This window comes from Asterias rubens, chromosome 18 (genome assembly GCF_902459465.1).
Source record: "Asterias rubens chromosome 18, eAstRub1.3, whole genome shotgun sequence".
Classification (NCBI taxonomy): domain Eukaryota; kingdom Metazoa; phylum Echinodermata; class Asteroidea; order Forcipulatida; family Asteriidae; genus Asterias; species Asterias rubens.
Window position 1 is genome coordinate 8,194,512 of NC_047079.1, and position 71,767 is coordinate 8,266,278.

At 36.7% G+C, this 71,767-nt stretch overlaps 1 protein-coding gene and 4 long non-coding RNA genes across 16 annotated transcripts in view; 1 reads left to right on the plus strand and 4 right to left on the minus strand.

Moving 5' to 3' along the window:
- Positions 1-4,491, minus strand: part of LOC117302430 (sphingomyelin phosphodiesterase 4-like) — a 12,642-nt gene extending 8,151 nt beyond the window's left edge. Inside the window, exons 1-5 of one of the 9 annotated variants that reach the window (XR_004520425.1) lie at positions 4,394-4,452; positions 3,025-3,120; positions 2,825-2,903; positions 2,140-2,213; positions 55-192 (exon numbers count right to left, since the gene is read on the minus strand). The gene's annotated coding sequence lies outside the window, so the exon portion shown is untranslated. Of the gene's footprint in view, positions 1-54; positions 193-2,139; positions 2,214-2,824; positions 2,904-3,024; positions 3,121-3,292; positions 3,646-3,667; positions 3,703-4,393 lie in introns of those variants that run through there. The other 8 variants (XR_004520424.1, XM_033786373.1, XM_033786375.1 and 5 more) reach the window with 8 other exon arrangements.
- Positions 4,492-5,913: 1,422 nt separating this feature from the next.
- On the minus strand, positions 5,914-9,686 carry LOC117302138. Of its 2 annotated transcripts, XR_004520392.1 has the most exons (4): positions 9,647-9,686; positions 9,001-9,178; positions 8,343-8,706; positions 5,914-8,217 (listed from the first exon to the last, which is right to left on the minus strand). It is a non-coding gene; the product is annotated as an uncharacterized LOC117302138 (long non-coding RNA). The 2 variants fall into 2 exon arrangements; XR_004520391.1 differs by lacking the exon at positions 9,647-9,686 and having other exon boundaries at positions 9,001-9,639.
- Positions 9,687-12,726: 3,040 nt separating this feature from the next.
- Positions 12,727-18,335, minus strand: LOC117302140. 3 transcript variants are annotated; one of them, XR_004520394.1, is made up of 3 exons: positions 17,742-18,335; positions 13,463-14,080; positions 12,727-12,800 (listed from the first exon to the last, which is right to left on the minus strand). It is a non-coding gene; the product is annotated as an uncharacterized LOC117302140 (long non-coding RNA). The 3 variants fall into 3 exon arrangements; XR_004520395.1 differs by having other exon boundaries at positions 17,737-18,335; XR_004520396.1 differs by lacking the exon at positions 17,742-18,335 and adding an exon at positions 15,901-16,396.
- A 4,888-nt stretch (positions 18,336-23,223) lies between these two features.
- Positions 23,224-29,000, minus strand: LOC117302139. The gene is made up of 3 exons (XR_004520393.1): positions 28,969-29,000; positions 26,403-26,522; positions 23,224-23,543 (listed from the first exon to the last, which is right to left on the minus strand). It is a non-coding gene; the product is annotated as an uncharacterized LOC117302139 (long non-coding RNA).
- A 6,719-nt stretch (positions 29,001-35,719) lies between these two features.
- On the plus strand, positions 35,720-60,673 carry LOC117302240. Its single transcript, XR_004520406.1, has 4 exons — positions 35,720-35,742; positions 39,043-41,161; positions 41,959-42,085; positions 55,817-60,673. It is a non-coding gene; the product is annotated as an uncharacterized LOC117302240 (long non-coding RNA).
- Positions 60,674-71,767: the final 11,094 nt, after the last annotated feature.

The window sequence follows — 71,767 nt, forward strand, 5'->3', positions numbered from 1 at the left end:
TCCAATATTGTTCATGTGGCGTGATTGTGTCCAGGAAAGGTTTTTCATACTCACAGTCCTCACTTGTTACAATGTAGTCACATGAGAAGTTGGGTCCAAAGTGTCCTCTTGTCCAATTAGTACAAATTATTAAAATGATGATTGATGATACTTGCTCCTTCAGTGATGTCAAACATTTCACATAGACAAATCCTAAGAACAAGGAAAAAAAGACACATGCAATTAAAATGTTTATAAGACTATTTATGAACAATGACACACAGCATTACAAAATCTGAACTTGTAGGTGACATTAACATAAAGAGACCCAGTTAAGAAAAGGACATAAAAACCAAATAAGTCACAGTTGTGGGTACTCTTTGTTCATGAGGCTTGGTGCACAATTTCAATAATCATGAAAACAGATTACTTTGTTTTCAATACTTCATGTTCATGGATTCACAGTCTGGTGTTGCTATTAATTCACACGTTTTTCCCTTCATCTTAAACTAGGGTTTCTTTTTAGCTCTTTATGCATTCGATTTTGTTTTGTGCGCACATGATTGCGTTTTTCTCGTTCAGTCATTCAATTTTGCTTCGCTTTAGGCATTCTATTTCATTTATAGGTAATCAAGACTTCACTTTGACCATTCTTAAGTTGAATTTCTATATAAGACATTACACAGCTTATCACAAAGAAGTTTGCTTGCTTCCATCAATGGCTTTCTTAAAGTTGAAGGCTCTTTGTCTGGAATACAGATTCCCTAAATGAATCAGAGAGGCAATGAAAAAGTCAACAGTGATCACCTTCATACTTGGTGGTGTGGTTAGCAAAGGGTGTTGGGGGGGGGGGGGGGTTAGGGTTAGGCTCTTTGTCTGGAATATGGATTCCCTAAATGAATTAGAGAGGCAATAACGAAGTTTACAGTGATCAACTTATACTTGTGGTGTGAATAGCAAAGGGTGGAGGGGGTGGGGAGGGGTAGGGTTAGGCTCTTTGTCTGGGTGGATTCCATAAATGAGTCAACAAGGCAATAAAGAAGTCCACAGTTTGTCCAATATTGGTAAACCAGGGTGTTTCAACCATAAGGATCGTAGCTAGACTCATTAATTTGTTTATTGAATTGTTTTTGATGCAGAAAGGGGGTAAAAGGGTTCTCAATAAAATGTCCATACACTAGAGGGAAACAATACAAGAAGATCCAGTTATCTGAAAGATTGTGATGTTTTTACCCGTCACCCATACTGTGGTTTGGATTGGATGTTTATACATTGAAAGATTTATTTATTCACAGAATATATATACACAATTTTGAAGGCAAAATGGGTCTACAAAAATATAGTTATTCCAGAGCTGTTTGCTGAAATCTATCAATGATCTACAAACTTTGAGCAAAAACAAATAATGTTTTAATGGATAATTAGCAGGGATTCTGGCATGTGTGTGTGTACTCCAGCTTACCACAACTAGGCATTCTTCACTATACACAGCTAGTGAAGAAATTAAATGCTGGTGTTCATAAGCGCAGAATAATTTTGCGGTAAGCAGAGCCAAGATTTTGAGCCATAGAGTGATGTTTTCCAGTCTTAAGTTCCTCCACTTCTTTGATCAGCCTCTTCACGATCAGCTTACAATTGTTCCTTTCTGCATCCTCAATATCTTCGTTTGTGCCAATTATTTATAAGAGATTTAAAATGAAGACAATTATTTGTCTCCTTTTTCTTTTGGTTTCTAAAAACAGCTACAGGACAACTTACTGGCATCTGGCCAATGAAAATGAAACCCAAAAATGAAACCAGCTCCCTCAAGAGTTTGGCATGCACGATCCAACTCCTTTTTGAATTTGTCATCCATAGATGTTTATGCGCATGTGCACGTCTCATTTGCATATTTCATGGGAAGGGCCTATTCGTCATCAAAGTTGAAAAACCAAATAACGATAAAAAAAAACACCCTTGTTGCAAAACTTTATTCGAAAACTACCTTTAAACCTATGTTACTTCAGAAGGAGATGTCTCTCACAATTTGCTTATACTATCAACAGCTCTCCACTGCTCGTGACCAAAAATATAAAGTTTTTGGGCTAACAATTATTTGGGGTAATTACTACTAGTGTTCAGTGCCTCTATAAAGAGACATTTTAGAATACATGTACTTACCACAGAACAACAGCAAGATGATTTACAAATCATTGTCAGAAACATTTGTATCAGAGTTTCTGTCAAAGCATGGTCTAAAAGAGAACAAAATATACACATAATCAGTTAAAACAAGTGGTCATGATCAAACACACTTGAACCACATCAGGGCCTAAATTAGAATAAATAAATAGTACTAACAATACTTGGTTCTTATACAGCGCTTTATCACACCCCTAGGGGTGTATTAAAGTATGAGATGTATTCCTTTATAGCATCATGTAATGGTTTCAATGTGCTGTGGTGCAATATGCTGCTGATCAGACCAGGAACATAATGGGCAAAACCATTCGCTATATATGATAAGTGTGCTGATTTTCATACATTACACAACACACATCACCTACAGCTTTACGTCCCATCTGAAGGATGGAGCAATAATGGTTAGGACACTTAACCATCGCTTTGACTTTCTGATTGAACGTAAAGCTGTTGGTCCAGTGTGTTGTGAACAGCATGTAAAAAATAGTGCAGTTTACATCGAAAAGCGAACAGGTTACTGTGCCCCAGTATTCCTGGTTTAATTGGCTGCATAATGCACCATAGCACCTTGTAAAACAATTTCAAAAAATAGGTCTCATAAATGTTAGCTCCACTGTTCCATTCATTAGACCTTGTCTATTGGCTTCACAAAAATTAAACTTACCTTTATAGCTACTGGCCAGATTGAGTAATAACGGGATTGCATTAAGTTACTTCATTGTATGGTGAAGATCCTATTGAATCTAAAACAGATCAATGGTCAAAGAATAGAAATTAAGGATAAATTATAAATTATTATGTCAATTGCATCAAATAATCCTCAAGCAACTACCAACTTTGGGGCAATAAATCCAGCTTTTCTACCTTCTGCCCTAGTAGTAGTTCAAAAGTCTTCCAGATTCTGAAAATCTCCATGTACTCCAAGGATAGTAGAATCTTGGAGGAAGGAAACAACAATGTCTAAGAAGAAGGGATAAAAAAGACATGTCACACAAGGGGATCACACATTCACCAGATGCCAAAGAGCAAAGACCAAATTGATAGAGTTTTCTTGGACTTCTCAAAGACCATTGAAAGAGTCCCACATGAGCGTCTTCTCCTGAAACAACACCTTATTGGCATGAGTGGTCACCTCTTGTCCTGGATACAGGATTTTCTGACAGGTCGCACCCAACAAGTCATTCTTGAAGAAGAGCAGCAACCTATCCAATGAAGCTTCAGGAGTTTTGCAGGGTACTGTGCTTGATCCCCTCTTACTTCTGGTGTTTATAAACGACCTGACGGACTATGTTTCAATTGGAATTCGCCTTTTCGCAGATGAATGTTTTTTATACCGGCCCATCAGATCCCAGGACGATGTCACTACCCTCCAGCAGGACCTCACCAACCTCCAGAAATTGTTATTATTATTAATATTATTATTATTATTATGTTGGACAATCTGTCATTTTGTGTGCACACAGTCTAGGTAACTTCCGGGAGGAAGGTTTACGATATCGCAACTCACCATTCACACTAGTTTGTTTGTTCAAAGATGATCTTCCCATCAAGGAAACTCGGCAAACTCCCACAAGGGGTTATAAACACCAAGCTGGCAACAACCAATCTCTCTCATAGTACAAACATTGGGGTAACATCTATGATTATCAATTACAATCAAGAAATTGTGATTCAGTAACTAGACGACAATATTTATTCTAGTCATTGTGAAATCAGCGGTTAGCTGGGGGATTCGAACCCACAATCTTGTGATTGTAAGTCCTGCAGTCTAACCACCTGACCACGGTGACACTACATTAATATATATGTACTTTAACTATACTAGCTAGTCTGGATTTATACCCCTATTAAAAGGAAAGTACACGTTTGGTTATTACTCAAAATAAATATTAACTTAAAAACTGACTTGGTAACGATCATTGGACTTGGAGAGCTGATGGAAGTATAAAATAATGTAGGAAACGACTCCCTATATGGTTTTTATGTGATACACAAAGTGAGAAGACTGGTCTTTGACAATTACCAAACGTGAACAATGCCTTTCAATAACATTACAAACTAGATGCGTAGACCAGCTAACCGAAGAAAACGATTTAAAAGTAGCTTCTCTCGAGCGGACGGCGGAATGAACCAGATAAATGTAATCTAACAGCCCTTAGCTTGACTTGTGTGCTTTAGTTGCTTCATAAATAATACTTTACACAGATATTAACAGTCAAAATTGTCCACTTACTCATTTTATACTTCCCGCGATGATGTTCACCATCTTGAATTGATCACGGAATGCAACACTAAACATAACTAGTCTACAGAGGGCGCTAGGGTTGTTCTTAGATGAAATTAATTTTCTTTGGCCCTGTTATAACAAATAATACTACCAGACTAAGGTTACCGGCATAATACCATGTCATGTGTACAGTTTGTGAGTGGTATCCAGCTCATTTCTGCTAAGCATACTATTCTTTGAAATAACGGGCCCTGGATGCCATGCCACCTAGGCCCGGGGGGGGGGGGGGGGGGGGGTCGGGGGATGATGGGAGGGGCAAACCCGGGCCTGTTCAGGTCCTGGGGAGAATGGTGGAAATTGCACTCTGTGTCCTATTATACTAATTTTGACCATTTTAAATATTGCCTTGACAGGAACAGCCCTTGACTAATAATATTATAGTAGTTATAATGTTAACAAGTTGGCAATATCTTAAAAGAAGTATTAAAAGTGTACAGAGGTAACACTTCTCAGACTGTGTATTACCATGGGGACTCTCTTCTCTCAGGAATTTTTGCAATAATATCTCAAAAAAGAAGTATAAGAAGCGTTACCGCGATAACACTTCTCCGACTGTGTCTTGATCTAGGGATAATTATTCTTATAGTTTTGGCAATAAAGTAGTGCAGCCAAGCTTGAGTGCAGCGGCTTTGGGTTAAAGTACAATGTGTTTTAAGACATTTTTCACTAGTGGCAAAACAATGCAATTTCTTTTACAGGGGTATTTTACTATTTTAAAATGTTAATTATATATCACAATATTGTTTCTTGTTTCACATGACCAAGGTATTTATTTCACACTAAAGCCATAAACATAAATATGGCAAAATAAAATGAACATTTTGAACTTACTATACACATAACGGGCAAAAAACACTTCAAAGTTAGAGACAGTGGACACTATTGGTAACTGGTAAAGACTATAGTCTTCACAGTTGGTGTATCTCAACATGTGCATAAAATAAAAAACCTGTAAACATTCGAGCTCAATCGGTCGTCGAAGTAGAGAGATAATAATGAAAGAAAAAACACCCTTGTCACACGAAGTTGTGTGCTTTCAGATGCTTAATTTGAGACTTAAAATTCTAAATCTGAGGTTTCGAAATCAAATTCGTGGAAAATTACTTCTTTCTCAAAAACTATGGCACTTCAGAGGGAGCCATTTCTCACAATGTTTTATACAATCAACTTCTCCCAATTACTCGTTACCAAGTAAGGTTTTATGCTAATAATTATTCTGAGTAATTACCAGTAGTGTCCACTGCCTTTAAGTGATTGATAGTTATGGTAATAGGTATTAATAGGGCCTACTAAAAATAATAAGGCTACAAGACAACACCAGTATGAAAACAAGGAGTTGCTACATAGATTGGTTTTGACCTCATCACAAATACTTGGTACGCTTTGCAAAAGAATTTGCGAAAAGGTCTTTGATGACATTAGTTAACAACAGGGTGGACCACGTGAAGGTTGTCATCTTCCACCCCACAACAGTTAAAGGGATCATAATACATCCAAGTTTGTAACCATTACAACAATTGCTTCTTTGAAATGTTACCCCCCTTTGATACCTAGCCTACGGAGTGAAAAACCAGAGATAAAAAATACTCTGGAAAACCCCACTTAAACTTATCTATAATAACTATGACTTAAGAAATGCTTTCAATTGTTCAATTAAAGTTGTTGACCATGATTAGGCGGTTAAAGAAAATTTACATACCGTTTTCTTGCAGTAAAACCAATTTATTACTTTCCTTTGTTTAAGATAAGATACATTATTTAATTTCAATCAATATCCTATATCGGAAGTCATTACTATAGTGGCTAGCTCCCTTTGTCTGCAGAGTGAAGAAACACTCTTGTGAGAAAGTACTCTTAAAAACCCTGATATTAGCATCAAATAGCTATCTACATAGGCGAATATCAAACTTGTCAACAATTTTGTAATTAAAAAAAACCTTGTTAACAAGTACTCTCAACTATAAAACTGTTGTGAATGGTATATCACAATACCAATCTTAGTGTGGCATTTTTACCACAAAATTAACACCAGATAATAAAACAAATGTCCTTTGTATAAAAAAAAATTAAAATAATAATTAACGAGCAATCTCAACTATTGCAAGGTATAAAGATTATGGATACTGAGTGTGACATTAATGCAACACAATTAACAGTAGATAATATAAATGTTGTGACCTTTGTTATAACCATTGTAATTAATTAATATAACAACTAGTACTCGGTGCCCGGCGAACAGCGCCCTCTTTTGAGCAAAAACTCAACATCATGCACAAATTAATAATAAATAGCGCTGCCTAGCTCGTAACAATGAACATTGTGATTAATTAGCATAACAATGAAGACACAAACACCCTCAAGGAACACAGTACAATGTCATGACCATTGTAATTTAAAACCTCAATAAGAGTTATTGAACCCAATGTGAGTCACAATATTTACATGTCCTTAAATAATAACTAATACAAAAAAAAACATGGTGGCCACCATGTGGGGGTACCCCCAGAACACTAATAATATTGTTTGGATGAATAACGGAACGACACAATAAAAGGTACCATTCATATTTAATACAATATTCAAATTCAGTTAAAGTAATACTAAATTTTATTAGTTTGTAATGTTAAACCACTCATATACACTTCTTGACAAGCTTGTTGTCTTTATATTTGTAATGTGTTTACCCTATTGTTTCATAATTGTAATGAGCAATTGCATTACAAATTTACATAACTTGTTTCATGCTTGTAATGCAGTACTTCATTACGCACTTGAAACTTTGACATACTTGCAATGAGGTATTTCATTGCAAGCATGTTTTGCATGAGTGTAATGAAATACCTCATTACAAACATGCAACATTAAAAATGTGAATACATTAACTTGTAAGGAATTATCTCATTACAAGTTATTACGTATTCTGTCTACAAAATAAGTTGAACAAGGCAGCTTGAAGCAGGAACTTCATCACATCAAGACATCACTACAACTCAACGACTAAAAGACCTTCAATTCCTGCAGCCAGCCGAAGCCATTCCTCATCACACAAGTAGACAAAAGTCCGCAGTTCAAGGCTACCATCACCCTTCCATACATCGGCCATGCATCTCACAAGCTCCAACAAATCGTCAGCCAAGCTCAAGCCAGGAACAAACAAGATTCAAACATCACTTCACACAGAAGACCAGCATTCCCTCCGAATGCGATGACACATAGAGGAGACCTGCTGCATTCATATCCATGAGAATCAAGAAACATCAAGCACACGGCAGTCTGGGACACCATGACAAATCAGCCTTGATCAAACACTCACACAGAGTTTTTTCAGAGCCAACACTCATACAAAAGAGTGTACCCACAAGTTAAATATACATATTTATAGTTTCTTCCTATTTCTCTTCACCATGCAAAGCTTCAAACAATACTAATATTCAAGTCATTGTTCCACAATAAGAAAACTTTGTTGTGTAAGTGAGTTCAATCTGCAGATGTATCCGGATGATCATGCTGTAATATCAAGATCCATTGGAAGATTTGTTCAATGTTGTTCATGCTCTTGGAACGTCTACTCAATGGTCGAAGTACATCCTTAGTAACAGTCGAAGCTGGTACCACCAATTTGGATACAACCTTAGATGAGGGCAGTCATCATGAAGAAACAGTCCTCCTTTACAAAGACTGTGTTGAAGCAACAGTTTTATTGGTGCTGCATAATGTGGCTCAGCATCTTGTCGTAACCAACTCTTAGTTGTTCCACTCTACTGTTCATCCTGTAATATGATATAAAACAAAATTGAAACAAAAAGATTTGTAAGTTCAATTTTTGGGTTTAAGCAAAGTTTATTTTCCGCACGTTAATGGATTTCTCAGATTTATTAGCTAAAAGAGATCTTACCTTCAAGGATCCTGGTAAGTAGTTGTAGAAATACTTGATGTATATCTCCTCAAGCCATGACGTATCTATCTTTGTGTTGTGATGTCACATCTTCATGGTCCATGTTGACAGGATGGCAGAAAAGTAGTCATCACAATAACCTGTATGTAAGTAGTAGTTGAGCGACAGGTTGTCTTTAGCTGACGCCATCTTGGGAACCTCTGATGGCCGCCTTCAACGCCCCGTCCAGCATCAGCATCTTAAGCTCAGTTGTTTCTGGTTGTGTGCTGTGTCCTTCAGCCGATCTAAGAATGTTACATCAATGGCCATTGGTAGCATTCTTGTATAGACGCCATCTAGCGGATGACCTCTAGGGGAGCGCCATCTGAAAGAAAGTTGTTATCACATCAGTACAAACCATATGGAGACTAATATAATGTAATCATCTGATGATCATTACGGAACTACTGCTTCAAAATCAAATCACAAAATTAGCTCAAAAATTGAGTTCAAACACTACTTTTCATGAAAAAGTTTGAAGTTTCTGTCATCTCAAAGACGCAGACTGTTAAAAAGATTGATGCAACAAACTCTCTGCACAATTCGTTCAAGTTATGTTATTCCATGTGTAAAAACTGTTTTAGTTTCTTGTGAAAACAAGTATGGTTATCATTATTACATCTGTTGTTGATCCATTAGACTGCAATGCATTCTCTCATCCACCAGGGAGACAGGAACACAGGAACACTCCTCTATGAAGCCAGGCAACCAGCGGTTGTCTTCTTGGTCATCGGCGGATGGACGTCACCAGTACGAACGCAGACGCCATTGATGTGCAGTTTTCATTGGACTCCGTACTTCACAGGCAGTTGGTTTCGCATTTCACCATTGCAGTAAATAAAAGACAAAAAATTGATACATTCAGAAAATGCACTTCCAAATAGAATTATTCCATTTAGTTTGGGAATAATTTAGGTCAACATAAATGTGGGTTTGAGTTTTTCAATCATATTATTCGTTAGGGTTTATTTCTTTGAATTTTTAGAGTCAAATATTTCTCATCAACTCGTTTGTCTGCATTTAGCAAATCGTAAAATAAATTGTAAATTTTTCGTTAAACTTTGATGAACACTTATGAACACATCAGAGGAAAGAAAGGAATGTTTAGGTTCTGTTAAGGGTTAAACTGCATGGTTTAAATGAGCTAGTTTTGTTTGGGCATTCAAAATAAGCCACATTAAGTTTTCAAAAGCACTTTTTTTACGACTTAATACTTATGGACAGTAATAACTTATACTGTATTTTACTTTCTTAAGTCGTCTTACCTGGAAACTTGCATCCTCAGACCATAAGACACCCTCGTCCTCCTTCCATGATCCTTGGTAGCCATTATCCTTGTGACATCACCTGTATATGGAGAATCATTCAACAACTGCATCATTAAGTTAGTTCAAAAATTGAGTTCAGTCGCTGCTTTTCAGCAACAAGTTTGAACAATTTATGTCATCTCAAAGACATCTATTGTTGTAAAAAGATTGACGCAACAAACTTTCTGCGCAATCCTTTAAAGTTATGTTATTACATGTGTAAAAACTGTTTTAGTTTCATGTCAAAACAAATATAGTATACACATAATGAATGTTTATGAGTGCAATGGTGCGAATATGTTCATGAGTTGAAAGATGGAATGTTCTATTCAACGAGGCGGAGCCGAGTTGAATGGAACATTCCAGCTTTCAACGAATGAACATATTCGCACCATTGCACGAATGAAAAACATTCATTATTTGTTTTATATAACATCCAAGTAGAACTTTGTCATTTTGATTGAAAGAAACAACTTTCAAAACAAACAATTTCAACTGTAGAAGCCGAATGCTAGTAATTTTACTATGCCTTCTTGCAGTAACACCTGCGCTGCGTTACCAAAGACACGCGCACGCAGTGATGTTTTTACTCAGCTTTTTCGTTCCATCCGCAAAGTACCATTGCACGCTGGCAGCGTGCCAGCGTGCAATGGTACTTTTCGGATGGAACGAAAAAGCACGGCGAGTGACTCAGCGTGCAATGGTACTTTTATTTGCTATCACGTGACGGACAATCCTCCAATCAAATGGCAAGGATCTGCTTGGGTGTTATATAATTGCCATTATTACATCTGTTGTTGATCCATTAGACTGCAATGCATTCTCTCATCCACCAGGGAGACAGGAACACAGGAACACTCCTCTATGAAGCCAGGCAACCAGCGGTTGTCTTCTTGGTCATCGGCGGATGGACGTCACCAGTACGAACGCAGACGCCATTGATGTGCAGTTTTTATTGGACTCCGTACTTCACAGGCAGTTGGTTTCGCATTTCACCATTGCAGTAAATAAAAGACAAAAAATTGATACATTCAGAAAATGCACTTCCAAATAGAATTATTCCATTTAGTTTGGGAATAATTTAGGTCAACATAAATGTGGGTTTGAGTTTTTCAATCATATTATTCGTTAGGGTTTATTTCTTTGAATTTTTAGAGTCAAATATTTCTCATCAACTTGTTTGTCTGCATTTAGCAAATCGTAAAATAAACTGTAAATTTTTCGTTAAACTTTGATGAACACTGATGAACACATGAGAGGAAAGAAAGGAATGTTTAGGTTCTGTTAAGGGTTAAACTGCATGGTTTTATTGAGCTAGTTTTGTTTGGGCATTCAAAATAAGCCACATTAAGTTTTCAAAAGCACTTTTTTTACGACTTAATACTTATGGACACTTGGACAGTAATAACTTATACTGTATTTTACTTTCTTAAGTCGTCTTACCTGGAAACTTGCATCCTCAGACCATAAGACACCCTCGTCCTCCTTCCATGATCCTTGGTAGCCATGTTCCTTGTGACATCACCTGTATATGGAGAATCATTCAACAACTGCATCATTAAGTTAGTTCAAAAATTGAGTTCAGTCGCTGCTTTTCAACAACAAGTTAGTACTATTTATGTCATCTCAAAGACATCGATTGTTGTAAAAAGATTGACGCAACAAACTTTCTGTGCAATCCTTTAAAGGCAGTGGACACTATTGGTAATTACTCAAACTAATTATAACATAAAACCTTTCTTGGTGACAAGTAATGGGGAGAGGTTGGTGGTATAAAACATTGTTAGAAACAGCTCCCTCTGAAGTGCCATAGTTTTGGAGAAAGAAGTAATTTTCCACGAATTTGATTTCGAGACCTCAAGTTTAGAACTTGAGGTCTCAAAATCAACCATCTATAAACGCAAACAACTTCGTGTGAGAAGGGTGTTTTCTTCTTTCATTACTATCTCGCAACTTTGATGACCGATTGAGCTCAAATTTTCACAGGTTTGTTGTTTTATGCGTATGTTGAGATACACCAACTGTGAAGGCTAGTCTTTGACAATTACCAATAGTGTCCACTGCCTTTAAAGTTATGTTATTACATGTGTAAAATCTGTTTTAGTTTTCTGTCAAAACAAAATAAAAATATAGTTGCCATTATTACATCTGTTGTTGATCCATCAGACTGCAATGCATTCTCTCATCCACCAGGGAGACAGGAACACTCCTCTATGGAGCCAGGAACCAGCGGTTGTCTTCTTGGTCATCGGCGGATGGACGTCACCAGCATGAACGCAGACACCATTGATGTGCAGTTTTCATTGGACTCCGTACTTCACAGGCAGTTGGTTTCGCATTTCACCATTGCAGTAAATAAAAGACAAAAAATAGATACATTCAGACAGTAATAACTTATACTGTATTTTACTTTCTTAAGTCGTCTTACCTGGAAACTTGCATCCTCAGACCATAAGACATCCTCGTCCTCCTTCCATGATCCTTGGTAGCCATTATCCTTGTGACATCACCTGTATATGGAGAATCATTCAATAACTGCATTCAAACCACAAAATTAGCTCAATCATTGAGTTAATGTAACATGACATCATCAGATATAAACAAAAATGTGTCTGTACATTCCCAAGTGGAATTTCTGTGTCAGTCATATTAACTAAGATGTAATGCCATTTGGATTGAATGATCAGAGTTTCAAAATGAAACGAACAATTTATGTACAACAATTTATCGACCATACTATGTATTTCAAAATATGATGATATCCACTATTGTTTTATTTCTATAAAAAAAATTGTTGGGCATCAGACATAATGGCATTTTACACCATTACAATATGAAGTCAGAGACCCTTCCCCCAAATAAACAGTTTTATTGAAAAATAGTGAATCGCAAAGCTCAATTTGACCTTTGCAGGAGCCCCTCTTTAACATAAATTAACAAAATATCATCATTTCAGGAAAATTCTTTACAAATTACGGTCCTGAATAAACTTCCAAACTATTAACATCATGAAAATAAACTTACCCTCAGGTTGTATTCCTGAACTTAAAATGAGTGTCGTTTCTTCACAGCATACCTCCGCTCACCACAGCTCCAATGACGTCATCATGGCCTAGAAAACAGCAAATGGAATGAAACATAAAAGATGTTGAAGGGCATCAAACATAATGGCCTTTTACACCATTATAAATTGAGACCCTCCCCCACCCCCCCCCCAAAAAAAAAAACCCAAAAGAACTCAACAATTTTCATATCAATTTGAAAAGTAGTGAAGCGCAAAACTCAATTTGACATTTTTCTTTGCAGGAGGCTCTCTTTTAAGCAATAGCACATCATCGATAAAACAGTATTGTCCAAAGACCCACACTTCGTGTATCACAACTTGTACACAAACCTGTGAAAATTTAGGCTCAATCGGTCATCAGAGTCGGGAAAAAATAACGGGAAAACCCACCTATGTTTACGCAGTGTCACAACAAGTGTTCATAATAAATCAGTTGTTCTCGATATTGAGAATTGATAATTGTGTTAATGTCTTCTCAAAAAGTAAAGCATTTCATGGAATAATATTTCACAGGGAAGTCTTTAACCATTACCTTCTGTAAACCCTGTGAGTTATTTATTAATCTGTGCACTTTAATTTGTTGTTCTGTTCAGAAAGTGTTCATTGGCTTTAACCAAAATTAACAAAATATGATCATTTCAGGATTTTTTGTTTACAATTTTGGTCCTGCAAGAACTTCTAAACTATAAACATCCTGAACATAAACTTACCTTCAGGTTCTATTCCTGAACTTTAAAATGTGTAAGTGTTGTTTTCCTCACAGCAACCTCCGCTCACCACAGCTCCAATGAAGTCTTCATGGCCCTGGAATGACTGGTGCAGTTTCCATTGGACTCCATATTGCGTATTCCAATGGCAGTTGGTTCCGCATTTCACCATTGCAGTAAATAAAGAACAGAAAATACATACATTCAGAAAATGCACCTCCAAACAGAATTATTCCATTTAGTTTGGGAATATTTCAGGTGCATATAAATGGTGTGAGTGGTTGTTACATGACAAGTGACTGATAACGGATGGTGTGGAGTTATAGATGGGGTAGGTTCTCGCTGTCGTTGAACGAACCCCTGATTGTTAAGATGTAACATGCAAGCATGGAAATGAGCTTAGTAGATGTTAAAGTGATGGTGTAGATGGAGTGAGCTTGTTAATCATGCAGTTTGGTGCAGGTTTGATGTTAGAGTGAATAAATGGTGATAATAATATACCTTTAAGGTGGACGTAATCCATCTGTGCCGTAATACCACGGGATTACAGTGGTTGCAGGGTCTGTCATGAGAGAGCATGTAGATGAGAAGGACTCCATCCCAGGTTCTCAATCTCAGTCACTGCATGTTGGGAAACAAAGATAACATTCTATAAGTTGTAAAACATGTTTGACAACATCAGAGTAAAAGATGGTAGCTCCAGTGGTTAGAGAGTAGTTTTAGAACGAGGGGCAAGGTGCTAAATAAAGTACTTGAACGAGACTGAATGCATTGGAATACCATTTACATGTAAACTTGCTTATAATGCGTTTGACATGTAATTGTATTTTTGGTGCATTTACACTTTGTTTTCCTGCCGTTATCATTCACAAAAACTACTAAGCATGTAGAGCGAATTTCGCAAGAACTACAGCACCTCAGATAGTAATATTTCTAGGAAAGCTTTACACAATCATTATCTTTGGTGTAAGTTAAATGTAAATCTGCGGACATTGTCTTTTGTGTTACCAAAAGTATCCAAATGCTTTAATTTTTAAACAGAAGTAAAGATCACACACTTTGTGTAAGCTTTAAAAAAATGTCCAGGGTCTTTCACAGGGTGCAAAGATCTTGCATGTAGCAACTACGGTTCTCCAGATATATTCTTTTGTAAATAATTAAACATTGATTTAAAGTTATGACGTCATCTTATTCCAAAACTTGTATTGCCACACTGAGGTCTAAGTACATGGGTAAGTTCAAAGTGAAACCCTAGCCTTTTTGGATCACAAACTAAGCGCTTGAATCCATAATCCATAACCATCCATATACTATAAAAAAAACTTGTGTATAGGCTTCTAACGAAACTTGTCTCATTAACATTATTTTTAAGAGTGACCACTAACTACTATTATTATTAACCAGTCTTAAAAAGATCGGGTTTCAAAGAAGTTTGACAAAGATCGGTTTCCCGTGAGCAGCCCATTCCACATGCAGGATTGTAAATGAATGATCGCTGGGGAGTATTTGGTTTTGGCAAAGTTGTTGCTGTAAATTAAAAGATATCACACCAGACACTATCCACTGTGAAACCATCCGAAATCTCATTGAATGCAGGAATTGGCTGAAATTTAATTGTTTCTCTTTTGTGAACCATCCAATTCACCTTGGGGCATTTTTTCTTCACCTGGGCTCTGTGACTTTCACTTTAGTTTCAAGGAATGCTCCCCATCCAAGCCCAGACCTTTTAAATTGTTGACTAATTCTCTGAAATGTAATTTCACACTTGCCCAATTCCATGGCCTCATTTACCCATGCTATGTCATGCTCTACTCCAAATGTAAACAAGCACAGTATGTTGGACACCGCTGGACCATAGAGCTAGGACCCTAGCTCTATGGCTGGACACAGTACTGCTGACCTTAAACAAGGTGAAGGCTGACCAATAAACCACTTATCACTCAGGTTGACTTCCCCTCATTAAACAGTAATCTATCTGGCTGTGTTCATGATAGCCTTAGGAGGGTTTGGCAGTACAGCACAGTGAAAACAATTTAAAACTAAGGTTATGGCTAGTTAGAAGAGAACTCCATGAAAACAAGGTCAAAAGGGATTGTAAAAGACAATTTCAAGGAGAATGATGAACTAGAAGAAGATTTCATAGTGAGAGCATGTCAACCGCAGAGTTTCTGTACAGTGTTTTTACTTAATACATGGAGGTATGCATTAGCCCACAAAGATAACCTGGAGTTGTAGAAGAGTAGTGGCCGAGCAGTACTGTTAAGAGCACCAAATTCAAACTCTGGTTTTTCTGATCAGCAGAGTGTGGGTTTGAATCCCCAGCCGTGCCACTTGTGTCCTTAAGAAAGCAAGACACTTAACCATTGCTTTGTCCTTCGGATGGGATGTTAAAGGCAGTGGATACTATTGGTAATTACTCAAAATAATTATTAGCATAAAACCTTTCATGGTGACGAGTAACGGGGAGAGGTTAATGGTATAAAACATTGTGAGAAACGGCTCCCTCTGTAAGATGATACAACTTCGTATGTTATGATTATCAGCAGTCAAGCTTTATTCCAGATAATGAGAGTTGACTGTTACCATACTCTATGCTGTTACATGCGGGCGGCCATGTTATAAGGTGATACAATGCATTATGGGAAGTAAACACTAGACTTGAGTCAGTCTGCTTATGGCATACTGCTAGATCCTCTCTTCTAAGTTTTGTTTCAGTACTTGAATAAACAAACAGCTTTGGATAACAAATGGATATAGTATGAACTACTGAGTTTGTAAATAAGTGTCTGTTGATTTAGAGTCCAACATGCGGGCGGCCATGTTATAAGGTGATACAATGCATTATTGGAAGTAAACACTAGACGTGAGTCAGTCTGCTTATGGCATACTGCTACACCCTCTAAAGTGCCATAGTTTTCAAGAAAGAAGTAATTTTCCACGAATTTGATCATTAGACCTAAGATTTAGAACTTGAGGTCTCGAAATCAACCATACAACGAACATACTTCGTGTGACAAGGGTGGGTTTTTTCTTTCATTATTATCTCGCAAGTTCGATGACCGTTTGAGTTCAAATTTTCACAAGTTTGTTATTTTATGCATTTGTTGAGATACACCAACTGTGAAGGCTAGTCTTTGACAATTACCAATAGCGTCCACTGCCTTAAAGAATCTTATTATATTTACTATAGACAAGAGACACAATTTTATAATCCAATGTTATGCATCAATGTTTGGACTATTATCAGGCAGGCTACATTAGAACTTGTAAACTTCAAATAATTAGATGTTAAATTGAAGGAAAAAACAGATGAGGCAGACACAATAAGAAACTTAGTCTTAAACCTAAAACAATTCAACGAGGGGGAGGCATATATGTTAACTAACGAGGGTGAAAATTGGGTGAGCATTTGTTTGCTACTTCTTTTTTTGCAGGGATAATTTTCTGGACCAACGCGGCTGAGCTCACTGTGAGAACAAACAACATAGAGACAAGCTTGCAAATAGACTAATTGCCAGATGCAGTTTTAAATAAGAATTCCAGGAGTGTGAAGGGCAAAACGTTTCCTAGCCCACCTTGTTGAGCTGTAAATGGGTTGTATTTGTATTTATTTTTTCGTTATTTTGTTTCCTTAATATATATAGTAAAACATATAAATAAATAGTGATAATTGAATCACCTAGCAAATGTTTTAATTTTTAATATTAATGAGGGTTAAAACAACATTCTCCAAAGAAAATGATAGGCACATGGCTTATTTAAGTCTCTGTATTTATTTCACAGAATGCTCAGCAGAATATTCAGTCACAAGATCTGATCCTCGTAAAATGTAAGTTAAAAAGTGTTTGAGAAAACTTTTCCAGAGGGCAATTTTTCTTTATCGGGCCCAACATTGTGACCAATTTTTGTACCTTGTAAAAACGCCTAAAGCACTAAATTTGCATTTGCAAGTGCAACTAACGAGTGGAGCCTTACATGGTTCTAAGTTTTGGTCAAGGGATAGGAGACTCTTTGCTTGGCAAGTCAAACCATGGTCAAACCACAAACAATTTATTTAGAGACTGTTTTTACATCAAGCACGAGAGGTAACAGATTTGCCGCGATTCTAGGGACACCTTGAAAACAGGACGTCCTACGATACGATAAGAAGCATTTACATGTAGACGGCGAACACAGCATTTAGTAACGTAGCACAGCATAGCACATGGTGCACAGGAAAACAAGGCAAAATACTCCCATAAATATAAAATAATATCTAACTAACTTCAGTCATCTACCTTACTTTAAAAAGTTACCATCCGCGTCCTGCCACAACCACCCTTACCGTAGCTTAGCGTTGAGTCAACTGGCCAACCACGCTGCCAGAGTTTTAACAAAAGTGAAAGAAATCTGAACGGAAATTTCCACTGAATCACGTGCTAACAGAAAAGAAAATGAGCTTACGCAATACTTTTACAACTGGGTAAATCATCAAAACAAAGGCTCATAGTCGAGGGGTAGAAAACTCCACATGATAACAACAAACAAAAGCTGGGCCCGAAGAAATGCATGCTGTATTTATGAATGATTTCAATAGATGGATAATAGCTTGCATTTCATGGGCTTTTACTTTCCGTGTTCTGATTGGTCTGCTCTGTGACGTAGTATGTCACGTACACATCCAGGGGTCAATTTCATGAATACTGCTCAGCAGGTTTGTCTGCTTCTGATTGGATGGCCATGGATCCTCATTTTGTCACAAAATTCTTAATGGGATTTCGTGTGTTAAATGCCCTCCATTAAGAACTGTGCTGGTAAAAATACCAAGATCTGATTGGTCGACAGCTCCCGAGCTTGGATCCTTATTTTTGTCACAAAACTCTTAATGGGATTACGTGTAGTAAATGCTCTCCATTAAGAACTGTGCAGGTAAAAATACCAAGATCTGATTGGTCGACAGCTCCCGAGCTTGGATCCTTATTTTTGTCACAACATTCTTAATGGGATTACGTGTAGTAAATGCTCTCCATTAAGAACTGTGCAGGTAAAAATACCAAGATCTGATTGGTCGACAGCTCTCGAGGTGGTTTCCTTGTTTTGTCACAAAATTGCCAATGGGATTTCATGCGTGAAGTAAGGGGTGCGTGTGTGTTGGGGTGGGGGGGGGGGGTCAGAGAGTTGACCTTTGTCCCCACTTGAACTTGTGTGTTATTGTTTGTGAAAAAGATATAGCAAGACGACCAAGTGGGGTTGGAATAGTAAACGAGATATAATACTTCTTAATTTTGTATTAATATAATTGTTTTATGTGGGTTAGGTTTTAACACTGTTACTAGTTATAGTTGTGGGTAACAAATAAATCAATTGGTGCAAGAATGTTGGCCTAACTCTAGAAATATTTCGAAAATTAATAGTATTTTTTCTATAAAAAATAATCGAATTAATAAATTAAAAGTGAAAAAATAAATAATCAACTATCGTCTGCTACAACTTGAACTCTCGTCGATCTTTGACTTTTTTGTCAGTTAACATTTTGCTTGTTTCTGTTGTCTTTGGTACATTTATTTATTTATTTGTCTATATTATTTATTTATTTTCATACAACATCCACAGCGCAAGCGGCAAAAATGGATGGAAAAGAAAAAATCATTAGATTACAATACTTTATTTTATAAAACCTTTATACAACAACTGCGACATATCTCAGCAAAGTAGCTGTTTTATGAGGAGGGGGGGGGGAGTGGGGGCAGTGGTATTTGAAGCGTTGTAAATCTTCGCACTAAACATGCTAAGAATAAGCAGGTAACTGGGCTGGGGTGCTGTTTTCTTTTTTATTTTGATATCTGTGTGGTCGCAGTTAATAAATACTTGCTGACTAGCCGCTGCAAATTTTTGAAAAAATCCCAAATTAGAGCGGCCCTGTTCAGTGTTACTGGGTCTATTCTGTTTTTTTTTTTCTTTTTCGGGTTTTGCTGAAAGGACATTAATTACACTAAAGTTTTGCATAAATGACTCACTAGATTTGTGAGGTGGCAAATGGTATGGTGCCAACAGGTGTATTGTGGTGAACCCTGCGACATGTTTATGTTAATAAGCATTAGTCATGAAATGGCAAATATTATACCAATGTGCAATTGTTTTTGCTAGCAAACCTTAATTTGTTTAATTTTAAAGCAAATACACCTCCTAAAACCAAAGGTCTTATTGTGTTTTTACCATTCTATTTTGATTGAAAAAGCAATGTCTAAGTTGCCAATCCATTAACAAATGGCATGCAGCATTCAATTCAGAGTAATGATTGGTTAATTAATTGTAATTATCTGTGATTGGCTGATTTTAGACCATCTGATTTACTGACAAGGTAAAATCCTAGGCTGCTCCAACTTTCCCTATCCATAGGGAAATACACAACTACCCTGAAAACTGAACAAGCAACCAACATACTCTGTGCACTGATGCCCCAGCACACAATATTTCATGCAGTTTGATTGGCTACAAGTTTGATCTTCATTTGCATAGGGACTGTTCCAAAAATGGAACACAGTGTCACCTCTATTACAGTGTTTAGTTTGTGTGCTGGGACTCACAGCTATGTACATGTAAACAACTTCCAAACCTTACAGCTAAATATTTGTCAGTACAACAAACCATGCTTATAGCATTAATATCTGAGAGATTCCTAGTATTATACAGAATGCACTGAGTAAGCCAAATGATTTTGCATGCTTTTTGCAAGTAGAAATATATTGATCTTCAAGAGATAAAGTATTTTGTGGTATTTATTATTAATTTCAATCAATATAATAGTATACATTTAGGTCAAAAGACGATACAGTCACAAAGTAGCAACTTGAATGGCAATGTTAATATCAGCAGGGGCACAGTGAGGGCATTCCTTTCTTTCAGAGGGTTGTATAAAGACAGCTTGCCAAACAAAATGTTGCCCAGAAACTCATTCAGCATGCAACCCCTCTTTGTATTCAGAACAACAACAAATAAATATTGCTAGATGTAGAAGGCAGAATTAATGGACAAGAAGAACAACTTTTGCCATTCCGCAAAATGACTGAGTTTTAGTCTGGATGTTCTTCACTTATAGTTTGTCAATAAGCTTTTAGTGAATCTGGATTTGAGTACAAGTTGAATTCTTCAGACAGCAGAGAGTTGCTATGTCACATGGCTCAGGGCAAGGTTTTGTGGAGGTTTATAACATACAGGAAATGCTGACAATACACAATCCTGGCACACTGGTACCAGGCTTTACAATACAATTATCTGCATGTCTGATGATGTCATAGCAAGCTTGTCACTGATTGGCTAAAAGTCACAAGCACATGCTTCCTCATTTGCATACCACACAATGTATGCAGTCTGATGACTCACAAACATGTTAAGTCCAGGGACTTAATACTGTATTACACTGTTAGAAAATAGACAATCTCGACACAATGGTACAAGGCTTTGACAATTTGGAGGTTGCCTTTGGCTTTTTAAGCTCACCCTGTGTAACAGGGCAACAATGTAAGTTGTTTCTAGATGCAAACTTGTTTTGCTAAGCAGATATGCTAAGTATACAAGTCAATCCTGCTGGTTGCAATGCAAATAAACTTTTGCTAAGCAGATTTGCTATGTATTCAACCATTGTTCCTAGATGCACACTTGTTTTTGCTAAGCAGATTTGCTAAGTATACAAGTCATTCCTGCTGGTTGCAATGCAAATTAACTCTTACTGAGCAGATTTGTATTCAACCATTGTTCCTAGATGCAAGCTTGTTTTTGATCTAAGCAGGTTTGATATTAGACTTGTGGACAAGTCGTTTATGGTCCCATGCGGTGAGATAGTCGAGTTGCAGCGGTGCTCTCATCCGCGCGCACACTGCTGGCTGCGCAATTATTGCGCGCTGCCCGACTCTACTCCACATAAGGGAAGAATAGCAATGTTTGGATCATCCTAAAGAAACAAAAATGGCCAAGGTGAACAAAAATGGTTAGTGTTCAGTGGGGGAAGTCTTGTTAAATAAGTTAATGGAATCTGCAACAGAGGGATCGAATAAAATTGATTTGAGTTTATTTTAATAAATCGGTTGTATTAAACAATGAAGTAAATTATATATACATGTAATAATTGGATTCCTGAATGGAAAATGTTCTCAAAAGATAAAAATATATGTAGCAAAAATACAATGTTTACAATTTTTAGTACTTTGTTTGAGAAATTCAACAATCTGATTTGAAAACTAAATAATCTTTAATATGAGGCACTTTGTAAAAACTAGGCATGTTCTGTCACTCTAAGATGAGAATAAGAGATTTCAAATAACAATTATTGTTAGGCCTTCATTATCATCCTAAATAATATAGAATGGCTTGACTTAAAGGAACATTACACAATTGTTTTTTGCTAACAAAACAGTTGTTGGCAGTGTACGCACTTTATGTAATCCACAATATACATAAACTGACAAACCTGTATCTTTGAGCGATTAACACCAAATATGACATAATTTGAGACAGAAATTTTTCAAGGGATGTTTTCAACTATCATCATCATTAGACCGTGTAAGTTTTATGTAAATCTGTGATCTTCATGATTTTTGTTTCTTACCAAATCTGTAACGTTCCTTTAAACTTAACTCAAAGCATACTTTCGGTTCATAAACCAATCAAGTTTACTTTTAAAAAGTAAAGTACCGAGTTGAAAAACAGATAACTTGTGTGCAATACTGTCATTTGATAGATAAAGTAGATAGAACAAGTATAAAGAAGACGTTTAAAAAATAGGCATTAATAAAAAGTAGCGTTATTACATAATAATCAGTAGTGCTCACATTAGTCACTCCGTGTCATTAGTACCTTCCAACTTTATTACCGCTGGTCACGATCTCAGCTTCCTGGGACTAATGCCATGTACACCTTTAATTTGTGGCACAGTTTGATTGTTTCAAGTTTCTTGTTATATACAATAAAATTAACCATTGAAAATTTCATTTCAAAAGGTGATCACAATTTTGAGCGAACCTCGCGAGCAAATATGTCCACGCAGGAAGAATAATCCCTTTAGGAATATGCAATCTGAGATGTGTTATTTTTTTATTCAAATTTAGGGGGTAAAAAAAAAATTGTTTTTAGATAACCGTAGTACCTCGAAGTGAAATGTTTCTGTATTAGAAAATGCATTAAATTTTCCAAAGCTGTTTTACTTCTTACCACGTAAGTTTTTATTGCCTTTTATATTTTCAGAGTCATTTACCAAATGAATACAGACACTTTAAATATGACATGCACCGAGCTTAATCAATCACTAGAACCATCTCTGGGTGAAGAGATGTAACTATAGATATAAGTGTCTTGCTATAAAGGACACCGTGTCATTACTAGAAGTTGAACCCACACGCTGATGACTCGGCCACCAGAATATTTACAACATAAAGGTAGGGTGTCGTGGCCGAGCGGATAAGAGCACCGAGCTCAAGCTCTGATGCAGAGTTCAGCAGAGTGTGGGTTCGAATCCCGGTTGTGACATTTAACTATAAATGCTTCTCTCCACCCAGGGGTAAATGGGTACCTGTGAGGGCAGAGATGGTTCTTGTGATTGATTTAGCCGAGTAGCGCTTATTAATGTTGCACAAGGCTGTATACTCCCCACCAGGTAGAGATGGTTTAAGGAGTGATTTAAGGCCCAGTGACCAGGGGTAATAATGTGAAGCGCTTTGGGACGCCCTCCGATGTGAAAAGCGCTGTATAAAAAAGGGTTATTGTTATTATTATTATTATTATTATTATTATTATTGTTATTATTATTATTATTATTATTATTATTATTATTATAAAAGTATGAGCAGAAATATCTCCTTACAGGCTTTACGATAGAAAACAGTCTACCAGTAATTATGGTATGTAGTACGCAACTGCTACTGTATAATGCTTACCGATTCTTGGATACTAATCTCAGGGCAAATGTCAACAGAGGTTCTTGCTACCTCAGGGCAGAGTCGTGGTTTCTGAGCGTTAGTAACAGGCTTCATTTGATCCATTCATCAATACGCAGCTGAATACGCCGGATTTTACCACTAACAGTCTTGGGTAAACTTTCAACAAACTTAACCTGACAAAGAGAAAAATACACAACAAGAATATTATGAAAATTCATAGTTAACAGAAGCTGTAGGGGCAAGCTAGCTATTTTCGCTATAGTGCCCTGGTGTGGTGCAATTGGGGGTTTCAGTTGGGGGTTTGGCTATTGCTCAATTTCCACGGGATACAAGTTGCCAAGAAACTAGCAAGGTCAAAAATAGTTTGGAGTGCCTTTCAAATTTTTGTTAAAGCAATCGCACAACAGGTAAACAGTATTGTCCAAATGCCCACACTTCGTGTATCACAACTTAATATAAAATACCAATCCTGTGAAAATTTAGGCTCGTTTGGTCATCGGATTCGGGAGAAAATAACGGGAAAACCCACCCTTGTTTCCGCACGCTTTCGCCGTGTCATGACATGTGTTTAAAATAAATCCGTTATTCTCGATACCGAGAATTGATGATTACTTTAATGTTTTCTCAAAAAGTAAAGCATTTCATGGAATAATATTTCAAGGAAAGTGTTTCACCTTTACCTTTTGTAAACCCTGTAATTTATTTGTAAATCTGTGAACTTTTAATTTTTGTTCTGTTCAGAAAATGTCCAATAGCTGTAAAGTTTATGATTCACAAGTGTGTGGTTGAAGAACTAACAGAAGGTTTTCTGTTTATTTATTCATTTTTTCTAAACCCTCCAACTGTCATAACCCTAACACCACCACTTAAGTTAAATTATATATAATTGAACTGTGCCGGCGAACTATAACATGTTTTGAATAAATCAACACAATACACAGTAAACCCTCCTACTATCTGACATTTGGATAACATCCAACCTACACTAAAAGGTTAATGCATGTCAACTTACCTAGTCACCCAGTCACAATACCCAGTCCACATACCCAGTGAGTCCACATAACCAGTCCACATACCTAGTCAACATACCCAGTCAACATACGCAGTCAACATACCCAGTCAACATACCCAGTCAACATACCTAGTCAACATACCTAGTCAACATACCCAGTCAACATACGCAGTCAACATACGCAGTCAACATACCCAGTCAACATACCCAGTCAACATACCCAGTCAACATACCCAGTCAACATACCCAGTCAACATACCCAGTCAACATACGCAGTCAACATACCCAGTCAACATACCCAGTCAACATACCCAGTCAACATACCCAGTCAACATACCGAGTCAACATACCCAGTCAACATACCCAGTCAACATACCCAGTCAACATACCCAGTCAACATACCCAGTCAACATACCCAGTCAACATACCCAGTCACCCAGAGATCTTTGTAACTTCAATTGAACGACAAATATACAAGATTGTGTTATTGGCGTTCTTAAACAGGTACATGAGCAAACATTACAAGTCATGATCTTTGCTGAATTTCGTTTGTAAGGTTTTTAATCAATAAGGAAATCGAGTCAATTTACCAAAATAGATTTTAACTGTGTAAAAAGACAACCATTGGGAATACCCATATGCAGTGTTTTTTTGAAAGATTCGCATGTAAAACACTGTACAGCGTTTTGAGATTTTTTATGTAAGACGCTATCTTAAAAATAAGTTATTATTATTATTATTATTATTATTAAAAAGCTCCGTTACATCACTCATGTTACGCCATAAGTGGGAGCTCCAATTTGTATAGCCACTTTGTTACAGCGTGGAGGTATAACAAAGCAAACTCCCACACATGACGTCAAAGTATTGTCATTTTGAGACACGCCGTCAATGGCAGAAGTGTTTTTAGTTTCTCAACACCTTGAGGGTTGAAGCCTGATTTTGTAATCCAATAATTAAGAAAAATTCAGAAGTGTACAAATACCAAAACTACATTTAAAGGCAGTGGACACTATTGGTAATTACTCAAAATAAGTATTATCATAACACCTTTCTTAGTAACGAGTTATAATGGGGAGAGGTTGATGGTATAAAATATTGTGAGAAACGGCACCCTCTGATGTGCCATAGTTTTTGAGAAAGAAATAAGATTTCATACTTGAGGTCTCGAAATCAACCATCTAAATGCACACAACTTCGTGTGACAAGGGTCTTTCATTGTTATCTTGCAAGTTCAATGACCGATTGAGCTCAAATGTTCACATGTTTGTTATTTTATGCATATGTTGAGATACACCAACTGTGAAGGCTAGTCTTTGATAATTACCAATAGTGTCCACTGCCTTTAATGGTAAACAAACATGTTATAAACAAAATTAAACAGCATCCCCGTCAAAAACAAGTACAAGTACCTGTTTAACGACAGTGGACACTGTTAATAATTGTCAAAAACCAGACTCCTCACTTGGTGTATCTCAACATATGCATAAAATAACAAACCTGTGAAAATTTGATCTCATTTGGCAGTCAAAGTTGTGAGATAATAATGAAAGAAAAAACACCCTTGTCACACAAAGTTGTGTGCATTTAGATGCTTCATTTTGAGACCTCAAACTCTAAATCTGAGGTCTCGAAATCAAATTGTGGAAAATTACTTCTTTCTCGAAAACTATCTCACTTTAGAGGGAGCCATTTCTCACATGTTTTATACCATCAACCTCTCCCCATTACTTGTCACCAAGTAAGATTTTATGCCAATAATTATTTTGATTAATTACCCATAGTGTCCACTGCCTTTAATAAATGTGTTTATTTGTACTGCTGACAATGCATATTCTGGTCTGCGGGTGATTTATAAAACAGAATGGTACTAGCAACACATGTTATAATAAAGGTCAAGTAATGGTTTGATTGATCAGGTCATGTGACCTTCAATCCTCTGATCAAGGATCTATTGATTCAAATGGCTGATCAATTTCTAAATCGAAAGAAGTGGATCTTGCACAACATAAATGCTTACCTTTCTTGGATATTTGTACGGTGCCGTTATTTTCTTGACATGTTCTTGGATTTCAGTCCTGAGTTGTTCTTTGTCCTTTGATGAGTAATTCTGTGTCAATACAATGAATGCCTTGACAACCTAGATCCAAATGAAATAACAGGTGAGAAAGCAATGTCAGACAAAGGCAAAAGATTCTTAACAATAGGAACTCATTTTATCATACAGCAATACTGCCTTATTTTAGCTTTAGTGTTTATTTACTACAGCTATTCCAAATGGTCAATTATTTGCTTAGTTTCCATAGAGCCTCCTTGGCCCACTTCCATAAAGCAGAAAACTTTGCTTTACAATTTCCTTCTGAGTCAAAATAAGCAGGGTAGCAGTCAAAGATACAAGTTGGCTGTTTGACTTTACTCTAGTTACAACAATTCCTTGTGCTACTTTTAGTGCTATAAGCAGATGAAAGAAATTGGACCATGGCTCTGATAAACTCATGTGATAGTGGTGCTCCCTAAACCAACTAGGCCTTAGCAACTGGTGAAATTTACAACTCGACTAGTCACGTCTCAGCAAGTTTGACACATTAATCACGACTATTTATTAATTCCCAAGATGCATTGTTGCATATTTTTTGCCACAGGCGCAATAATAGTAAAAATCACGCTGAATGGATTGAAGGATTGTGTCAATAATATCTGAGTGACACAATGTGTTCACCTAGCAGGAAGTCTGGACTATTTTTGTATTAGTTGAAAAATGGTAGTCGTGACTTGACTTAGCAACCAATAGTCACAACTTTGACACTAGTCACTCATGCTTACAACCAATCATATCCAAACTCTAGATACACAAGGATTGCCCAACATATGCACAAGTGGAAACGTACTTGACACAACGACCAATTGTGCGAGTGATGCAGGACAGACCTTGATGAGCAAACTGTACAGTGGCTCACTCCAATTGACCAAACAGATGTGTGTGTGATGCAGGACAGACACTGATGAGCAAACTGTACAGTGGCTCACTCCAATTGACCAAACAGTTGTGTGTGTGATGCAGGACAGACACTAATGAGCAAACTGTACAGTGGCACACTCCAATTGACCAAACAGTTGTGTGTGTGATGCAGGACAGACACTGATGAGCAAACTGTGCAGTGGCTCACTCCAATTGACCAAACAGTTGTGTGTGTGATGCAGGACAGACACTAATGAGCAAACTGTACAGTGGCACACTCCAATTGACCAAACAGTTGTGTGTGTGATGCAGGACAGACACTGATGAGCAAACTGTGCAGTGGCTCACTCCAGTTGACCAAACAGTTGTGTGTGTGATGCAGGACAGACACTGATGAGCAAACTGTACAGTGGCTCACTCCAATTGACCAAACAGTTGTCACTGTGAGCAAACTGTACAGTGGCTCACTCCAATTGACCAAACAGTTGTGTGTGTGATGCAGGACAGACACTAATGAGCAAACTGTACAGTGGCTCACTCCAATTGACCAAACAGTTGTCACTGTGAGCAAACTGTACAGTGGCTCACTCCAATTGACCAAACAGTTGTGTGTGTGATGCAGGACAGACACTGATGAGCAAACTGTGCAGTGGCTCACTCCAATTGACCAAACAGTTGTGTGTGTGATGCAGGACAGACACTAATGAGCAAACTGTGCAGTGGCTCACTCCAATTGACCAAACAGTTGTGTGTGTGATGCAGGACAGACACTGATGAGCAAACTGTACAGTGGCTCACTCCAATTGACCAAACAGTTGTGTGTGTGATGCAGGACAGACACTAATGAGCAAACTGTACAGTGGCTCACTCCAATTGACCAAACAGTTGTGTGTGTGATGCAGGACAGACACTGATGAGCAAACTGTGCAGTGGCTCACTCCAGTTGACCAAACAGTTGTCACTCTCTTGTGAAAAGTTTCCGTATGGCACCGCGCCACCACTTTTTCATTAGATACGAAATAATTTAGTATCTAATTTACCTTAATGATAATGAATAGGGTAGATGGCCTTAGCTTTCGATCCAATCCGGACCTTCTTCAGAGGCATTAATTTACCTTAATGAGATATCACTTTTTGTAAAAATGAGTGAAAAAAGTGGTGGCGCCATTCCCTCTTTGGATTTTTGGTAAATTACTGCAGTAGCTAGAGAGTCAGTCTGTAGTGTCAGTTGATCTATTGATTCTATTATTATTCATTCAAATGTTCGAGACATAACCTACGACAGAAAACTTTGTTCTTTGTTCTTAGCACGAAAAGCCTGGCATAAACACAGACCGTGAGTAAACAGAAGAGCTTTTGTCACCGCGGAGCTGGCACAGTCTCGCGGTAAATTGCAATCAAAGTTTGGGGTCGAAATCGGAAAATAATTATGTATAAAATATGACTATCGTCCGAATAAACAAACGATTGATCCGACGTCCTTTTTCCGATCCAGAATTACTTCTCTTTATTAAAAAAAGAACTGATGCGGTGAATTCTTCTTGACTTGTATAATATTGTGATCCTAATATTGTTATTATGAGACTCGAAAACCGAACAACTACTGGAAAAATTGAAGATTTCTTACCTCTCTTTAATACAGTCTTACTTGTCTTTCGGGCAGACGACTTTGACAGGGAGAAACATTTCACAGTCTGTTAGAGCGCCCTCAATTTAGAGGGCGCTATAACGATATCGCGATAAGAAACTGTCAGAGCAACCGTTAACTGCGGTCACTCAACCAAGACGTTACAAATGCATGAAAAGTTAGCGCCCTCAAGTGAGAATAAACAACTGGTGGGTGGATGCAGCTGCAGCCGTGGCCGTGTTTTGAGTAGCAGACTATGATGCAACTCTTTTGAACATGTGTATAGGGGCTTCATCAACATTTTAGTCTCGTCTCAAAACACGTTTTGGCAGTATTACAGTATACAACCCCTCGCTGCGGTGTAAAAACAAAATGCGGCCGAGAATCAAGTGGGACAACACCAAAGAAGTTGAAATACACTATTAATGGTTTGAAATATTCAAAAGTAGACTTGGTATGAGTTTGTTTCAAGAAGGTGTCGATAGTTTTAAATTATTGTTATCGTTGCATTAAAAATTTACCACTAAAATTATATAGCGCCCTCATAAAAGAACTAACAACGCCGGGGGTGGGTGCAGCCGCTGTCGCCGTGTTTTGAGTAGCAGACTACAATACAACTCTTTTGAACATGTGTATAGGGGCGTCACCAACATTTTAGTCTCGTCTCAAGACAGCAATTGGTAGTGGTTGCAGTATCATCAGATATCGACCACTAAATGTATATAGCGCCCTCATAGAAGAACTAACAACGCCGGGTGGGTGCAGCCGCTGTCGCCGTGTTTCGAGTAGCAGACTACGATACAACTCTTTTGAACATGTGTATAGGGGCTTCATCAACATTTTAGTCTCATCTCAAGACACGTTTTGGTAGTGTTTCAGTACAAAACCCCTCACTGCGGTGTAAAAACAAAATTACTTAATGCCAATAACAAATTTCCTGGATATGTGAAGTACAAGAGTTTTGGCAATATCTCAAAAGAAGTATAAGAAGCGTTACCGCTGTAACACTTCTCAGACTGTGTCTTCCTCTAGGGATTATTCTTATAGTTTTGGCGATAAAGAAGTACAGCAGCTTTGGGTTAAAGTACAATGTGATATGAGAAATGTTTCACTAATGGCAAAACAATGCAATGTCTTTTACAGGGGTAATTTGAATATTTTACTATTTTAATTCTATATCACACAGTTGTTTCTTGTTTCACATGATCAGGGTATTTATTTCACACTAAAGCCATGGACATAAAACCTGGCAAAATAAAATGAACATTTTAAACTTACTATACACGTAACGGGCGAACAACATTTCAAAGTAAAGTGATTGATAGTTATGGTAATAGGCATTAATAGGGCCTTCTAAAAATAATTAGGCTACAAGACAACACCAGTATGAAAACAAGGAGTTGCTACATAGATTGGTTTTGACCTCATCGCAAATACTTGGTACGCATGCATAGCGATCAAGTTTGACTGCGAGCTGGATCAGCATGCACCTCGTTCAACAGTAAGCGCTTTGCAAAAGAATTTGCGAAAAGGTCTTTGATGACATTAGTTAACAACAGGGTGGACCACGTGAAGGTTGTCATCTTCCACCCCACAACAGTTTAAGGGATCATAATACATCCAAGTTTGTAACCATTACAACAATTGCTTCTTTGAAATGTTACCCCCCTTTGATACCTAGCCTACGGAGTGAAAAACCAGAGATAACAAATACTCTGGAAAACCCCACTTAAACTTATCTATAATAACTATGACTTAAGAAATGCTTTCAATTGTTCAATTAAAGTTGTTGACCATGATTAGGCGGTTAAAGAAAATTTTATATACCGTTTTCTTGCAGTAAAACCAACTAATTACTTTGTTTAAGATAAGATACACTTTATTTCAATTAATATCCTGTATCTGAAGTCTTGACTACTTGGCTAGCTCCCTTTGTCTGCAGAGTGAAGAAACACTCTTGTGAGAAAGTACTCTGGAAAACCCTGATATTAGCATCAAATAGCTAGGCAGATATCAAACTTGTCATCACTTTTTGTAATAAAAAAACCTGGTTAACAAGTACTCTCAACTTTAAAACTGTTGTGAATGGTATATCAATTACCAATCTTAGTGTGGCATTTTGCCAAATAATTAACACCAGATAATAAACTAATCGCATGTTCTTTGTATTCAAAATAATACCCTCATTATAACGAGCACTCTCAACTATAGAACTTGCATGGTATAACAATTACCGATCCAAATGTTACATTAATGCATCATAATTACCATCAGATAATATAAATAATGTCACCATTGTTCACATACAATGTCATGACCATTGTCATTAGTTAGCATATTAATGAGGTCCAAATTCACTCAATATACAACAGACAATGCCATGGCCATTGTAATTAATTAGCATATGAATGATGACTCAAATACCATGAATAATCATACAATGTCATGACCATTGTAATTAATAAGAGTTACTGAACCTTATGTGTGTCACAATATACATGTCCTTAAATATTAACTAATAAAAAGAACATGGTGGCCACCATGTGGGGGTACCCCAGGATACTAATAATATTGTTTGGATGAATAATGGAAAAACAGAGTGACACACAATAAAAGTTACCATTCATATTTAATACAATATTCAAATTCAGTAATAGTAAAACTAAACTTTATTAGTTTGTAATGTTAAACCAATCATATACACTTCCTGACAAGCTTGTTGTCTTTATTGTAATGAGTTACCTCCAACCGTAAGTTGTTTCATAATTGTAATGAGCAATTGCATTACAAATTTACTTAACTTGTTTCATTCTTGTAATGCAGTAGTTCATTAAGCACTTGAAACTGTGACATACTTGCAATAAGGTACTTTATTGCAAGTATGTTATAATTGCATGAGTGTCATAAAGTACCTCATTACAAACATGCAATCTTTTATGTGAATACATTAACTTGTAAGGAATTCGATCACTACAAGTTATTATGTATTCTGTCTACAAACTTGTAATGAAGTACGATCATTACAAGTAAGTTGACCAATAGGCAGCTTGAAGCAGGAACTTCATTCATATCCACATCGCACCAGTCCAGTTCTGCACCGATGCAGAGTCAGGGACGCCATTGAGATACAAGCACATCACACAGTTCCACAAGACATCAGGTTTTTCATCAACGACATCTGATTACCCATACTCAAGCCAACCCTTTCAGCAGCAGCTCACCACAACAATTCACACTCCAACTCACTGGCATCACAGGTCAAGAACAGCTTGGATCCTTCCGCCCCAATATGCATCCCCTCCAGTGCTACTTAAACTCCACCACCACTACTAGTCCAGCTTTCTCCTGAAGACACGCAGAGTCTACTGTTTCAAAATGTCAAGACCACACTGGCTCTTTTCAGAGTCAACACTAACACAAACGAGATTTACACATTGTTGTACCCACAAGTTTACTATATATTTATAGTTTCTTCCTACATCCACACCATGCAAAGCTTCAAACAATACTAATATTCAAGTCATTGTTCCACAATAAGAAAACTTTGTGTTAGTGAGTTCAATCTGCAGATGAATCCGGATGATCATGCTGTAATATCAAGATCCATTGGAAGATTTGTTCAATGTTGTTCATGCTCTTGGAACGTCTACTCAATGGTCAAAGTACATCCTTAGTAACAGTCGAAGCTGGTGGATATGACCTTAGATGAGGGCAGTCATCATGAAGAAACAGTCCTCCTTTACAAAGACTGTGTTGAAGCAACAGTTTTATTGGTGCTGCATAATGTGGCTCAGCATCTTGACGTAATCAACTCTTAGTTCCACTCTGTTCATCCTGTAATATGATATAAAACAAAACGGAACAGAAAAAAGATTTATAAGTTAAATTTTTGTGTATAAGCAAAGTTTTATTTCTGCACTTAGTGGATTTCTCAAATATCAAAGCAAGCTTATAGTCCTTTCACACAAGAGCACTTTAGCAAGGGTCCCTTGCTAAATTGTAGCCTGGTGGTAAAATTTAACAAAATGTTCCTTGTGTGAAAGGACAACCATGTTTTTCTTCTGTCCAAGTTCTCTTGCAAAATCTTGTCAAACATTTCTACATTTTACAACCAGGCTAAAATTAAGCAAGAGACCCCGTTTAAGTTGCTGTCAAGTGAATAGCACTTTAGCTTAAAGAGATATTTTACCTTCAAGGATCCTGATACGTAGGTTTAGAAATACTTCATGTATCTCTATGCTGTGATGTCACATCTTCATGGTCCATGTTGACAGGATGGCAGAAAAGCAGTCATCACAATAACCTGTATGTAAGTAGTAGTTGAGCGACAGGTTGCCTTTAGCTGACGCCATCTCGGGAACCTCTGATGGCAGCCTTCCACGCCCCGTCCAGCATCAGCATCTTAAGCTCAGTTGTTTCTGGTTGTGTGGTGCGTCCTTCTTCAGCTGATCTATGAATGTTAGTCTCCCCCTACCCTTGCTCCTGTTTCCATCGATGGGTTCCAAGAGAACTAGGGGGCTCACAGCTAGCTCTGGATGGCGGACACAGTGGCCAACCAGCCTCATTCTCAGTTTCCTGATCTTGACAGATACTCTTGGCTGGGCATCGAAGAGTTGGAAGTTGGGCATAGATGGTCTTCCAAGTTTACATCAAGGGCCATTGGTAGCATTCTTGTATAGACGCCATCTAGCGCTCTTTCTTGAACTGCATCAAGATCAGCACAATTTGCACCACCAGACTGAAGAGAAAGAATGACCTCTAGGGGAGCGCCATCTGAAAGAAAGTTGTAATCACATCAGTACAAACCATATAGAGACTAATATAATGTAATCATCTGATGATCATTACGGAACTACTCCTTCAAAATCAAATCACAAAATTAGCTCAAAAATTGAGTTCAATCACTACTTTTCTAAGTTTCTGTCATCTCAAAGTCGCAGACTGTTGAAAAAAGATTGGCGCAACAAACTCTCTGCACAATTCTTTCAAGTTATGTTATTCCATGTGTAAAAACTGTTTTAGTTTCTTGTGAAGACAAGTATAGTTGCCATTCTTACATCTGTTGTTGATCCATTAGACTGCAATGCATTTTTTCATCCACCAGGGAGACAGGAACACTTTGCTGTGTAGCCTAGGCCCTTGGATATTGGCAGTTAGATGTCATCAGCACATACGCAGACGCCATTGAAGTCGTCATAGCCCTGTATTGGACTCCATATCTCATAGGCAGATGGTTCCGCAGTTCACCATTCTTATTGAATTATTGAACAAAATACGGTCCTGCATGAACTTTCAAACTACTAACATCCTGAAAATAAACTTACCTTCAGACTCTATTTCTGAACTTTAAAATGTGTAAGTGTTGTTTTCCTCACAGCATACCTCCGATGATGTCTTCATGGCTCTGGAATCCGCATGTTTCCATGGACTCCGTAAAACGTATTCCAATGACAGTTGGTTCCGCATTTCACCATTGCAGTAAATAAAAGACAGAAAATACATACATTCAGAAAATGCACCTCCAAACAGAATGATTCTATTTAGTTTGGGAATATTTCAGGTGCATATAAATGGTGTGAGTGGTTGTTACATGACAAGTGACTGATAACGGATGGTGTGGAGTTATAGATGGGGTACGTTCTCGCTGTCTTATAACGAATCCCTGATTGTTAAGATGTAACATGCAAACATGGAAATGAGCTTAGTAGATTTTAAAGTGATGGTGTAGATGGGAGTGAGCTTGTTATTCATGCAGTTTGGTGCAGGTTTGATGTTAGAGTGAATAAATGGTGATAATAATATACCTTTAGGATGGACGTAATCCCTCTGTGCCGTAATACCACGGGATTACAGTGGTTGCAGGGTCTGTCATGAGAGAGCATGTAGATGAGAAGGACTCCATCCCAGGTTCTCAATCTCAGTCACTGCATGTTGGGAAACAGATAACATTCTATAGGTTGTGAAACATGTTTGACAACAAGATGGTAGCTCCAGTGGTAAGAGAGTTTAAGGCTCATTCTGTTAAGCAAACTTTTCTGCTTAGCAGCTTTGTGATGGGCACTGGAAACAATTGGTTAGACTGTTGCATACTAAGCTATTATAGCTAATCCTCCCGGAAATCTTTAACACAGAAAGAGTTCCTTTTTGTAACATCAAATTCTGTAAAGCAATTTTTTTTGGCTCAGCAGCTTTTTGTATTAAATAATTATTGGCCCTGAGACTGAGAGAGGCGAGATGGGTTGGATTGGAGCACTGTCGGATTTGGAAAACTTTACCAAAGATTTGTTTTTTTCTTTACAAATATTGAAATTATCAATAGCATTGGGCGAATTTCGCTGCTTGGGTACAATTATTGCCAAGTTCTACTTTTCATTTCAAGAGTGATGAGAAGACTTGGAAATCGCATGTAGCCTAGTTTTGAGCATAGTGTGGCTGCGCTGTTGAATCATTGGGGAAGAAAATGACCAATATATTATACTGTATTTTACTTTCTTAAATCATCTTACCTGGAAACTTGCATCCTCAAACCATACGACACCCCCTCAAAGGTCTCAAGATGCCCTCGGGTAGCCAGTTCTTGCGACATCACCTGTATATGGAGAATCATTCTATAAATGCATCACTAAGTTAGGCCAAGTTAGTTCCAAAATTCTTCCTCCATGGTTGAATGGACTTCCAACCAGTGACGTCACGCAATTCAATACGTCACAAGGCGCCTGCGCACCTAGGCCCAGGCCTTTTCAAGATGGCGACTAAATCCTTAAATCTGGAAAAGTAAGCACATTTTTTCTTTATAATTTATAGATGTTTGTATCAGTTTATATTGCATGAAAACATAACAAACTCGGACATTCTGTATTCAAGCTGTAATTGTGACAGGTTTTATCCGTAAAGGTAGCTACAAAAGTAAAAACTTTCCATTTCTGAAACATTCTCTGCAAGCATGGCTGTCTGGCACGAAATAGACATGCGCCCGCTATCGGTGTGTTGAGGATCATTCCCGTGTCGATAAAAATAAAATAAGTTGAATCCCTTCATTCAGAGAGTAGAAGTCATTTTGGATAACTTTCCGTATGGCGCCACCACTTTTTCACCTATTTTAACAAAAAGGAATTTCTCATAAATTAGATTATTCTTACTATTTATTTATTTAAAAGTGGTGCAAACTTTCCCCAAGTGAATTTTGAGTGTGAATTTTCTCGATCGATGATTGTCGTTGTTGAGGCGCTCACACTTGATCTCATAATTACTAGTCGGGTTCCTTCAATTTTAGCAATTGATTGCATCATTATTGATAAGTGGTTATAGGGTCTGTGTGCTTTTTTTGACACAAAACACATTACATTGTGAGTCCACTTTGAAGATAATGATAGTAGAAATGATAGTAAAAATAATGAGCAGAAAATTATTTTGTGACTTGTTTTTACTCATTTTAAAAAAATACATCACCTCAACAATTAATGTTTTAAGGGAAGCTTTCTACTATCGTTATTTTACTGACTAGCGTTGCCTAATGCCCGAACATGTGTGTCTATTTTAGTCTACACTGTTCTTCTTGCAACAAAAGGAAATAAACATTTCAGTTTAGTTTCATGGTAATCTTATTTACAATTCTGTGCACAATATTATTTACATCATTTCAAACATTTGTAGTAACAGCGGCGTCTTTTCGTAGCAATTAATGCGACTGCCTTGAGCAAAGCTAGGGGGGGGGGGGTCAGATATTTCTCTTTCTTTACGTTTCATTTAAAAAGTGCTGTTATGTTTTTTTTATAGTTTTTTGGTCTGAGGGAGGGAGGGCGGTGACCCCTTTTCGTTCACAAAAAAATTTCGGGCTCTGAAGGAAAGAGCCACTGGCATCCCTGATAATAATAATAATAAATAATAATAATAAGACTTGTAATGTGCACGTATCCACCTTGCTGGGTGTTCAAGGCGCAAGCTAGTTCTATTAAAAAACTCTTCCATCAAAATCACACAATCAGCTCTTTGTCTTTAGGTGTAGTACAATGAATGCTTTTGTCTTTATTCAAAACTGTGAAACTACGGATTTAACAAAATATAACTTACGATTTCTACATCATGGTGTATCTTATACTGTACAGCGGCAACACTGGCCCTCAAGAACTTCTCACAATTAGATGATTACAACTCGGTAATGCCTTCAACATACAGACCGTTACAAAAGTAATGTCTTCAAAAATGTCGCTGCCCAAAATTATGTCTGCTGTAGCTGTATGCTACACCCAATGACAACATACTAGAGGCATGATCAATTAAAAACCATCTGCCCACTTTCCCGCTCTCACTCTTAATATACTCCAACTTGATTCACTAGTGCACAACTGTTGTCAATGCCAGACCCTAGCAACTATTGTGAATTTGAAACTTCCCTTTATAAAGTGATTTCTTTCTCAAGCATGACAACCCAACAATAAAATTTGCTGACTAAGCATAGGCCTACATTGAAATCTAAAAGTAAAAGCAATTCAAACCTAAAAGTAAAAAAAAACCTGCATGCTGCATACCTTGTGGTTTTCTTAGAAACTTATAATGGGTGATTATTAGTTTCAAACTACTGAGTTACTTGGCTACACAATGGACTACTTAACTACTGAGCTTACCCAAAAAGTTTTGCAGACTCTTCTATTATACAAAGAGGGGGGTTTAGATAATATTCTGACAATTATCTTCAAACCCTGTAAGTTTAATGTAAATGGGGACATTTCAAAAAAGTACCTGAATTCTTTAAAGGAACCCGAAAAAAACCTACAGATTTTTATTTCAGTGTTGCTGGGGCCAAGAGTGGATTGGACTGATTTATGAGGCTACCTAGTGGTGTAAGAGGTGTATAGTAATTATACACTTCTTTTTTTTTTTTGGGGGGGGGTATTTTGGGGGGTTGGGGAATTATAACAAAAGCACTGGAAAAACACACAATTTTGTGAAATGTCCGTTTTTGGCAACCACTTTTTCAATCATTAAAATGTTGTCTTATTTGATCAAATGAGATGTTTCTCAAGTCCAAAAATGGGAGCTGGGTATAACAACAATTATTATTGTTATTACTGGTTTATTGTTAAAAAAAAAAACATCTGCTTGTCGCAGTCCAGAGACTGAATTAAAATACAGATTTACATTTTTCTATCAAATTTTAAAAAGCACTGGAGAAAATTTATACACAAGAAAAACTGAAAAATTAAAAGCAAAAGGGAAAATGTGTCTTACTTTTGTTTTATGGTTACTCAAAGGCAAAGCGTACCTTTGGCTTTTTGAAGTTTCTACTGATTTAGTCTCTAGACATGCTAGATGTAGATAAAAATTTGCAAAAAAAGAAAAACTGATGAAAATTTCATTTGAAAAAGTAGTCATGGTTTTGAATGAATTATGTCCACACAGGAAGAATAATCCCTAAACAAGATTTACATTTTACAAACTGTTATCTTTTTTACATCAAACAATGCTTTGGGCTTCAAACCAAAGGTTTTTATTGCCATAGATTTTAAGAGTGATCACCAAACATATCATAAAAAAAATAATCTGAGAGTGGGGTGAGGATTGGGGGGGGATGGTTGCAAGACCTTGCTTGCATTTGGGATGTCTGTTTTGGGAAGGGGAGGGGCTCAAACTTAGAAGGCAAGGGTGTCATTCTACAGTTGAAAATAATTAATGTGTACTGGACCGGTGTAATCATGACTTTGTATTTACACATTTCACTTTCTGTATCTGTTCTATTGAGTAATCAATATATTTCTCTAATTATCTAAGCTCTTGAGGGTGTGCCAACATTTACTACTTTATCCCTACAAGCGAAGGGCCAATATTTACTTCCAAACCATTAAAGATATATTTTGAAATTTTTTTTTAAAAGGCTCTGAGAATTTGACTATTCTACACTATGGAGAAGTAAGTTAATTGTTGATTGTGTGGTGTGATTTATTGGTGCTTCGGCTCAGTGTACTGTTTGAATAATATACCCTGGGCACTTTACTCTTTTTACAACACATACAAACAGTATGCAAGTGTGGAATTGTCCATTTACTGAAAAATAACTTTATTTCTATTTGTGCTCAGATCTGAGAACATCATCGTCTTCAATTCTTGTCCAACATCTTGTAAAAGAAATATCAGACGATCATTGCGGGAAAGGACGATCTCAAGGAATGGACTGCTACAAATGTAATAGAAACTCACATAAATTGACTGGCAAGAGACACAAGGTCTGCACTCTTTGATTCCTATAGGGATGGACTGACTGGTAGATGCACTCTAAGTCTAAGTTATCAGGATAACCCACTCTAAGGTAGGTCTATCTACAACACAAGGTCTGCACTCTTTGATTCCTATAGGGATGGACTGACTGGTAGATGCACTCTAAGTCTAAGTTATCAGGATAACCCACTCTAAGGTAGGTCTATCTACAACACAAGGTCTGCACTCTTTGATTCCTATAGGGATGGACTGACTGGTAGATGCACTCTAAGTCTAAGTTATCAGGATAACCCACTCTAAGGTAGGTCTATCTACAACACAAGGTCTGCACTCTTTGATTCCTATAGGGATGGACTGACTGGTAGATGCACTCTAAGTCTAAGTTATCAGGATAACCCACTCTAAGGTAGGTCTATCTACAACACAAGGTCTGCACTCTTTGATTCCTATAGGGATGGACTGACTGGTAGATGCACTCTAAGTCTAAGTTATCAGGATAACCCACTCTAAGGTAGGTCTATCTACAACACAAGGTCTGCACTCTTTTATTCCTATAGGGATGGACTGACTGGTAGATGCACTCTAAGTCTAAGTTATCAGGATAACCCACTCTAAGGTAGGTCTATCTACAACACAAGGTCTGCACTCTTTGATTCCTATAGGGATGGACTGACTGGTAGATGCACTCTAAGTCTAAGTTATCAGGATAACCCACTCTAAGGTAGGTCTATCTACAACACAAGGTCTGCACTCTTTGATTCCTATAGGGATGGACTGACTGGTAGATGCACTCTAAGTCTAAGTTATCAGGATAACCCACTCTAAGGTAGGTCTATCTACAACACAAGGTCTGCACTCTTTGATTCCTATAGGGATGGACTGACTGGTAGATGCACTCTAAGTCTAAGTTATCAGGATAACCCACTCTAAGGTAGGTCTATCTACAACACAAGGTCTGCACTCTTTGATTCCTATAGGGATGGACTGACTGGTAGATGCACTCTAAGTCTAAGTTATCAGGATAACCCACTCTAAGGTAGGTCTATCTACAACACAAGGTCTGCACTCTTTGATTCCTATAGGGATGGACTGACTGGTAGATGCACTCTAAGTCTAAGTTATCAGGATAACCCACTCTAAGGTAGGTCTATCTACAACACAAGGTCTGCACTCTTTGATTCCTATAGGGATGGACTGACTGGTAGATGCACTCTAAGTCTAAGTTATCAGGATAACCCACTCTAAGGTAGGTCTATCTACAACACAAGGTCTGCACTCTTTGATTCCTATAGGGATGGACTGACTGGTAGATGCACTCTAAGTCTAAGTTATCAGGATAACCCACTCTAAGGTAGGTCTATCTACAACACAAGGTCTGCACTCTTTGATTCCTATAGGGATGGACTGACTGGTAGATGCACTCTAAGTCTAAGTTATCAGGATAACCCACTCTAAGGTAGGTCTATCTACAACACAAGGTCTGCACTCTTTGATTCCTATAGGGATGGACTGACTGGTAGATGCACTCTAAGTCTAAGTTATCAGGATAACCCACTCTAAGGTAGGTCTATCTACAACACAAGGTCTGCACTCTTTGATTCCTATAGGGATGGACTGACTGGTAGATGCACTCTAAGTCTAAGTTATCAGGATAACCCACTCTAAGGTAGGTCTATCTACAACACAAGGTCTGCACTCTTTGATTCCTATAGGGATGGACTGACTGGTAGATGCACTCTAAGTCTAAGTTATCAGGATAACCCACTCTAAGGTAGGTCTATCTACAACACAAGGTCTGCACTCTTTGATTCCTATAGGGATGGACTGACTGGTAGATGCACTCTAAGTCTAAGTTATCAGGATAACCCACTCTAAGGTAGGTCTATCTACAACACAAGGTCTGCACTCTTTGATTCCTATAGGGATGGACTGACTGGTAGATGCACTCTAAGTCTAAGTTATCAGGATAACCCACTCTAAGGTAGGTCTATCTACAACACCCCCTCACCATTAAAACAATTACTTAAAGAGGATCTTACTATGTTGGTATTTACTCCTACATTTCAGTTGTAGCATGGGCTAGGGTACTGGTTAGGGTTTGGGTTAGGGTTGACTGCGAGGAAACTGGTTTCCCCACAATGTAATGTTTTTTGTTTTGTGTTTGCTGGATACCAGCAGCAGCAGCAGCAGCAGTGCTTTTGCACGCAACAGATATGTACTCGCAGACTTGGTTCCAAGGCTGTGATCGAGGCTTTTAGTCGCCCTGACAGCCACTGGCTGAAACAGCAGCCTCTTCTAATAAACCTCCATCATTTAGCCCACGGTTGTGAGTTAAGGCACGTGATAGCTTATAATGTGGGGGCATTTATCGTGGCTGATGCAGAGGAATAATAGCGATCTCAGACTTGAAATCAAGTCTAATGACACATGTATACATCAACAAACGCAAGTCGTCACGACCTTTTTATTACCGACAATGATAATTGAAGTTCATGCATGTATTATGTATTTTTACAGTTGGCGATTTGTTAATAGCAAAATGACGGCAGTTGTAATGGTTTTTCTTTGGTCTGATCATAGCGTGCAGTTCGGCCCAGATCCTGATGCCTTCTCTTTTTTTCACTTTTCCACCGGGCTAGCGTTTTTTTTTGCAATCGGAGGCCGGGAGATATTTTCACTGGTCAGGGGCCATGCGGGCCAACATTAATTTCGACCCCTGAACCCAAAGAATCACATGTAATTGACAATAATCCTAATTTGTGTATCTGTTTTATTCAGTGAACCTGATGAGCAACTAGGAGAAAGCAACTTCACCACTAATTGATGTCAAACGACTGTGGGCTCTGTATGATGTCATCAGGGACTTTCCTGATGTGACATCAATCTTCAATATCAATCTGAGCAGGTCAGTTCACAATCTAATGTGTGGTTTGTTTATCAATGCAGATATAACAGTGAAAATATTGGCAAAGGTTGGACAAATCTATTGTTGAAGTGGACAGAAATTCTCAAACAAGTGATTCCATTTCATGTGATATTTATACAAATTAAGAACTTTAGACTACCCTCGCACATCTTTTGTTTAATAAAATAAAATGAAGCTGTTAAAACTCACATAAATCTCTCATTCATGTAATCGATAACAAAGGATGTATTCAGTCTCCTGACGATGACTAGAGCAAGCTAGATCAAAACGTTGAGACCAATTCAAAACTGACTCCGCGGCAGTACAGTTAATTATGATCCTATAAGCTAAAGTAGTAGTCCAAGTCTGTTTTCTATACCATCCGCCCTGGTAATAGTTGATAGCAGGACAGTTCTTTTCAGAACAGAGAAGTCTTCCAATCACCTACTCCGCGGCAGTAGGATAAAGCAAGACAGTTCTCCAAGAACAAACTCTACCTGGCAAGTAGATACACACATGGTGTTACCGCAAACCAAATTACATTGATACCTCACCATGCAATGCCTCAAATCCTATAAAGGATGTATTTGTTATACATTGTTCCCCGATGATATTGGAACCAAGTCAGTTGATTGCTTTTGGTTCATTAGAAATCACAGGGTCAAAATAAAGCGATTTTAATATTCTCTCAAACCTTCAGTGCAACAGTCGTTTCCTTTGGCAACTGCTGGTAATGTATGCAACAATTATGTTTGTTGTACTATAATGACACCAATATTAAATTTCGTAGGTGAGAGAGTTGAATGATTTTTGTAAACTATTTATGTGTTTGTGCAAGTTTGTCTATTAACATGTTTCTTACAGTCAGTGTTCTACCATCTGGGTAATGGGTGAGTTTCTTTAAGGACTTGTTTAAGATGGAGGACAAAAATATATTGCAAACTTTTGCTTGGTTTACTTTGAGGTAAAGAATTGAACCCCTTCAGTGAAAAGAAAATGTTGACAGGTGACTGCTAACTTAAGCTGCTGATTTTAGTAGTTTAACAGAGCATTTGCACTCTATGAGTTGCTGTTCAATAAGTTTGTTGTCTCTACAAACATCTGTGTATGTGTATCAACTTAGAACAATCTTACCTGAACTAATAATATTGAGACTCATTGATCCAAGTTGAGGCAAGTTTGTTGGAATTGAATATTGTTAACAATTGCAACAATATAAACCATCATAGCACATTCAATTTCTTGTGACACTCACTATCCCAGCTTTTTTCTGTTATCACCTTTTGGAGCAATCAGTTCCCATTGTAACAGGATACAGTTAGTTTTGGAGTACCTTTAGTAAACAAGTTTGTAAAGGGAACGGATAAAGTTGCAGATGGATTATGGCACTTTGTACTCTCATTTAGTATCTCAACCATTATAAACAGCCATGTTTTTCTTAAGAAAATTATTGACTCAACAAATTCAAAGTTGAAGTCAAACTATTTTTGGGGATTGCTGTTTTGACTAACCACAAAACATAAGTTGCTTTGGGAAAACACAAAATTCCTACCAGCTTAGCATCATGCTTGCACAATAATTTCAATGGATAAATCTTGAAATAAAAACTCTAGTGACAATTGGTCATGCTAACTAGTATAATTACAAAGTTTTGTTATAAGTCATGAAACTTGGGGAATGAACAGTAAAGGGTGTATCAATAATTCGTACAAAAGCAGTTTGCCAGAAGAAATATGTTGGATAAGATCTTTTTCAATAAGAGAAGACACTCTCTTCTTCACCCGTTTCTCCTACCTTACAAAAAAACATAAAGACTTGACCTCCTTGGTCATAACTTGCCTTTTAAAGCAATCGCACACCATCAGTAAGCAGTATTGTCCAAAAGCCCACACTTCGTGTATCACCGATATATATAAAATAACAAACCTGTGAAAATTTAGACTCATCGGTCATCGGAGTCGGGAGAAAATAACGAGAAAACCCACCCTTGTTTCCGCATGTGTTTAAAGTAACTCCATTATTCTTGATATCGCGAATTGCTAATTGATTTAATGTTTTCTCAAAAAGTAAAGCATTACATGGAATAATATTTCAAGTGAAGTCTTTCGTTTTTTTAAGTTATATGTAAATCGATGAACTTTAAATTTTTGTTCTGTTCAGAAAGTGTCCAATGGCTAAACTCACTTGCAACATTTCTCAGACCACACTTCAAGTTATAACTATTAATAATAATTTAATAACTTCATTTATATAGCGCCTTTTCCTAAGGTTCAAAGCGCTCAGGGAATAACAAGAAAAACATAACAACATGGGAATGAAATTAAAAAACCAAGAAGTAAAAAACAAGTTGGAGGTATATACAATCCCGTTGTGTGCTTTTACTTATCCTGGCTGAATTTCAAGTTCTCCTATTTCAAATCAAAATGGTAATGGTAGTTAAAATAATGTACAATGAGTATTCTGAAACTCAGCTTTTTTCATTGGGATGTGTTTTAGGATCAGACAATTTAAATAGCATTTTGTTTCAATCCAAAATGTCAAGTTTTCAATAAAATAAATTAGTTGTACCCCATTGCCATTTACAATTGTAACTACTCATTATCACTAATTAAAGTCAACTTTAAGAAAACAGACCCCAATTTGGCTTTTAAAATTCAAAAACAAAGCACAAGTCTCTTATACCAACATAATGAAGAGACACATAACCATCAGCCCCTTCTCTTTAAAAATGTTTTCTTAAAACAACCACAATATCTATTAAGCCAAAATAATAATAAAAATGTATTTAATGTTGAAATCCCCTTAAAATGTTATTTAAGGGGGTGGCTATGGGCTGTTGGCACTCAGAGAGCAATATCCACTGGTATACACACAGCTTCTGTACTATCTTAAGTCCTCATTCTGGTCAAGTGGCGTGTCACCATGATTAGATGGTTAGAGTGTAGTGGGTTCGAATCCAGTAAGGCTTACCACTGAGTTCACAGTAACTCTAATAACTTGTTGGTTTATGCAATTCATGAAATCATAAACATTAAACCACAATATACATTGTGTATTAATTAGAGAGATTGGCTGTTGTCAACTTCACATTGTTTTGTATCATCCCCTTGTGGGAGCTTTGCCAAGTTCCAGCATTGGGAAATTCATCCAAGAAAAAACCTCATCAACAAACAAACAAACCATGAAGTCATAAACATTAAACCACAATATACATTGTGTATTAATTAGAGAGGTTGGCTGTTGTCAACTTCACATTGTTTTGTATCGTCCCCTTGTGGGAGCTTTGCCAAGTTCCAGCATTGGGAAGATCATCCAAGAAAAAACCTCATCAACAAACAAACAAACCCACAAACCAGCACCCCAACACCACAACAAACAAACAAACATACACACACACAAACAAACAAACAAACAAACAAACAAACAAACAAACAAACTATACTTTTCTTCTCCTTGATCTGTTAGAATATTGGGCACTATTCTGCATTCAACCTTCACCTTATAATGCCCACCCTGATCTGACTTACAGTTCAAAGATAATGAAAGTGAATAGTCCAACTAATGTCTTTTTCAAATCTTAATCATGAAACGTTCTGAAAGGGTATACTTGTCACAGATAAACAAATCAAGCTTGCTTTCCAATTACTGGCCTGTACTAATATATTACCAACTCAATTCATACTTTCAAACAATTGGTTAAAAACAAATTTCTCATTCTAAATAATAATGCTGATTTTGCCTTTTGGTCTCTGTCATGCTAAGACTATGAACAAGGACTTGTTCATTTATGCTCAATACATGTAGGCTTTACAAGATTTAGCACAACTTTGCGTCAGAGTTTCTTATAGTTGTTGCCAGGCAGTAACAAACAAAACTGCTTATATATCTTTTTCCTGATTCACTTCACTTTGATTGTGTTAGCGTGATTTTGTCTCTTGTCAACTCAATATTCAGTCTAACTGTAAACCAGGAGAACGGCAGAAACTGGATGTCAAATTAAATCTCTTGGTATCTAAATGTGACAACCAGTGTTATAGCCACGATGGGCAGTAACCCCACCAGGCTACACAGAACAAAATTACACTGTGCTGCCCAGCACAGATTTCCCCTCATTTTCACTTAAGCAGTGATGGCCCCCATATTTAAACATTAAGAATTGGGTTGAATTCCTTGCCCATGGTGGACTAAATTGGATTTAGAGTCCTCAGAATTGATCTAGCTAACACCAACACTATTAACTCATGCATGATACTTCACAGAGGCAACGAAGGCTGGTCAGTGCCTTGGGCGCTATAATGCTCCAGGCCTCCAGTAGAAATTTACAATATCCTCATATGAGGAAATTGTAAATTTAACTGAAGAGATACGTGCCTTGGTGCCATTGCCCTTTCAGAAACAAAGCATAGAAGCCTGTTAACTTCACCAATGTTATTCAATAGATGTTAAACTTGCATCAGGGATAAAGAGTATAAATTGTTGCCCCCTGGTCATTGTCTTAGGGCTCATAAGTTGTCCTTTACTGAAGAGATACGTGCCTTGGTGCCATTGCCCTTTCAGAAACAAAGCATACAGGCCTGTTAACTTGACCAATGTTATAGCAAAGAGGACAATAAACACCATGGATGTCACATAGAGTTACCAAGAGAGTTAGTTGAAACACCCCAGTTTTTGCAGTGTAGTGATTTTTGAAAATCAAATGAAGCGTTGTGTTAAAGACATGGTTAGGCTTGGGTGGGGTTCAAAAAGAAACAAAAAAAGAAATTGTGGGAACAGAATATTATAATCGTTAAATAATACAAAACTTTGTTTTAACCTTGTCTTCATGCATTTCCTCTTTCCTGGCAAAGGAAAGAAAGGTGGGCATAAAGTATTCAAAATTATTAACAATTCTTTTTTTGTGAAAAATTCACAGTATTGTGCTTTATGCAGGTTACTTAATGATTTTCTGTGGGGAACTAAAGGATTTGAATAAATACAATCCAATGATAAACCATCTCTTTAATATAATATTAATTTAATTGATAAATCTCATGGCTTGAGGCCTATATATTTGTTGAAAGAGAACTTCAGAATGAAAGAGTGGAGAAGTCAGTTTGTTGTATTTTTCTTATAAATGAGATATTGTTATCAGAAGGCAGTTACTGGATTCAGGTTCTTGTGATGATGGTCATATGAATAATGATTCCAATCCTAACTGCACAATTTAATAGCAAAACAAAAACAACAGGTGCTTTTCATGTTTAGGGATGAGAAATGTCACACCTTTATCTGAACTAAGACTATTTATGTCAGTCTGTTGAGAAAACTAGCTGTTAGTTTTCATTAGAATTCATGCACATTGATCTACATGTACTTATTATGTAGTGCTGAGGATACTGTCCTGAAAAGAGTTTCCCTTAATCTACAACTGGTAAAGCTACCAACATACCGTTTGAAATTTGGATTTTAGTGATGACTCTCACCCCTGACACTTAAAACAAACTTCATAAATTTGTAATGACTTAGATTAAACAAGTAATAGTTTGATTTTTTATCAAGCGTAATTTATTCTTCTGAAGACTTCTCTCATGGCATTTTCAGTATGTAGGACAATTATAATTATACAGTTGTGGGGATTAACATCAAAGCATATATTTGACTTGACTGGTTCAAGTGAAACATAGTTTATTTGAATCAAATTTCTTAAGAATCTTCCATGTTGTTGTTTACCTGTGCGTGGCAGTAAACATTCATCATGAAATGAGGAAATTATCTCTCCTCAACAGACTATCTTCAAATATAAACTAATCATGTTAGGTGATGTACAACACTTATTGCCATGGTATAAAGCAGACTTTTGTGTGGTCAACGTAATCTTTACTCACTTAATGAACAACAAAAAAAGAGATGTTAAATGTGGTTGGTATAATGATTGTCATGAAAATAACAGATCTGACTCTTGAATGCAAGATACCATGAAGCAATAATTGGGTAATCTGTAACTGGACTTAGATTCTTGTGGTGAAGATCACCAGAATAATTAGTCCGACTCCGTACTACCATAATCTGCATCAAATAAAAGCTGTAAGAGCTGTCAGAACTGGACTTAGATTCTTGTGGTGAAGATCACGAGAATAATTAGTCCGACTCCACACTACCATAATCTGCATCAAATAAAAGCTGTAAGAGCTGTCAGAACTGGACTTAGATTCTTGTGGTGAAGATCACGAGAATAATTAGTCCGACTCCGCACTACCATAATCTGCATCAAATAAAAGCTGTAAGAGCTGTCAGAACTGGACTTAGATTCTTGTGGTGAAGATCACCAGAATAATTAGTCCGACTCCGCACTACCATAATCTGCATCAAATAAAAGCTGTAAGAGCTGTCAGAACTGGACTTAGATTCTTGTGGTGAAGATCACCAGAATAATTAGTCCAGCTCCTGACTGCAAGATATCTACACCAAAAAGGAAATGAAGATTACAAGAAGTTGGTAACTGGACCTAAGTTTTTTTGTTGATGATCAAAAGGATGGTGGGTTCAAATCCTGACCTGTAGACGGTTAACTTGAAAAGGAGATCATTATTACTGGCAGTCAGTGTTACGGGACTTTGATTTTATTTATCAGATCCTGAAAGATAATCAACAGCCAAAGATGCTTGTGTTCCCCTTAAAAATATGAATTGTTACTGAAAATGCTCATACACACTTTAAAGGTAACTTGTTTGTTACATTATTTGTGTGATGGAAGAGTGTACAGTTGCAAATGATGACGACAATAATGAACCATTGAAATGTACGTCTGGGTTTTTTTCTGGAGAGGGGATGGGAAGGGGAAGTTCCATGAAGAAGATGGAGTCTTGAACAAGATGGAATATTTAACTAAATTATCAAGTTTAACGGTTCGCTGTACTGTACATGCCATGAGATTTTCTAGCAGTTCTGAATAGTCAGGTTTGATAGCATAAATTAAATTAAAGGTACATGTAGGGTCATAGATAGGTTCATGTAAATACTCAAAAAATGTAAGACCATAACAAATAATTGGGAGAAGCACTGAAGTTGGTGATAATATAATACAAGTTGGAGAATTAAATCCCTTTGAAATAGTGGTTTTTTTCCCCCTTTTTTTTGTCTTCTTTTTTTTTTCCCCAACAACACAGATAAGTTTAGGGTTGGTGTCCGTCCGAGAATGTTGTGTCTAAAATGCAACTGGTATTTAGTGTCACTTTGTTGACATTGGATGGATTAAACATTTATGTGAAAATACAGTGACAGTTTGTTGCTGTTGTCTCACCAAGTGTACACTGTATCCAGCTGAAATTTTCACATGTGGCTTTCATTCTATCTTTGTTTACAATTTGGGGTAAAAATCAGCTTAATGCTGACAAAAACCATTCTATGACCCTACCCTGAATGTAATGTAGGCCTATCTTATATTATCTTAATTTTCATAGAAAGATAAATCTAGTCTACCACGTAATTTGAAGATAATACACTGTTGTGTCCCTCAACAAATTTGAAAGTTCAATCAGAAATACTTTCTTATAATTACTTTATAAATACAAAATATGTCCTCAGTTTCCTGGGTTTCTGAAATGGGCTCTGTTACATGCTGTGTGGTTAACAATCTACATTTTCTAGCAAAGTTATAAAAGAGAGTAAAATGAAATTATTAACAGTCTCGTTACACAGTCGCAGAGTCTTATATAATTTTCAAAACAAAATAGATGGTAGATGTTTAATTGATTTCAATAATATGATTATGTTATCCCCTGTTGAAATGTAGTAGTTAACCCACAGCAAATCATTGATTACCTTATGAGTGCTATCCTGGTCACATGCTGTTTTAGGGACTTTGTAAGGGTAGCGGGTAGCAGGAGCTACTTTAGGATTTGACACTCCTACCCACGCGATGTTACAGGTCCACTTTCCCTCGGTGGTTGTACCTGGTTGGGCCCTCTACAACCCGGGGTAAAGGGTTGTTTGCGATGCGTTAACTAAAAACTGAACATTGCAAATGTCTGGCTTCTTGGAAAAAGGAGATGTCAAAGTATTGAAATGGCAATCTGGGACTACAGCAGCCAGTGTAGAGACTTGTTGAAACAAGAAGAACGAGATTAGAGCCCAAACTGACATGTACATCAACTACCCCAAAGACACAGATTGAAATGAGACAGCTAACATTGCCTTCAGAATAAGAAAGATTGTCAAATCAAGAAAAGACTTGCCATCATCGCTACTGTATGGATGACATGGGTGCAGGAGTTACAATGAAAAACACTTAACCAATGGCAGATTTATGTATCCATTGATAACAGCGGATTGATGACATCAAAATCCTTACAAGCTATATGTATCAGACCTGCCCTGACTGCAAAGCACTGACTTTACCCAGAGTGGGTACCGTGATATCATTTATCACAGGAGATCATTCAAAATGTAAGACTGCAAGTAGATTCCACTTAAGGAGCTGTCACTACAAAACATTTGGACCAATGGAGGATGTATGTATCCATTATTAACAGTAGAGTGATGGCAGCAAGATCCTTGCAAACGCTTTGCCATTCCTTCCGTACCATCAATGCACAAACTAAGATGATTGGAGATCCTTCAAAATGTGACACTGCAAACATTCTAGTCAAGGAATGAAATCACATTCAACATCAACAGAACTGTTGTGAGTAACTACAGGAGACCTGTTATAAATGTAAGACTTCAATGTGCTGAACAAGGAATGGAATGAAACTGAATAACATCAATAGATCTATGACATCAGTAGACCCTTCATAGTGAGTCTGTGATGTAATGATATCATGGAATGGAGTCACATTCAAAAACATCCACAGAACTAATCAAGATTCCTACAAACGTTTTGCCAGAACTGTTATCAATAGTGAATGGAGATGAAGGAATGCTCAACATCACACCCAAGACAGCGTTGCATTCCATTCATCCATTCCAATTAAATATTATAATATAAACTATTGCATATGACCAGGATAGCTGTTAAAATTTATGTCAAGATGTGCCCTGATTGTCTTTAATAATTCTAACATTTATAAAGTAGCTTCAAATGTTTTTAAACATGAAAGTTTTTAAAGTTTCATTTAAGGGGAAAGTACGAGATAATTGAATTGTATTCAAAGTTCTCAAAATGAAGATTTGCTTTTAAATTTTCTACCATTATGCCAAAATCATCATATGAACTTGGTTCTGTTTGATACAAGTCCTCTACCTTTAAGACTTTAAGTTTGCCTCTGAAATGTTCCTTTTGTAAAAACAGATTGAACAAGGTCTACATGATCACATTCATGTATGGGTCTATGCATCCCATAATTTATACAATTTCCCTTTTCAATGAATATTTTATAAAACAAGGAACTTTCAGGTTCTTATTTGGATTCACAGGTAGACTGAATATTATGTAAATTGACAAATAAGAATTAAATAATTTTTCAGATTTAGAATTTCGTCACTTAAAATCAACCCATTTTGTTTAGATTGAGAATCACGTGACTTCCTTCACTGATGAAACTAATCATGAAATTAATCAATTCAATCCTTCCTGATGTTCATCGTCCTATAATATGACAGAGATCAAAAAGTGCATCCTGGCCTATCATAAACAGTACATGATAATAATAATTATAACAATAATGGCTTCTTATATAGCGCTAAGGTCCATCACGATGTGACACTCATGTCACTTTAACATTATGACCCATGGTCACATGGGCCTTAAATCATTCCTTAAACTATCTCAGCTCCCTGGAGAGTATACAGCCTGTGCTGCGTATTTGCGCGCTCCAAGCTAATCAATCACATAAACCACCTCTGCCCTCACAAGTACCCATTTACTCCTACATGTAGGTGGAGAGAAGCTTATGGTTAAGTTTCTTGCTCAGTGACACAAGTGTCACTAGTGTCACAACCTGGATTGGAACCCACACTCTGGTGCTCTTGTCTGCTCAACCACGACACCCCACAATGATACTCATTAGCAATATTTATATCAATTCATTTCATTTCAAGATATTTGATCAAAACATGTCTCATGTCTTCACCTGTAGCTTTTATTTGTTTTAATATTCAACTAGTGTGTATACCAGTTTGGACTCAAAAGTTTTGAAGTAAAGCCATAAAGAACATCAACTTGTTTAATCCATAAGTTATGCCAAATGGTTCTGTGTACATTACATTATGGTCATAAATGTCTCAACCCTTGTCATGCAACCACAAAATGGAGGGGCATTACACTAATCATTTATTACTTACAGCTCTACACAAAATCAAACCCCAATAAATTATAAAGTGTTGGAAAAAGTAGAAAGTTCCCTTTATTGTCATCATTGATCATGTTCAATTATTCAAATCAATACCACTAAGCAGAAATTGTTTGCCTTGATGTTTCCCCTCAAGATTTTTGATTATATCAAACAATGTTGATCATTAAAAAAATTTGATATTTTGATATCATTTAAAAAGGCAATATTGTTGTCAAAAATACATTGAGTATTTTGGATACACGACGGATGTTATTATGGCATTTTTTATAAATTGATATCATTTAAAAAGGCAATATTGTTGTCAAAAATACATTGAGTATTTTGGATACATGACGGATGTTATTATGGGATTTTTTATAAATTGCAGAGGGATTCAAACTAAGTTATGTTATGTAAACTGGACATTTTTTCAATTAAAAAAACACACTATATAAATTGTCTGTTCCTGAAACACAGCACAATGAAAAAAGCTGACAGTTTCAGAATACTCATTATACATTATTTTAACGGCATTTATCATGACCATTTTGATTTGAAATAGGGGAACTTGAAATTCAACCAGGATAAGATATAGCACACAAAGGCGTTGTATACATCCAACTTGGTTTCCCTCTTGGTTTTTTATTTCACTCTAATTGTTGTTTTTTCTTGTCACTCTCTGAGCGGTTTGCAACCTCAGGAAAAAGCACTGTTATTAATGGTGTTATTAATATAATTATTAATGAAAAATTTATTAGACAAGTTGTTTAAATTAAACTTGTCCAAGGCTATTTATGGAGTACAAGATTGAAATCGGTGTGTAAACTGTCATGTCATATGAAGCAGCTTACCAAAATGAGACCTTGACAATGTGTTTGTTAGTTAAAAGTAACAGGCATGCAACTATTCTGCGTTTCTGCGGAATTCCGTGTTTTAAATAAATGATCGGCGCACTTTTTTCTTTTAGCCTAGTATGCCTGGCAACAACAATGTACAACTACAATAATGTAAAATAAGCCTAGTACATGCTAACAATGCACCTTAGAGCATAATCAACCTCAACATTTTCTAGGGTACCATTGTGGGTCTCATGTCCCGTGGCGTTTCGGCTGCCTCGCTCCGCACTAGCTTGTGCCTTCCAAAATTTTCCCTTGCATGCTTGAAGTAATCATCATTTGATAAGAAAGTGTTGGGAAAACACCACCTATTTGAGGCAATTGCACGTAAATAAAAACACATGTAACATCTGGAGCAACAACTTCCCTGATAGCTTGATGGGTTCAATACAAGCCATAATGTTGTTATTACTAAACATGGAAACAGGTACAAAGTTACATGACAGTTTCTGTCTGTTTGACCCATTTTATAGCTCACAATGTGCTTCAAATCACGTTTATTTGAAGTTTCAGGATTACAGTTCTCACAATGAGTTTTTATTCAGTATTTCTTCTTACGGTACAGCCTAAGACTCCTGATATTTTTCTTCGGATACAAAGTTACATGACAGTTTCTGTCTGTTTGACCCATTTTATAGCTCACAATGTGCATCAAATCTCGTTTATTTGAAATTTCAGGATTACAGTTCTCACAATGAGTTTTTATTCAGTATTTCTTCTTGCGGTACAGCTTAAGACTCCTGATATTTTTCTTTTGAAAAGCTTCAATATTCGTTTAAAAAAAGTTGAGTACGATGCAGAAAAACATGGCTTGCAAACTCAGCAGGACATCTGTCACAACAATCCTATGTGCTCAACAATACACTGAATAAGACTCGGAGAAAATTTCTCAAATTACACTATTGATTTATTGAATAAAACATTCCACTATTTACATACAAAACTTCCAATATAAATTTAGTCTTGAGCTGAGGTCGGTACGACTGGTACTAGTTGCAAATCAAATTAAAACTTTCAACTGGTCAAAAAAACTGAGATTTCCTTCTTTTATGCAAAAATTGCAAATAACTTTCTAAATTTGCACAAGTTTTCCAAGATTTGTAATTTAACTACATGTTTTTTTATTATTTATAATGAAATAATTGAATTGATTTTATAGAAAATACTCACAATTGTAGATGAATCCTCCAACCTGTCTTCCTTTCCAAGCTGGCAAAATGAGGCTAAAAGCCTACAACAGCTGATACAAATGATTAAGCTTGCAAAGCTAGCACAGCCAAATTTCAGGTTGGTTTTCCAACATATTTCTTTGAAAAACTGTGGTTTCCAAAAGACCATACAACCACACAGCAAAAACAAGTTGTGTGCATCCAGCACAAGCTCTCATCAGAAGGATTGTGTTCACATCCCACTAAACTCAATTGCTCTACCCCTACCCCCCTCTTGCCATTCATTAGCTTACCCCCAGATATCACACTAGCAACAATCTCTTTCTTATTTAAACTTACCCTTTGAATATGCAATGAAGTTACTGGACCCTAAACCTGAGACCATACGAAATCTGGGGACATTACTACACAATAGACATGGGTTATGTACAATCATGGTCACTGGGTTCTGGACAATTTATAATATATACAAGGGGACAAGGTACAATATGCAAATAAGAAAATGAATATTCATACTAATTCAAAATACTGTGTTTTTTTGGGTGACAGAATCCCTGCTGCGATACTATACAACCATATTAGGGCAGGCAACAAGGCTTTTATCAATGGTGCAATTTGTTCGCGTTAAAACAGCTACCTGATTTGTAGTTCAGCAGCTGTGGGTTATGAAATCATGGGGGGACTTTTAACTTCAGATTCAATGTGGATCATAAATAGAGAAGAATGGAAATTAAGCTTAATTAAGCACATTTACTTTCCAGGTTGTTCCATCCATCCTTAATTCATATCCGACTCTCTCCTCGTACCTCAGATATTTTAGAATATTACAACCACAATAATATTAACTGCCTCAACTGGGTCAATGATCAGAGTAATTTAATAGTCATAAATTTTTTGTTTGCTTGAGTTGATTTTATAAATTAAGGTTTTCCATTGTAAATGTGTCAAATCATTATGGATTTGAATCGGTTAAGGCAGGGTACAGGATTCAAACATTCAAATAGAACAAAGATGTCAAACGTCACTCAAATCTCACCTGTTTACGAGAGTTTACTGTAAAGGCGCCATGAGCAATAACTGTTGATAGGTGCCATATAAATGTTACATACTAAGGTTAACAACAATTTTGTCAAAAACAAATCATGTTGATCTAAAGAAAGAAGTGAAACTCTGTTTTCACAAACTACATTGTAAAGCTAACTATTAATTTGCAAAAAGTAGATTCATAACTAATAAAAACAACAGCAGTAATTGAAACTTCCTCACAGAAATTTGTCAAGCTCATACTTACAAATTTTGTTTCTCAAACTGGACAAGCTAATCTTGAAAGAGTACATCATGCACTTTAAACCTGTACCCTGCCTTTCAAAATATCATCATTTTGAAATCTAACATGTTGATCTAATTTTGTTTGCAGTTTAGCGTGTGATGCCAGGAGATGAATTAGATGTGGATGGAACAATTCTTGATCATTGATGATTGTCTGCAACTGCCTCTTCTAGTCAACACTAAAGCTTCAAGGCAATGGGGTCTAGTCCATGTACTAGAATGGTATCAAATAGCAAATCCATGTCAATGGGAGGAGACTTTGCACTTGTTGCAAATCTCAATTTCAAATGGTTTCATTCTCAGTTTGTATATGTGCAATGTATTGGCAGAACACTGTTTGAGAATCATGAGTTACTCAATCTCTCTCCATTAAACACCAATTGATGAACACTGTTTGAGCTTTATGAATTACTCGCCAGTCAAACTTGTGAATAACAATTCTCTCTCCATTAAAAACCAGTAGTTGAAGACTGTTTGAGATATACGAGTTATTCACCACTCATACATGGAAACAACAAGGCTTGGAATCAAGGCTCATGGATTATTTCCATCCTATATCATGTGATGTCAACACTTTGAAATCAATGAATATTTGAAGGCACAACTCTTAGCATCTCCCATATACTTCATTAGATTCTCATTGACATGGATTTGCTTGACATGGGTTTCAATTGAACAAATAAAATATCACATAAATAAATACAAAAATCAAATTCATGCCAGGCACATGGTAGGAAAGGCCTTTTGTTTAACCCAGATACACTGTAAGTAACAAGAAGTCAAAAGGTGATCATCTTTCTTTGAACGTTAACTGAAAGTTTGACGTTATCATCATACAAAAAAAACGTGAATGAAATATGGACTGAAGCAGCCTCTAGTGACAAATGCTACAATTTTGTAATTTCTGTTCTGGCCAAACAGAAATTACATACAAATGGTTATCCAAGCAGGTAAAATGGGATCTTAGCAAAAAGTTCTCTTCAGTTTGGGTTAAATGTGAACAAGAACCTTTTTGGGGTAACTTTTCTCCATGTGCCTGGTGTTAAAGCCAAAGCGCAGCATCCTTTAAAACAAACAGACATTATAAGTCCCTCTATTAAAGCAGTAGTTGATAAGAATGTCTTGAAGAAACACACAGTAGTGTGAAGATCTGCATGTTTCAACTTTGAGGGTAGTAATAACCCTTTAATACTATCAAACCAGAATGAAAGATGGAAAGTATCATTACTGTCTTATTATTCCAATCAAATGTTTGGAATGAACTTGTCCTCTTATCAAAGCAGGTGCGTTTAGTGATGAAATACACCTCAAAAACACTTTCTCTATACAAGCTGAATGCAGATTGTCTGACAGAGTCAGTTCTCTCATTTGGTTCTCAATTATTGGCATCGTGTACACCCCCCCCCCAAGTGTGACTTCATTTTGTTTTTTGTAAAGTCAGGAATTGAGTATGGATGCTGCGCTTTGGCTTGTTGTAAATTGTGTTACAAATTATATTGATGCTTTAATTATCATTAAGTGAATATTAGTTTGCCTGATTGTGTATTGCTTAGAACTGGATAGAATTGTTTGTTGAAATATTCTTATTTAACAAAGATATGTACACTGGCACATCATATTTAGTTTGTCTGTTCTAATTCTATATTTTCTGGTGAATTTTTGAGTATGTTCAGATACAGTCTGGTATAACAACAATTCAATATTACAGCAGTGAAGAAATCCAAAGTACTGAGCATAAACTGCTAGATAGCAAAGCATTGTGCATAAAACCAACAGTGTATGTAACAGTTGTTTAAAAGCAGAGTACATCAGTTTGTGGATGCATCCGATGCAAACCATTGCATTGCATCACTGCATTACAGGACTGGACCACTCTGGATGAGTCAGAACCAAACCTTAACTGAGCAAATTGCTTACGAGCAGCTATCATTAAGCACTGATATGTGCTTAGCTAAATGCTTACGGGCAGCTATCACAAAGCACTGATATGTGCTTAGCTAAATGCTTACGAGCAGCTATCACAAAGCACTGATATGTGCTTAGCTAAAAGCTTATGGGCAGCTATCACAAAGCACTGATATGTGCTTAGCTAAATGCTTACGGGCAGCTATCACAAAGCACTGATATGTGCTTAGCTAAATGCTTACGGGCAGCTATCACAAAGCACTGATATGTGCTTAGCTAAATGCTTACGGGCAGCTATCACAAAGCACTGATATGTGCTTAGCTAAATGCTTACGGGCAGCTATCACAAAGCACTGATATGTGCTTAGCTAAATGCTTACGGGCAGCTATCACAAAGCACTGATATGTGCTTAGCTAAATGCTTACGGGCAGCTATCACAAAGCACTGATATGTGCTTAGCTAATTGCTGACGATCATCTACCATAAAGCACTGATATTTATCTCAAAAAGTATCAAATTGAAATGTTAAGATGATACAGATTCGACACAACTCTGATTTCTGTGATTTAACAACAATACTGCAAACCTGCATTGACTGCAATTAAACTCATTGCCAATCTAATACTCCCTCCTCCCACTGTCATATATCAAGCATTGATCTGACAACTTTAACTTTCGATAGGTTCTATAACAACGCGGTACACACACTTTCATTGGTCATTTGTAGAAAACACTTTGTGAGAGGAAAACACCTTTACATGTCAATGTCATGATTTGTAATACATACGGACAGCATCTTTGAAACATAATTGATGCAGATTAGTCTGGTACCAAGACTTGAATATAGCAGGAGTACATCTTGAAATAATTAAACCACTTTTTCATTTTAAAATCATTAAGGAACCAATGATGGTGTGTGTACCTTATAGGGAATAATATGATGTGCCAGTGTACAAAGTGTTTATGAAAGAATAAAAGAAACTCTGTTGTGTTTATTTTGTATTTTATTATGTGTTGGGATGGGAAGCATCTGCTTTCTATTTCAATCTTGTTGCAGCACTGACCTTTATCACGCAAACGCCATCTTGTTTTTACTATTTGTTTTCTTCATTCGTCTAAACAAACCAATGCTAGAAATCAATCAGCTATTTATACTATTGTTGGTCGATCTGTCATGAAGGAACGTTAAGTGATAGCTTTGAAATATTGCTTGTCATGTTACAGCGATCTATCAAAACTTACATCCGTGGCTAATCAAAATTATTAGCCCTCACTAATCACAAATGTGATGGGCAGAGCAGCATTGCCAATGGCATGTACAGACTGCTCTTGCTGTTGATAAAGTCAACCTTTTTGAGGCCAAGTTGATGTTTCAAATACGAGGCACAATTGAACAGTGTAATCTGTTTGTACACAGATGATGAAACATTGCCACCTCAGATCACCTGAGCATTGAACAGAAAGTTCATTCTCATATCAGCAAAAATAATAAGGTTAATTTCTTAAGGGCAAAGCAACATCAATAAAGATAAGTTATTTTTTACACAGAAGGCATCATTAAAGCGTTCAATCTGTGCACCGATAATGAATTGATGCCAAATCAAGTCATCCCAGCAATGACCTGACAGTTTAACATCTAATGAATCAACGTTAATCAGACAGTTGTTTTAATTACAAGGCATCACCGGTGTCCTTCCACTGGACACAGCATTTTGTCTGAATTGTTGTGTAAACTGATTCCATCGGAACCACACATACTAAAAAGAGAGATCTTTACTAAATATTGATCTGACAAGTATCCTTACTTATCACCAATGACACCTGTTTGTACACAGATGGTGAAATTGCACAAATGCAAAGTCTTAGTGTCTCTAGTATGCAATAACTAACTTTTTTACAAAAACAAGTTGCTTTGCCCAACAAGATGGCGTGATGATAAGAAAGGTCTGAAACACTTCTGGTATTGTTGATTGCGAATGTAAGGGAAGGTACAAGCTACGACCAAAAAGGTCACAAAGTTCAATAACCTTAGTTAAAGGAAACATTTTCTGCTAAAACTACAAAGAGTTGTTGGACGACACCTTTTTGTAACACATGAAAAACCAGCATGTGTCTTTTCTCACAAAACTAAAAAATACTTGTGTTTTTCATCTCTAAAAGTTGTCTAACAATTTCAACAAATTTGTTATGTTTGAGCATTTCAACACAAGAAAAACTTGTGTTTTTCATCTCTAAAAGTTGTCTAACAGTTTCAACTAAATTTGTTATGCTTTTAAGCATTTAGCCGCAAGAAAAACTTGTGCTTTTCATCTCTAAAAGAGTTCCATAATAAATGCAAGAAAAACTTTTGTTTTTTCTTCTTTAAAAGTTGTCTAACAGTTTCAACTAAATTTGTTATGCTTTTTGAGCAATTTGGCGCAAGAAAAACTTGTGCTTTTTCATCTTTAAAAAAGTTGCACAATTTCTACCAAACTTCAAACTGTTTGAGCATTTTAAACGCAAAAAAAACTTGAGCTTTTTATCTCTAAAAGCTGGCTGACAGTTTCAACTAAATAATTGTTCTGCTTTTTGAGCAATTTGGCGCAAGAAAAACTTGTGCTTTTTCATCTTTAAAAAAGTTGCACAATTTCTACCAAACTTCAAACTGTTTGAGCATTTTAAACGCAAAAAAAACTTGTGCTTTTTATCTCTAAAAGCTGGCTGACAGTTTCAACTAAATAATTGTTCTGCTTTTTGAGCAATTTGGCGCAAGAAAAACTTGTGCTTTTCATCTCTAAAAGAGTTGCACAATTTCTACCAAACTTCAAACTGTTTGAGTATTTTAAACGCAAGAAAAACTTGTGTTTTTCATCTCTAAAAGAGATTTATAAAAAAGGCCACAAAGAAACTGTTACAATTTTTATTAAACTTGTTAGACAACTTAAAGAAACTTGTAAGACAACTTAAGCTCCTTGAAAAATTGTACCTTCCCTTTAAGTCAACATACCAAAATAGTGCTGCAACTTGTATTGAAATAGAAAGCAGATGCACTATGGGTTATTTATTGGGGAGGGGGTATTAGGGTTGGGGGGGTGCTAGGGACTTTATATATGGGGAGGGTAAGGACATAGAGGGCAGCAGAGTCTGAAATAAAGACTAAGTATACACAAATGTTCATGTATCTTGTTATTTATTCATATGTACTCATGAATATTCATAAATTTGACCTTTGAACTTTGACCTTTAAAAAAAAACAAAAAAAAGGGAGTGGCACCCCAGTGTATGCAAGCCCCCCGTACTCACACAAGTGTCCCCGCCCACAAGTGTCGGCAGACTAAGTCAGTGAGTGCCCTCCATCAACACCAACCAGAGTGGCTTACTGTAATGTGTTCAGCAGTCCCCAATCTAAGTCTGTGTGGCCAAAGCCCCCAATATTGACTGTAACAGGGAAGGATCTAATGAGCTCTAATAATCAGTTTACTTTACCATAGAGTCGGATGTAGTCTATCTACGACTCCCGACATTGCCCATGGAGAAAGCGCCATCAACGCCTACTCTGAAATCATCCACTGTAAAATTAAATTAGTTGCGTCATGGGTTTGATTCAAATCATGTAAAGTATAAACAAATGGACATCATTTTTGCGAGTTTTCTCTGACCATCTTGCGATTTTTAGACCTCTATCCTTACAGCAATACCAATCATGTTTCAAATGTCTCTAATTAATTTCTCTGCTCTTTGATACTAGACTTAAGGGGTGGGGGAGGAGCACGTTAAGCATACATGTAAGCTACCATTTTATGCTTTGAATGTACATGGAAACAAACTTTCAAATAAGGTATAAGGTATCAACCCACAGTTTAATGTGCATGATACCTAATTAAAATTTATTGATGACTAAAAGATCTTATTGATGTTGTTTTAAAGGCATGCTTTTAAACCAATGTGGTTTCTGTGCATGTTAAGAATTCACTTGGGGTTGAAAAGCGTATTTATAAGTATTTATATGCGTTATAATTAATTATGTATTTCAGTGTATACTTCATGAGCACAAACGGCGACTATTAGGTGTGTAACATTATTTTATCTTATTAATCGTAAGATTTGTTCACAAATTATTCGCGACATTAAACAACACGTAAAGAGAAACGGTTAATGATCAAAATAAACAGTATTTTTTATTCTTCTAAAAGGTGTATTTAAGTTCTTCAATAGTATGCTTACTACATGTATCGTAGGAAGAATCTATTAGTGATGTTTTTAGTTTTGGGACGAGTTCCACTAGAAGTTCCACGAGGTAATTGTGGTTATCTACGAGACATATAAACTTCTTCAAAAGTATGCTTACTTTTATAGGGAGTCAATGAATGAATAACGAGTTCCACTGGAAGTTTAGAGATATTGCCTAGCAAAAAAAACAGGACTTTGCCATTCGTTAAAGTTATTGTCATTAGGTATATTTTTAAGCTAGAAAGATGTTCCGCTAAGTCAAATTGTTGCCAGTAAGATAAAAATATCGCTACGAAGTTTGAAGTTCCTTATTTTGTGCATCCTTTTTGAGGCAATTATTTAGATTATTAACGGAATAGTTTCGGAGATTTTGCAATAAAAACTGTGCTTTTAAATCTTAACACTTCTAAATTGAACTGATAATTTGTGTGTGTGTGTATAAAATGCCAGAGTTAAATACCAGTACTGATTTAACTTGTAGCTAGGTTGGGGTCCCACATAACATGAAGGGTTTGGGGGTGATGCCAAACTCTTCTGCTACTCACAAACAATGTAAGGCACTCAAATTCATTTGCGCCCAATGTGTTTGTTGCAAACATGCAAACGTCAGGCAAACTTAAGTTGAAAGTCTGTCAGTATTTTATTCACATTTATTTGTGTCAGTTTATGAATCTTGATAGTTCGAAGGTAGAACAAGGAGCTTTTTACGCTGTGTCCTTGTCTCAACATACATGTTACACGGCTATGTAACGTATGTTATGAACGTTACATACATGTACCTTGTTCATATATGAGATGATCAACGTACCAAGATAACTACTTGTACATGACTAACTAAAATTACTCAAACAACAGATCAAAATTTATGCTTTCATTTATGCCTCATGGCAATTTTTCTCCATTTGGACCTCACTGGATCAAGTTTCCTGTTTTGTTTGCATGCCCTTACATGTTTTTGAGTAGCACATCTGTAATGTATTCCTGGTGTGCCACTTTGTGGCACCATTTGTGGCTGTATTTATTGACGAGTGGTGGCAATTGGCGGACCCAATGGAGATTCAACACCTCAGTTGAATCTCCCCCTATTCAATGTCTGGGGCACTCTGTGCCGGAAAGTCCTGCCTCCTTCAAATAGGCCTCTACCTATTTCCTATTAGTGTGTGTGTGGGGGGGGGGGGGGGGGGTACAATATTTTCCATATTTTCCCTTTCAGATTGGGTTTCTTGTTTGTTCCAACTAGAACAACTGATTCCAAATGCTTGTTTCGTTTTGCAACTACTTGCACATGCCAATATTTTTTTCTGGCCAATATTTGCAGCTCTGGTTTAATTATCGTAATCTGTACTGTGTATTGCAATACATGGTACAAATAACCAAGATGACAAGCTGGTGTCTTGCACAAACTTTTCCAAACATTGTGCATTAACCACGGTTAAGTAAAACTTTGGTTTGGTGTACTACTATATCGTCACATCAGTGCAAAAACATTGTATCTCCTTAAGTAGCATTAACGATTCACGCAAGTTTGAACATTTTAAAAGTTGTATCTCACTTAAAAGAACCAGGATGTACCAACAAAACCAAAAGGCGCCAAGATACAACAAATTTATCATGTGTTTGCGCGCGAGATGACTTTTACAATTGAGATATTCTGTTGTTGCACTGACTGACAAGGATATTTGTAACATAATCATCCAAATATGTCAAGTTCAAACAATTGTTTCTGTCAACATTAAAACATGCATCAGTAGTTGCATCACTATTTCCCTTTTTAGATCTGCTAAAAACATACCCCCCCCCCCTTCTTTCTCAAGACAGGACCTCCGGCAAATTTACCCCCCTCTGTTTTTCTGACCTTGGATCCGCCCCTTTTTAGTCTGCCCCTCGGTAGTCAGGGATACTAATGGTGCCTTTGATCGATACAGGGTTTGCCAGTCCCGCCTTCTGATTTGTCCATGGTAAGATTAATTGATGTTTTATGAATTCATGCACTGTACACATTACTATACATCCTCATGTGTATCGGAGTATGCTGTATGCATAACCACTATACACTAAGCTCACATGCAAACCTAGAAGCAGGCCCTGGGGAAAAGCTACACTATAACAAAGTTTCCATACTATTTGTTGATCTAAGTTCAACAAAGAAACCTATATTCCTATACTTTTCATTAGAAACATAAACATGTTTGTTTTGTTTCATCATGAGCTGCTTAAATTTATAATTTATTTCCTTATGAGACCATGCAAGTCCTGCCCTTATTCAAACTTTTGGCTCCATGTTACATTATGTTTCCTTCATCAGTCCCCAACTTTGTTTTTTTTCAAGGGGGTAAAGAGAAAACTACACACATTTCTGAACAGTGTTTTAAATTTTTCTCTGGAGCCAATTGGAGAACTAATTACAAACCAGCTTATCAGCTGCTTCACATGTTTAGAGCAAATTATGCTGGGACTCAAGGTTTTCAAAATCCAGGGTTCCCAAAATGTTTGAAATAAGGGTGAGACATGCCTCGTCTTTTGTATCACTTCAGTTTGGGAAACATCTCACATGACACCTACAACTACTACAACTGATTATTCTGAGGCTAACAAATCCAAAATCAGATTTAGGTAGAAAGAATAACTGTTAATAGTTTCATAAGAGAGATTCCTAAGAGAGCTATTTTCCACAGTGAATTATGTCAACTACTCCTTGGTCTTAGTTAAATCCATAGTGGGTTTAGTTACTGTCTCTAACCAATGACTTATCTTCTTATTTCAAGCAAGAGTCTCAAATTTTGCTTTTTACTACATGTTCTATCAAATATAACCGATTCCTGCCTAAAATTATAGAATTTCCCAGGGCCTGCTCTAAGTTGTAATTGTCTACCCATTGTCTACATAGTTACATTCTATAGCAACGCAATTCAAACCGTATCTTGTTACTGTACCATAGACTTTGAGTAGCTTCCTACATGGTGGATGATCTATCCTACACTCATTTAAATTGCGTTCTATTGGAATCACTGTTTGATCATTTAGAATACTGTTTATTACTTTTATTCTGGTGTCCACAGCACACTTGAAACTCAACAAACCAGATTTGTTGTCATATTTGCCTACCTAGAGCATAAAATTACTCAAATATCTTGTTTTTGCTGTCACCAACGTAAGGATGATAAGAGAACTACTAATGCTTGTTTTATCCCCATCTTCATGTTTTAAAACGTCCATGGTGCCTGTAGTCTTGCTAAATTAACATTTTGTTTTCTTTCTGGAAAACCTCTCAACTAAATTCCTTCTCTGAAACTTGATCTCTGTATCACTATCATACCTAGTGTGGGTTTTATGAACTGAGCATTTTCCTGATTGTGCTTAAAACTATTATTGAAAAATCATAATCATCAGGGAATAGCCTGGTAGGATTTGGACCCACAACCTTGTGAATGCAAGTCGTATTTATCCAGTAGGATAATATTGAACACCAAGTATCAACTTAACAATCCTAAGTGAGCTATTTCTACTTCGCATCTACCTTGTTAACTTCAAAGCTATACCACCCACAACCTGCTTGATGCCAATGACTTCAACTAAATTGTGCAGAACTAAAAGAAAGTCAGAAGCTACATGTTACTGAAGGTGAGTCGTATACAGGCAGTATTAAGTACCATCATCTACCATATTTAACTGGCTGTAGTTTTCCTATTTTCAGCAGCAAATCCAATCTAATTGTTACTGACCTGATAAATAGCCACTTGTTACTAAAGTACAACAAGTGGCTAGTTATGAATATTAGAATGTCTGAATAAAGGCTGTATACACCATTGGTATTGAGTAGCCACAAACATCCCCTAATCCCTCTATGTTATGTTTTAAGATTTTACAAGGAATTCTCAAGTTTGACGCACAGCATTGCTCAGAATCCAATTAATTTCTGTGTTTGATATGGTTCTACATTGCACTTAAAAGAAAATATTTCCCATTTCAGTGTGTGAGAGTGTGATCTTTCCTTGACTCCCCTAACATAAAAACCCATCATAATTTAAAGCTTTTACAGGCTGCCTTTCTAATGAGTTCTTGAAATATTTCTATGTGATCAAGAAATTTGGCTTCAACATCAAACACTGTACTGTTTCAAATCTATGAAAATTCATAATTACTTCTTTTGCAGGCAGCCTTTATGAATTACTGGACTATTTCTGTTTGTTCAAGCTACTCAGCTTCAAAATTACTAACTGATAATCATTCATTTTCCCTTGAAAAACATTTAACAGATACTGTTTGAGCAGTGATCTTTCTCTCTTAAAAACTGTTGTGCTGTTCCTTTCTGATTTGGCTAAGACCAATGGTGTATACAGCCCTAAAATGCATGGAGCTTAGTTGATAGTCTTCAATCAAAGGATATTGACCTATTGTCATTTATCTATGCGTCTTCATTATGACCAGCCTGATCTAAGACAGAGGGACATCCCAAGTCTAGACCATGTGACACAAGCTTACATTTCTTAGGCCCTCTATACAACTCTTGCTATAGACCTTATGCACATAACATTATTTGAGTAGAGTCCCCTCAGCAAGAGATCAACAGAAGGTTGCTCATTGGCCCATTCTGTGAGCCATACATAGATGTGTGTTTTCTATTGTTTCATCATTGCTTTACCTCTTAGATGTTAGGACGTTACTGCATAAGGTCATTGCTGAGCAAAGGTTGTTGTTTCATAGAAAGAAGTTGCACAGTTTGAGCTTTATGGTTTGCACTTCAGTTAAAAACACTTAGATATTAGGGTATGTTTACCTTAAGATGTTTCAGTTGTCTAGAAGATTTAAAGCAAAAATCTAACAATGGTGCCATCCACTAAAACCTGGACTTATTTTGATTGACAATTGGTGTCTAAGATCATGTCATCTATGATATATGACTGCTTGAATATGGTACATGTGACAATTGGTGTCTAAGATCATGTCATCTATGATATATGACTGCTTGAATATGGTACATGTGAATGCACTGTGTATACACTAACACTCTCATGTAGGTAAGTGGACATATATTTGTATGTTTTGATGCTCAATATTGTGCAAGCTGCTTAACGGACAATGTAAAGCTTTGTTAATGTACATGTTGATATGTACATCAACCTTTCATCTACTGTGTTCTATGTAAGACGCAAATTGTTTCCCTCGGAATAGGGTCAAGATGCAAATGACAATAGGTCAATACCAACCTTGTTCCAGTTGTAATCCTCTCTACTTTATAAACATGGGACACTTCAAAATGTGGTTTGCAAGTTCATTTTGTCAGGCTTGACCTCAAGTATACGTACATGTACATGGTATGTTGGAATACCTTTATGACATTCCACGATGGTAGACCAAGTAATCTATTGATAGATTGACTAGTGTTGGGAAGTAAACCAACTGTATCTACCAATCTCTTCTCTAGAGTTCTTCACCCAAACAATAATTGGTTATAGTCTTATCTGTGCAGAGAACACACACAGTCAAAAGAGTCTACTCTTGCACCAGTAGGTGTGATGCCATAAGAAGGTAGATTGATTCACACCCATACAGGAATTCCAATCATTGTTTCTTTGCAAACCACTCTAGTTAATATGGGCTGTTGGAGGGAACAAGGTTGGAACAATACCAAGCAGGGTTTTTATGATGTCCTGAAAGTCCTTCATCTTTAAAATTCTGACTTTGTGGGGAGCGTCATCCCTAGAAGTGTGCCATCCAGATAAGATGGAGCCAAATGTTTAGTCATTTGTTTTAGTTAAAGTACTGGCTACTTAGAATAACTGCAGCTCCAGGATGAGTATGAGAAGCTCAGATAATTGTGAATTTATGAGATTCAGGAATTGATGTTGCTGAGATGACCAGGGGTAAGGCACTTTCAGCATCATATCAAAATTGAGCTAACAATTGAGTCTTGTCTTTGTAACTTAATGAAACATAGAGAGCGACAATTTAGTTTAAATCCGCGACTATCTCTGAGATGGAAGAGAAAAACAGATTATGTCTGGGGAAAAAAAAGACAAACATTTTGAAGGACTTCCATAACATCTTTATCAAAATAACTGCGTAATTTTTAAGGTCCATCATGTTTCAATTTTGGAAAACATGAGGCCTTTGTTTAACTTTTGACCAAATTTATCTTTCCAGACAGTGGTTTGGTCTTTCATTTGTTAATATAACTAACGACCACAACCAGGCCTCATCAGAAACTTTTAGAAAGTTTGTGACCCTTCATGAGAATTTCAAGGCATGGCAGGATAGGATTGATAGTACATGTAGTTGAGTACATGTACTCTAGATAGACTCTACTCAAGTTGAACAGTTTCCCAAAGAGAAAATGATTAGCTGTTCATGGTTTGATTTCAGTGGCAAGCAAAAGGGATTTTGTTTGCATAATTTTGAGCTTGAATTGTTTTTTTTAAACTTCACAAAAGCACTCACTATTCACAGAGTGTGATTTTACAAGGGCTCAGTGCCTGCTGCAGCCCATGATTTCTATCTTCTTGTTTGGACTGGTATCTCATTCAATAACAACCAGCATCTGCCATGATGGTTTTTATTTCATCATTGTTTCTTTGTGAAAGATTCCATTCATTTCAAAGAAATATCAGCTGGTCTCTTCACTGCTGTAAACAACTGTTACTTTTGAATAATTTCATGTGATTCAAAAGCAGGTTTTTGTCTGATGCCTAAAAGATTTGATTTGTAACCTTCAGATATGACCATGCATTGATTCCATCTTTAAGGTTGTTACATTCTGGCTGTAACAATCCTCTTGTTGTTTTCATACAATCTTGTTTTCCTAAGACCCTTAATGCTTGGTATTGCCTTTGATTGAAGACTATCTGTTATGCATACTACTCCTAGATACACATTATTGAGGATGTATAGTTACAGTACATGAATTCAAACTTCAATTAAAATGACCATGGACCTATCTGACAGGACTGGGACCCCCGTATCGGACACCAAAGTTTCCATGACTACGGGGGGACAGACCTCCACCACATCGCCCCATTTACAGCCCTAGTTATAGTATGGTGCTCTCCATCTACACACCAGGTCATTTTGTTTTACAGATGTTTGAAGAGTTTGGCATCCTATTTTATCCCCTATGTGGGACCTTGTGTTGCAGTCTAGCTGGAAAGGTCAATATTCAATTGTTGATTTATTACTTTCCAATTGTAAAGTAATATAACTTCATTGATTTATGACTGCAACACTCTATTAACATTTTTGTTATTTTCAGGGCTACAAGTTAAATACAGTTTAAAAGGCCTCTTTTTAAAGATTGGTTTTAATCTTGGTTTTCTAACACACAACTTCATGACAACCAATATGAGGCTGATGTCTAACATAGACTGGTGCCTCATAATATGGTGTCCTCTATACTAGTCAATTTTGAGACAGTCTGGATGTCAGACAATGTTGACCTTTTTAAATTCTGTTCAGTGGAACAGTGCAGGAAACCTTCATCAGGTATTTTGTTCAAGCTGATGCTTTTGGCAAAAGCTTTTTGAGTGAAAAAATTTAGCACAAGATAGTCGGTTTTAAATTCACCAACTTGTTTTGATCTAATCTCCTGTGAATGTTTATCTTCACAATTGTGGACAAAATGTCTATTTTATTTCATATCCTTTATAGCTTTGGAACTATTTGAACATCATAAAGATGTTCAGAATCCAATTTGATTTCTATAATTGCCTCCTCTTAGGATTTGTTGTTGAAGTTTGATTTTAAACTTACATTTTCTTAGCATGACAAGGTTTAGATATTTTGTTGGCAACATCTTTTGTGCCGAGTTGTTAAAATGGCAACAATTTGAACTTAATTGGAGGTGGATTAGCACTCTAGAATTCCAGAGGCATTTCAGTTTTGTCAATAAAAATCTTCAGATTGCAACTTTGTGCTTCATAGTTTCCTTTTTAATATTTTAAACTTGTTATTGTTTTCAGTATTTTTTGCTGCCTACTGACAAGTGCCTATTTAATGATCATTACATGACCTACAGCGATTCTTAAGAATTGATTTTGTGTTTTCCAAAAGGTAGTGGCATTTTCTGATTTCATTGAATGTACTAGCTAAGATGAAATTGCCTATTTATTCATCAGAATTTAATCTATATAATGTAGTTTATTACCATTTGTGCTCATGAAGTAAATTTTTTTTTTGTATTTCTCTAGGGGAACATTTTCTAAGTAGTTGAATTAAATCATGCACTAGTTTTCTTTGGTTTTTTTTTTAGATTTTCAGGTTTTAGATCAGGTAAATGTTTGAATCTCATTTTCAGAGATCAAAAGTGATTTGGGGGTTGAATATATAATGCAGAGCAGAGAGAATAAGATGGAGACATTATCTACATGATTTGGCAAGCTGAGGTAGTGACTGTTATCACACAGATGTCAGACCAACTCTAAATGTGCACCATAGGTTCATATTTCACCGTCATTGATCGTAGACTCATGAGACAACTCCAAGTCCAGAAGTTACAGTGACAATTTCAGAGTAGGTGTTGAAGGTGTTCTGTCCATGCACAATGCCTGGAGTAGTAGTAGACACATCGTCCTCTATGGAAAGAACTGGTTATTAAAGTTCAAAAGACCCTACCATGTTGTAGCCAACTTTGGGTCCTTGATTCATCCAGACGACATGATCGGGAAAGATGACACATCACAAACAGCCAAACGCCAGTTAAATGCAGACAGAGGGAAACCCACCGACCAGCCTGCCGACACTTGCGGGCAGGGAACACTCGTGCGAGTACCAGGATGGCTTGCATGCACCGGGGTGCCAAAAAGGGGAGGGGATACATTCATGAGCTGTTGGTAGAACACAGTTAAACGTTTCATTAGTAACACTGCATTGGATTTCATTGAAAATTTTGACAAAGTGGAATGTTGCATATGGAAAATGGAGAGTAAAAGGAAGATCCAGAATTAAAAAAAAAAAAGTTTTGGCAATCATTTTGAAATGCAGCAAATATGAAACAATCTTAGGGTACAAGACTGGTTAACACAAGAACTGCCACAATATGAAACATTTTGGATAGCAAACTTGGTAAAGTACAACTCGATGTCTGCCTAGTCAAATGTGAGGAGGGCCCTGCTAGTTTCAGTGACCATCTCACTACCTTTTACCAATATCCCAATCTCACTGCAAAGATTGGCCATAATGGAAAGACAAATCATAAAGTGTGTGTCATTTAGGGGTTTTCCCCTAACCACTAGGCTACAAGTGTCAAGAATGCATTGTTTGGATATGTAGATGGAGTCATCATGCATTTGGGAGAGTGCTGCATTCTTGTCAATTGACGCTTTTTTCCAGCTGGAATCAGCGTCAATAATTGTTAATAAGTTTCACATCTTAACGCAATAAGTTAGTAATTCAAGGTTTTTTTCCCTTTTCAAAAACATTGAGTTTTGTGTTTATCATACAGATTTGTATTTAAAATACTGTGAAAAACTAAGAGTTCCTTTCTTATCCTTCTCATTCTGACCTGTCATCTGACAAAGTCAGTAGAGTAATTAAAGAGAGTATTACTTGTAACAATGTATAGGAGCATGTATGAACACTGTCACATCAGCAGATACAACTAGTGTACATGAATTTAAATACTTTGTGGTTTCAGAAATGTGGACAGTTCATGTATCACCAATCTTGTATCCAGCTACCAACATGCACTCTTTGTGTTTCCCCTAGGACTATTATTTTAAATACATAAACCATTAAGGTACAGCATTGGTTACAATAACAATACTAAATTTGAATTCAAACAATAGTTTTATAAGAGAGATCACTTGAAAAGGAAATACCTGGGTTTCATGGAATAAATATTGAAGATGTTTTCTGAAAATGGCAAGAGAATCTTCAACCCTTGTGTCAAAGGGAATGATGTTCCATAGTTTTGGACTCACTTTTGAAATGATC